Source organism: Suncus etruscus, chromosome 14 (assembly GCF_024139225.1).
Source record: "Suncus etruscus isolate mSunEtr1 chromosome 14, mSunEtr1.pri.cur, whole genome shotgun sequence".
NCBI lineage: Eukaryota > Metazoa > Chordata > Mammalia > Eulipotyphla > Soricidae > Suncus > Suncus etruscus.
In genome coordinates this window covers 95,346,370-95,407,317 of record NC_064861.1, presented here as the reverse complement: position 1 = coordinate 95,407,317, position 60,948 = coordinate 95,346,370, and the positions used below count along the sequence as shown (strand labels likewise).

Genomic DNA, 60,948 nt, shown 5'->3' with positions numbered 1-60,948 from the left:
GAATTGGAGGCTCGGGGACCCCCTGCGACTTAAGGGACCCTCAGGGGATAGAAGGAGCATTGGAACTTGGGGTTCCAAACTCAGCAGCAAGCACCCCACGTCTGCAGAAGTGAGCTGGGCTGCCAAACTCACTTTAGGGGGTCCCCGGACTGGGACCAGACAAACGCCAAAGGCCAGAGGTCCCGGGTTCGGGCGAAGGCCCCGCCAATGGGTGCGCGAGGGGGATCGTCCCCACCCGCTCCCTCCCCGGGCGCCCCCCGCGCGCCCCCCAGCCGGGCACCGCCGCTCTCCTGCCTCCGCGCCGCCGTCACCGCCTCCTCCTCCGCGCAGGCCTCCGAGCCGCGCCGCGCCCCGGCAGCCGCCGCCGCCCTTCGCCCCGCGGCTATTTCGGGCGCCGTAAATAACCCGCACCTGTCGCCCGCGGCGTTGCCATAGGGACCCCGGGTATTTTAGGGGGCCGCCCGCCCGCCCCGGGGAGCGGGCGAGCTCGGCCCGAAGGACTTTTGCTTCCTTAACGGGCGCGGAGGCGGGCGCGGGGCGGAGACTGTGAGCCCGAGCCTGGGGAGGCCGGAATGGAAGCCTGGTCGGAGGGAGGAGGCTGGGGGGTCTGGAAGCCCGGGTCTGAGGGACGATGCTGGGGTCTGGGTTCCAGGTTCTGAAGGAGGAGGCTGGGGTCTGGAACCCGGGCCTGAGGGAGGAGGCCTGGAGGTCTGAAGCCCTGGGTCTGAGGGAGGATGCTGGGGTCTGGGCCCCAGGTTCTGAAGACAGATGCTGGGGTATGGGACCTGGGTCTGAGAGAGAAAGCTGGAATCTGGGGAACCCGGGTCTGAGGGAGGAGGCCTGGAGGTCTGAAGCCCTGGGTCTGAGGGAGGATGCTGGGGTCTGGGTCCCAGGTTCTGAAGACAGATACTGGGGTCTGGAACCTGGGTCTGAAGGAGGAGGCTGGGGCCTGTGGGCCCTGGGTCTGAGGGAGGATGCTGCAGTCTGGGTCCCAGGTTCTGAAGATAGATGCTGGGGTGAACCTGGGTCTGAAGGAGGAGGCTGGGGTCTGGAACCCTGGGTCTGAGGAAGAAGGCTGGAATCTGGGGGCCCCGGGTCTGAGGGAGGAGGCCTGGAGGTCTGAAGCCCTGGGTCTGAGGAGGATGTTGGGGTCTGGGTCCCAGGTCCTGAAGACAGATACTGGGGTCTGGAACCTAGGTCTGAAGGAGGAGGCTGGGGTGGGTCTGGAACCCTGGGTCTGAGGGAGAAGGCTGGAATATGGGGACCCTGGGTCTGAGGGAGGAGGAACTGGAACCCCAGATCTGAGGGAAGAGACTGGGGAGTCTGGAACCCTGGGTTGGGGAGAGAAGGCCTGGGGACTGGAACCCCGGGTCTGAAGGAGGAGGCTGGGGTCTGGCTGGACCCCTGGATCTGAAGGAGGAGACCTGGAGACTGGAACCCCAGTTCTGAGGGACGAGGCTGGGGTCTGTGCTCCTGGGTCTGAGGGAGGAGGCTGGGGTCTGGAACCCTGGGTCTGGAGAGCAGACTGGGGGTCTGGCCCCTGGGTCTGAGGGAAGATGCTGGGGTTTGGAGTTCTGAGTTTGAGAGAGGAGACTGCGGGGCTGCACTCCTGGGTCCCGAGGGAAGAGGGGTTGGGAGGGTTGACCCCCTAGTCTAAAGGAGGAGACTGGGGGGGGGCCTGAACCCCTGGGTCTAAGAAAGCAGATGCTGGGAGTTTGGGTCCAGGTCTGAAGGAGGAGGCTGGGGGTTTGGACCCCTGGCTGAGGGAGAAGAGGCCGCAGGTGTGGGCTCCTGGGATTTAGGGGGGTTCGAACCACTGGTCAGAGGGAGGAGGCTGCAGGCCTCCACTGTGGTGAGGAAGGAGGGGCCGGACCCAGAGCTGGTCTGGAGGGACGAGAACTCGGGGTCCAGGGCAGGGGTGCGAGAGGAAGCAAAGCAGCCACTTTCCTCTTCATCACTTTATTAGGGGCCCCCGGGACCTCCCGTGTACATCGACTCCCCAGGACGGGCCAGTGTGTGGGTGGCGGCAGGACCCTCTTCCACCCACCTCGTGGGACCCCTCTTCACCAGCCCACCCGGCCTGGGGTGCTTGGTGTCCTGAGCACTGCCCAGCCAGAAGGAAAGTGCTGCTATGAGTGAATGAATGGATGAATGGATGGATGGATGGATGGATGGATGGATGGATGGATGGATGGATGGATGCGCCCGTAGATAAGGTAAGTTGCAAACGAGGCAGGTGCATTTCCTCAGAGCCTGCTGTGGCCCCCCACAGCACCCCTCCTTCTGCTGGACTCCCAAGGTCGCTGAGTCGGCCGGTGACAGAATGCCGGGCGCTGTCCCACTGAGCTGGCCTCGCCTTCCCCTTTCTGGCCCGAGCCTCGGCCTGTCTGGCAGCTACATCTGACCACAAGCACTTCTGGCCGTGAGCCCCATCTCTTGCTGAGGCCAGACTGGGCTCTTGGCCTGCACCCCTGTGTGCAAATCTCCCTCTCTCTCTCCAGAAAGGGCATGGCCTCTGCAGTCACTTTACCACCAAGAGGTCAGTCCCGCCCTCCTCACCCTCCCTCTGCCCCTGACTGACCCAGAAGTCCTTCACTTCAGCAGAAACTCTTCCTACCCCCACCCCCCTTTTCTCCCCCTGATGTCTTATCACTTCTCTATGTGTACAGCCTCCTGGGTCACCCCATCCAGTTCCGAGAGTTCAAATGTCTCCCCTCTGCTGACATTTCCCAAATGTCTATTTCCAGCCAGGCCCTCTGCTGCACTCCAGGAGCCCGTGGGCCACCCGATACACCCAACTTGGGTTTCTTGGGCCCCTCTCCCCCTGACCTGTCCCAAGGAGGAAATGGAAGTCCCGACACCCAACCTTGCCTCTGACCCCCATGCTCTGACTACACTTGTGTCTCCCCCCAACCCTGTACTGTCCCCACTCCCTGACCATAAAATAGACACCCCTCTTTATACCTGAAAGCCCAGTTTTCAATGAAGTCCAGGCCACCCTAGCCCAGATGGACATGCCCCCTGACCTGCTTCCGTGGTTAAAAAAAGAACCTTCACACCTTTCCCACACCTGCCACCACTGCTCATGACACACCGCCTCTCTGGAGTGCAGACCTGACCCTGATTCTTGGTCCCAAGGCCAAAGATGGGGCTCACCCCTGCTCCCACAGGGTCACCCTGCAACCTGGAGTTTCCTCCAAGACTTCTCAGGTGCCACAGGGATCTTGCCGGCTGGGGTCTCCCCCATCCTGCTTTTCTAAGGCACTTCTAAACACCCTGAAATCGCTTCTTCGCTATCCCAGCCTTCCTGCGAGCTAGGAGCAAATCCCCTGCCAGTTTGGGCCCTGCCGTGTTGTCCCAAGGGCTCTGGGCTCAAGGACAGAGGGGGACAGATGGGGACCCGGGAGGCCTCAGAAGTGGCACCTTGGTTGCCTTGCACTAATCCCCGACCTGGTCTCGAACCTTGAAAACAAAGACTAGAAGTGGAGGGGCCAGAGGGATAGTACAGCCAGGAGGGCGTTTGCCTTGGATGTAGTCAACCCAGATTCGATCCCTAGCATCCCAATAGGGTCCCTGGAGCCTACTAGGAGTAATTCCTGTGCAAAGCCGGGAAGAACCCCTGAGCACCGCCAGGTATGGTCTAAAAAAAAACAAAAAACAAAAAAACAAAAAAAAACAAAAGCAAGTAAACTGTTGTATATTAAAAAATATTTTCATAAGATTATTCTTTGCCTATTGTCCCTCCTTGACCTTCCAGGTGGGGGCGCTATTGAGAGCCAAATAGTTTGGGAGAGAGGTTTTCGGGGTCTTTTGCCAGAGTTGGCTGGCTGGCTTGAGGTGTGTTTTGGAGCTGGCAGCAGGCTGACAAAGGACTCTCTTCGCCCAACCCTTTACCCCTTAACCCTCTTGTCTGTGTGGATTATTTGCTGCGGATAAATATTACCAAGATCTCCCCCCAAAAGGGGACAAGGGGATGGGAATCGATTTCTCATTCTGGGAAATCTTTGTGGATACTCAAACAATCAACAAAGGAGTAAACGGGACCCAACAAATGGGGCAACAGTAAACAAAACAAAGAAGTGGAACATTTGTTCGGCTACACTGGACAGGGTGCCCCTCTTTCCCCTTTCTAGTTCTTGCACTGGGGTGTTTTATTACTTGGCTGCTTCGAGGGGGTGTCTCTTCCCCCTCCCACTTCCTGATCCTTTCCTGGATTAGCTTCCCCGGTCTGTGTCTGCAAGCATGGCTCAGCTACGTCTGACCTCAAGCCCTGACCCTTCCTCTTCTTTGCACCCCACTCCCTACCCCCTCTCCCTTCCTTCCACCCATCGTCCCCCTCTTTTGCCTCCTCCCTTGGGCCTTTGGGTTAATTCCCCCAGCCCCCCAAGACCCCCCCAAGGTCTGCCCTGCACCCCCCTCATTTCTGGTTCACCCACATGGCCCCGAAAGGGACACTCACTGCCCACTCCCACCATTGTCCTTTTGGGGTTGTCCCTGCTCTCACAACAGGGCTGTGTGTGTGGAGCATCAGGTGCTAATTGTTGACTTGCATTCTGCTCCCAGTCTTCCCAAGCAGTTCAGGGGTCACCGCCCAGATGTGCCCAGAATGCATCACAATGAAGGAAGCGCAGCCGCTCCATGAGTCCCTGCCCAGCCGCCCCCAATAGAGCTTGTGCCCAGGCCAACCGCCACCCTCAGGCCTGCCTCTCACCCCCCTTTCTGTTCCCACAATCTATTTCCAAACCTCTGCTCTGTCCCACCCCAAACTTTCCTCTCCCCAGACCCCCTTTTATCCTAGCAACTCCCTCAGAAACCCACGCTGAATGCCCCCTCCTCCGGGAAGTCAACAGAATGGCCATTTAGGGTTTGTCATGGTCCTGTGACCTCTCCAGTCTCCTCCGCCTGCCTAGACCAGCTCTGATGACACGCAGGAGGACTGTCACTGTGTCACCTCTGAGGGTGATTAACCCTCTGCTGGGCGCATCCTTCAACGCAACCGAGTCCAGCATAGGTGCAGATCTGCTGGGCTTCTGGAATTCTGCCCACGTGAGGGCTCAGTGCCCCCAAACTTCCTGTGTCCAGAATCTCACCACACCCCTGCACCTCGCTAATCTGAACCAACCCCAGCTACCAGCTTCCCGGCCTCCACCAGCTCCTCTACCTGGCTCATGCAGACAGACCCCTCAGAGCATGTTCCCTGCTTGCCTGTCCCAGGACCTTTACACCTGCTCTTCCCGTCAGCTTGTTTCCTGCTCCCACTAAGTCCAGGGACGAAGCTCGCACCGCCTTGCAGGACTGAGGTCCTGGGTGGGCTCCCCAGCGTTGCACACGATAAGAATTCGTAAAAAAGTAAACTAGAAAAGGAAAAAATCAACTAGAAGACAAATAGCCCTTCCTTTCACACTGGGTCCCGCCAACCCCACGAAGCCTTTCCTGCACTGCTGTGCTCCCCTCCCTTCGGGCGCATGATTCTTTGGTTTATGTGTGTAAACTCTGCAGAGCAGCGTTGGGGGGTGAGGGGTTGGTTTCCTGGGTGGGGAGTGGGATGTGGGGGGGAGACGCGGTCCGCAGATGGAATGACAGATGCAAAATGTGATGCTCATGGGTGCTTGAGCTCCTCTGCTCTGCCACTACCTGCCGGCGCATGGGGTTCCCGCAGAGGCAGCAGCACACCCTGATCCTACAGGTGATGGGAGGTGATGGATGATGAGCGGTTGAAGGGGCAGCAGCAGCACCCCACCCCTTGATGCCCGGAGTGGGGTCACTCTCGTGGCCTGTCTCTTTCTCTCCTAGAGCTGGGCTGGGCTGAGTCCCATCCCCTCCCGCCCCTTCCCCACATGCACACACAGCCAGAAGGAAAACAGGTACAAATAAAACATTTCCAAACTGCAAAAAAGAGACGCCATCACCCTCCTCCCTGTCCCCACCCTACCCCTTGAGCTCCCCATAAAAGAAAACACTTGTAGGCGAGGGGCAGGGGTCCCTGCTTGGCCATGGGAGGGGGAAAAAAAGAGGTCCCTGCTTGGCCATGGGGGGACAAAAAGAGGGTCATCCTCCTTGCCCCCCCAAACCCTCCAGCCCTTCCCTGTCCCCCTGTCCCAGGGTCCCCCCCAAGCAGCCTCCTTGCACGCGCGCCCGCGCACGCGCTGGTCCCCCAAATTCCCATCCCCACCCCGCTTCCCCACCCACCCGCCACCCTCTCCACCCGTGTCCCCGACACCCACCCGGACCCCACCCGACCCGACCCGACCCCACCCGACCCGACCCGGCCAGGCCCGTCTACACCGGCGTGGTCTTCCTGTTGAGCGTGTTGGTGTTGGATGCGGCGGCCGCGTCCTTGGAGAGGGTCCCGGGCGCGGGTGCCACGGGGGGCGCGGGTGCCACGGCCGGGGGCGCGGCAGGGGGCGCCGAGGGGGGCCCCGTGACGGTCACCGTGACACCCCCCGGGGTGGCCTCCTTGGGGAAGGCGTTGTGCAGCGTGAGGAAGCCCCCCGAGCCCCCCGGGGTGCCGGCCACCGCCGCCACGCTGCCCTTGGACGCGTCGCGGCTCAGCGTGTACATGGAGATGTCCGTGGACGCGAAGCCCCCCGCGCCCCCCGTGCCCGGCGGGGACGCGTCCCGGGAGGCCGGGGGCTCGCTGGAGCGGGAGCTGGACCGGGAGCGACGGCGGTAGCGGAGACGGTAGCTGGGCAGCCGGAGGATGGCCGAGGGGCCGCTGCCCCCCGCGCCCCCGCCGCCGGCCTTGAGGGGGTCCCCGCGCGAAGCCCCGCCGTGCGCCTCGCGGCTCCGCTCGATATAGATGTTGACGGCCAGCACGCCGATGACCTCGGCCAGGATGAAGGACAGCCCCCCGAAGTAGAAGGACCAGCCGTAGGAGTAGTGGCCCTTCTTCTCGTCGTCGCGCTTCGGGCCCGGCTCGCCCGCGTTGGCCGAGATGTACACGATCACCCCGATGATGTTGCTCAGACCTGCAGGGCGCACAAGGGACGGAGCGAGGGGGAGCCGGGATGATGGGGGGCTAGGGGGATGGGGCGGCCCAGGATGCAGATGAGGGGGCCAGGAACTAGCACTATCAGCGCACCAACCCACCTCTGGACCCTGAGCCGCATCCCCAGCGGGGGACCACCTCTCCAGACCCCGCTAAGCTCCATCCAGGGATGATGGGGCGGGGTCTGGACCCTAAGGCTCGCCCCGTTAAACCCTACTCTGGGTCTGGACAAGGTCTCTAGACCCCGCTCCAGACCCTAAACCTCGTCCCCCAGGGCAGGACCACCTCTCCAGACCCTGGCCTAAGACCACCCTTAAGCCCGCCCTGGGGGGGGGGGACCAGGTCTCCAAACCCTGCTAAGCCCTATCCAGCGATGGGTCCAGGCCTCCAGACCCCACCTCGAATCCGAAGCCTCACCCCCTGGGTGGGACCACCTCTCCAGACTCTAGCCTAAGCCCACCCTAAAGCCCGTCCTGGGGAGGCACCGGGTCTTCAAACCCCGCTAAACCCTATCCAGAGATGGGTCCAGGTCTCCAGACTCTGTCTCCAGACAGTGCAGGTCCAGCTTTCCAGACCCCGTCCTAGGCCCTAGACAACCCCCCTCCCCCAAACCAGCTCTCCAGACTCCATCCAAAACCACAAACACCACCCTAGGGGTGGACTTAAGTCATTAGGCACCGCCCATCCTTAAGCCACACCCTCACTCTAGGGTGGGTTCAGGCCTCCAAACCCTTCTCCCCGCAAAGCCCCACATCACTAGGGGTGTGTGTCTAGATCTCAGATCCCGCCCCGTCTAAGACCCACCCTAACAGCAGCCCAGACTCCCAGATCACTCTAAACCTGCGATCATATCAGGTGAACAAACACTCCTCAGCATTTCCTGGCTCTGCCTCCTGGTTAGTACTGACCACCAGGGCCATGGTGGTCCCAGCTCCCAGCTGGTTCCATCTAGGCCCCACCCCACCCTAGAGCTGGTCTAGGGCTCACCCCCCACCCCTACAGATCCTGTCCTGCATGATTCAAGTTCTATCCCAGGTCTCAGCATCCCAGCCCGCAAAGAATCGGATGGTCTCTCCTGGCTGATTAGGCACTGGCTGACCCAAGAGTGTCCCAGAAGGCCTAAACTCCTCCAGGTCACCCCGGCTCTGCTCACTGTTGGTCTAAGCCTTGCCCCAGGCCCCAGCTAGTCCAAACCCATCACCCAGATGGGCACACGCCCCTTACACTAACTCCTGTAGAGGTATGATACCTATACCTCACGCTAAGTAGTCCTGGCCTCAACAGTACCAGTCTTGTCTATACCCCACCTCGGTGCATGGTGGGTCTTGTCCTCGCTGACCTAAACTTCGTCCCAATGAATGGACCCTGGGTTTCCGGGTCCTACCTTAATATTGCAAACCTGCTTTTCCCTCGGCCCTGCCTCTGCTCTGGACCCCAGACTTCTTTTTGTGTTCGTGTGGGGGCCACACCTGGCTATGCTCAGACTCTGAGCTCAGGGGACATTTCTGGCAGGCTCTGGGAAACGATGTGGGGTGCTGGGGATCAAATCTGGGCCATCTCGTGCTTCATCCCTTGGGCTTTTTGGTATCACTAAGCCTGTTGTTGGCCTTCTGAGTGCTTGGTCTGAAAGTCATCCCTTGAGCCTGTCCCCTTTTTAATCTAAGCCAGGTCCTCCAAGCTCCGCTCCTCTGGTCTAAGGCACGCCCCTCCCCTGAGCCAGGTATAGATAGCTCCGCCCATGGATCTAGGACACGCCCCTCCTTGGGCCCAGGTCTAGATGGCTCCATCCACGGGCCTAGGTCACGCCCACCTGCTGGACCAAGCCTTGATGGCCATGTCCCTCAGGTATAGAACACGCCCACCCCTGGGCCAGGCCGAGATGGCTCCGCCCCTTTATCTAGAACACGCCCCTCCCTGGGCCCTGGTCTACATAGCCTCGCCCCTTAAGTCTAGGACACGCCCACCCCTGGATCAAGTCTTGATAGCTCCGCCCATGGTTCTAGGACACGCCCTTCCTTGGGCCCAGGTCTAGATGGCTCCGCCCACTGATCTTGGACACGCCCCCTGGCCCAGACCTAGATGGCTCCACCCCTGGACCAAGTCTTGATAGCCCCGCCCCTCTGGTCTAGGACACGCCCCTTCCCTGGACCAAGTCTTGATAGCTCCGCCCACTGATCTTGGTTCAGACCTAGATGGCTCCACCCCCGGACCAAGTCTTGATAGGCCCGCCCCTCTGGTCTAGGACACGCCCCTCCCTGGACCAGTCCCGGCCCTCTTGGGGGGCTCCTCCGCAACCGCCTCCGGAATCTCGGGCCGCCTCGCGGGGCTCCCGGGCCTGCGTGGGAGAGCCCGGCCTCCTTCCTCCCTCCGCGCCGCGGCTACACCCGCATCGCCCGCCGGGTGGCGGTGCAGCTTGGGGAGAGCCAGGGATGGCTCTGGGGATGGGGTAGGGGGTCCAGGGCAAGGGGCGCTGCAGACAGGCGTGCGCGCACACACACACACACACACACACACACACAGACACACACACAGACACACACACACAGACACACACACAGACACACACACACACACACAGACACACACACACAGACACACACACACAGACACACACACACACAGACACACACACAGACACACACACACACACAGACACACACACAGACACACACACACAGACACACACACACAGACACACACACACACACACAGACACACGGGCACACACACGCACCAGTGGCTGCCTGCCCCTGCCCTGCCTCTCACCTGCCGCCACGAACAGGATCCCGGCGCCCAGGATGATGTTCCTCTTGGCCTTGTAGACCCGCGAGGCGGCCACGCACACCCCGCCCAGCAGCAGCAGGATGGCGCTGAGGATGGGGAAGATGCTGGAGGCCCGGACGACGCCTGCGGGACCGAGGAAGGGGCTTGGGAGCAGGGGCGAGCGAGGGGTGGCTGCCGGGGTGCTCAGGCCCCAGGGGCCTCCCGCCACCCCAAGGCCTCAGCCACCCCGGCCTGCCTACCTGCCTGATTCCGGCCCATTTATCGCCTCCATTCTCTCTAAAATTTCTCATTTTCTCACCCCGAATTGCTCATCCTCCTTTTCTTTGTCCCTCTCTTGCCTGCCCGGGCCTTTTTCTATTTCTATTTTGTGATTTTTGTCTCTTTCCTGTCATAAGTATTTCCCCGTTGCAACGGTCAGACCCCTCTTTTTCCCTTTTTCCCTCTGAACTTCTCTATTTCTTTACCATCCCTCCCCATCTTTTCCCCAGGTTCTTATCTTTCTCCAGATCCCTTGTTCCCACAATATCTAAGCCTCCAGCCCCACTTTCTGCCTGTTTCCATGGCTCTCTGGGTTTCTTCTGTCTGTCTATCTGTTTTTCTCTCTTTATTCCCCTAGCCCTCTCCTCCAACCCCCTTTGCTGCCTGGTTTCATCTTTGGCTCTGAAAATCTTTCCCCCTCTCTCCTTTGCCACTCTCACTTCTCTTGTCTCTGTCTGTCTGTCTGTCTGTCTGTCGTCTGTCTGTCCCCCCATTCTCCTGGCCTCTATTCCAATCCCCTTTGCTGCCTGGTTTCATCTTTGGCTCTGAAAATCTTCTTTCCCCCTCTCTCCTTTGCCACGCTCACTTTTCTTGTCTGTCTGTCTGTCCCCCCATTCCCCTGCCCTCTCCTCCAACCCCCTTTACTGCCTGGTTTCATCTTTGGCTTTGGAAATCTTTCCCCCTTCTCTCCTTTGCCACTCTCACTTCTCTTGTCTGTCTGTCTGTGTCTGTCTGTCTGTCTGTCTACCCCCCCCCATTCCCCTGCCCTCTCCTCCAACCCCCTTTGCTGCTTGGTTTCATATTTGGCTCTGAAAATCTTCTTTCCCCCTCTCTCCTTTGCCACTCTCACTTCTCTTGTCTGCCTGCCTGCCTGCCTGCCTGCCTGCCTGCCTGCCTGCCTGCCTGCCTGCCTGTCTGTCTGTCTGTCTGTCTGTCTGTCTGTCTGTCTGTCTAATCCTAGTCTCTGGCCCCATCCCTCTCCCAGGTCTCCCCTCTCTGCAACCCTTCCCAGCCACTCTCCTATCCTTATCCTAACCCAGGCAACCCAGACTTTGTGATTTCTGATCCCCGGCTTGAGCCGAGCAGCCAATCACAACGCCGGCAGTCTTCTCCCAAGACTGGCCAATCGCCTGGCAGCGCCGGAGCACCAGAGCCAATCAGGGCCCCGAACTCGACAACCAATCGTGGCGCGGAGAGAGCGCCAATCGACCAATCAACGCTGGGATCGCCCCTAAAGCCCGCCCCCAAGGTGGGAGGAGAGTAAAGGGCGCTCAGCCAATCATACCTCAGGGGCCTCTCAGGTCTGCACTCTGATAAGCTAGAACTTCTCCTTCGTTCCGCCCTCGCCCCGCCCCGCCCCGGAAGTGCCCCCTAGTGGATCCCGGGCGCCACGTACGGAGCAGGTACTCGGCGCTGTCGTGGTCGTAGTCGGTGTCCTCCGGGAAGTGGTTGATCTTCACGCAGACGCCTCGTTTCAGCCCTGGGGGTTCGGAGCAGGGGGGACACTTAAGAGTGGGGACCCCCAGGGGGCCGGAGAGATAGCATGGAGGTGGGGCGATTGCCTTGCATGCAGAAGGACGGGGGTTCGAATCCCATAGGGCATCCCATAGGGTCCCCCCATTGAGCCTGCTAGGAGCACAGAGCCAGGAGTAACCCCTGAGCGCTGCCGGGTGTGACCCCAAAACAAAAACACATACAAAAAAGAGTGGGGACCCCTTGAGAAAAGTCCCAACCTCCCCCTGAGTCCCTTTCTCCCCCCAACCCTGGAAGGAAATAGGGATAGAGGGCTTGGGGGCAACCTTGTGCTTGGGGGCACAGAAATCTCACTCTGGCCCCTAACCCCAAAACCAACAAAAATAAGAGTGGGGACCCCGGGATTGAAATCCCAGCCTCCTCCTGAGTCCCTCTCCCCCCCCCCCCCAACCCTGGAAGGGAATAGGATAGAGGACTTGGGGGCACTCTTGGCTTGGGGGCACAGAAATCCCACCCTGGCCCCTAACCCCAAAACCAACAAAAATAAGAGTGGGGACCCCGGGATTGAAATCCCAGCTTCCCCCTGAGTCCCTCTCTCCCCCCCACCCTAGAAGGGAATACGGATAGAGGACTTGGGGGCACCCTTGGCTTGGGGGGACAGAAATCCCACCCTGGCCCCTAACCCCAAAACCAACAAAAATAAGAGTGGGGACCCCGGGATTGAAATCCCAGCCTCCTCCTGAGTCCCTCTCCCCCCCCCAACCCTGGAAGGGAATAGGATAGAGGACTTGGGGGCACTCTTGGCTTGGGGGCACAGAAATCCCACCCTGGCCCCTAACCCCAAAACCAACAAAAATAAGAGTGGGGACCCCGGGATTGAAATCCCAGCTTCCCCCTGAGTCCCTCTCTCCCCCCCACCCTAGAAGGGAATACGGATAGAGGACTTGGGGGCACCCTTGGCTTGGGGGGACAGAAATCCCACCCTGGCCCCTAACCCCAAAACCAACAAAAATAAGAGTGGGGACCCCGGGATTGAAATCCCAGCTTCCCCCTGAGTCCCTCTCTCCCCCCCACCCTAGAAGGGAATACGGATAGAGGACTTGGGGGCAACCTTGTGCTTGGGGGCACAGAAATCTCACTCTGGCCCCTAACCCCAAAACCAACAAAAATAAGAGTGGGGACCCCGGGATTGAAATCCCAGCCTCCTCCTGAGTCCCTCTCCCCCCCCCAACCCTGGAAGGGAATAGGATAGAGGACTTGGGGGCACTCTTGGCTTGGGGGCACAGAAATCCCACCCTGGCCCCTAACCCCAAAACCAACAAAAATAAGAGTGGGGACCCCGGGATTGAAATCCCAGCTTCCCCCTGAGTCCCTCTCTCCCCCCCACCCTAGAAGGGAATACGGATAGAGGACTTGGGGGCACCCTTGGCTTGGGGGGACAGAAATCCCACCCTGGCCCTAATTGATTATTTCTCTTTCAGACCGGAGGTCCTGGTCTGGCCAACTTGCCAACTCTCTGGCCTCAGTTTCTCACCAGATCCAGTGACATGGGGGTCTGAGGGTGGAGAAAGTCGCACCCAGCGCCCCCTAAGAAGGCCACCAGGGTGAATTGTGACTTACTGGAAGAAACCATGAAACAAAGATTAAACCACGAAGAGCAAAAATAAAATGTAATATAAAATGAAAGAAATGAAATAAAATGCAATAAAAAGGTCACCAGGACCTCTTGGCTCTCTTTGGGGGGTGGAGCACTCTCGACCTCCCCCAGAAAGGAGGCGACTAGCGCGACAATGTCACGGCGCCCTCCCCGCTGCAGACTGGCGGCCGGGCCGGGTCTGGGGAAGATGCATGGGAAAACAAAAGCCAGGGAGTTTCCCACAAGGCCTTGGGAGTGGGCGGCCCCGGGGGATCATGGGAGTTGTAGTTTCTCCCGCCCTGCTTCTAGGAAAAGGGATGCTGAGCGGACTGGCCTTTGGAACCTCTGGGAAAGGGATGGAGCCACCAGGAAAGGCCTGGAAGGAAGCATTGTTTCGTCTGTCTCTACGGAATTTACCAGCCCCATATCCTGTCCTCGGAATCTCATACCTTCTATAAACCCCAGTTCACATCTTTGTGAATGGTTGGAGACGTATATCTTAGTATATCTATGGGTAGTTTGTTCCTTTTGTTTGCTTGTTTTCTAGTTTAGTTTTGGTGTTTTTATTTATGGTTTTTGGGTCACACCCGGTGGCGCTCAGGGGTTCCTTTTAGCTCTATGCTCAGAAATCACACTTGATAGGCTTGGGGTACCATATGGGATGCCGGTATTCAAACCACCATCCTTCTGCATGCAAAGTAAATGCCCTACCTCCATGCTGTCTTTCCGGCCCCTGTGTTTTAGTTTTTGAGGCACATCCAGCAGTCCTCTCAGAAATAACTCTTGGCAGGCTCAAGAGACCCTATGGGATGCTGGAGATTAAACCCAGGTCAGCATCCAGCAAGGCAAATGCCCTCCCTGCTGTGCTATGACTCCTGCTGGAGTAGTACATTTTGTATCTCGAATTCTCCAAGCTCCTTTCAACCTCCAAGTCTTTCCTTGGTCATGCTGTGCATCGATCTGCTCCTGTTCGTCGTGAGGGAAAAACATTCCTGGATCTAGACAACTCACAGGATCTTCCAGGTTGTGGATAACACACACACACACACACACACACACACACACACACACACACACACACATTTTCTCTCTCTCTCTCTCTCTCTCTCTCTCTCTCTCTCTCTCTCTCTCTCTCTCTCTCTCTCTCTCTCTCTCTCTCCCCCTCATACAATGGGTCTGATCTCCCGCTGTCTTTGGCTTAATTTATGATCTTCCTACTGGAAGATGCAGAAGCCAGGCTGCATGGGGACAGATGTGGGGTTCTGATTCCTGTGTTCTATGCATTGCATGGATCAAGGGCAACCTCCAAAGATGAGTGAGTGGAATGGATGAATGAAATTATGAATGAAATGAGCATTGCAGATGGCTGAGCTTGAGTGTCAGGGAAAGGAACAGGGAGCAAGGATTGGGACATAAAGTATCACAGGGAAAAATCAGCTTAACTAATGTGCATCCAGAGGTCCCCAAACTTATGTGTCCTTCCACTCTTTTTTTTTTTTTTTGATTTTTGGGTAACACCCAGCAGTGCTCAGGGGCTACTCCTGGCTCTATGCTCAAAAATCGCTCCTGGCAGGTACGGGGGACCATATGGGACGCCGGGATTTGAACCACGGACCTTCTGCATGAAAGGCAAACGCCTTACCTCCATGCTATCTCTCCGGCCCCAGTCCTTCCACTCTTTTCAGAAAAAGAAAAAAATTGCTCAGCTCTACTCCCACCCCACTTCAAGGAATCAACTTTTTTTTTTCTTCTTTTGAGCTGGGTTGTCCCTTGAGCACCTCTCACCTGCTTCTTAGTTCCACTCTGGAGAAACACATGCTCTCTCTGGAAAATATTCTTCCCTCTTCCCTTCTCCTCACATCTTCCTAAATAAGTTTCACTAAAACTATCTTGGGTTTCTTTGTATTTGTACTGTTTTGTGGACACACCCAGTGGTGCTCCAGGCTTACTCCTGGCTCTGCACTCAGAAATCACTCCTGGTGGGTTAAAGGCACCATATGGGATGCTGGGAATCAAACCCGAGTCAACCACATACAAGACAAATGCCTTCCGTGCTATTCTATTGCTCTGGCAAGACCAACCAACCTTCTTTCCTTCCTTCCTTCCTTCCTTCCTTCCTTCCTTCCTTCCTTCCTTCCTTCCTTCCTTCCTTCCTTCCTTCCTTCCTTCCTTCCTCTTTCCCTCCCTCACCTCTCCTTCCTTCCTTTCTTCCTTCCTTCTTTCCTCCCTCTTTCCTTTCCTTTATTTCTGGCAAAAACCTACCTACCTTCCTTCCTTTCCTTTCTTTTCCTTTCTTTCTGAAAAAAACCTTCCTTCCTTCCTTCTTCCTTCCTTCTTTCCTCCCTCTTTCCTTTCCTTTATTTCTGGCAAAAACCTACCTACCTTCCTTCCTTTCCTTTCCTTTCTTTTTTTTTTTTTAATTGGGCCACACCCTGTGACGCTCAGGGGTTACTCCTGACTATGCGCTCAGAAGTTGCTCCTGGCTTCTTGGGGGACCATATGGGATGCCGGGGAATCGAACCTCGGTCCGTCCTAGGCTAGCGCAGGCAAGGCAGGCACCTTACCTCCAGCACCACCGCCCGGCCCCCTCCTTTCCTTTCTTTCTGAAAAAAAAACCTTCCTTCATTCCTTCTTTCTTCCTTCCTCTGTCTTTTCTCCCTCCCTCCCTCCCTCCCTCCCTCCCTTCCTCCCTTCCTCCCTTCCTCCCTTCCTCCCTTCCTCCCTTCCTCCCTTCCTCCCTTCCTCCCTTCCTTCCTTCCTTCCTTCCTTCCTTCCTTCCTTCCTTCCTTCCTTCCTTCCTTCCTTCCTTCCTTCCTTCCTTCCTTCCTTCCTTCCTTCCTTCCTTCCGTGCCACATCAGGTGGTGCTCAGGGATTACTCCTGGCTCTGTTCTCAGAAATCACTCCTGGCAGGCTGGGGGCCATATAGAATTCCAAGGACTGAAGCCGGGTCCGTCCTGGGTCATCTGCATGCAAGGCAAATGCCCTATTGCTGTGCTATCTCTTGGGTCTCTCTCTCTCTCTCTCTCTCTCTCTCTCTCTCTCTCTCTCTCTTTGGTTTTAAGGCCACTCCTGGCAGCACTCAGGAATCACTTGGTGGGTCCAGAGTGATCATATGGGGTGCCAGAGGATTGAACCAGGAGGCCACATGCAAGGAAAACACCCTCCCTGGTGTGCTATCATTCCAGTCCCCAAAATAAATCTTTTTGTTTGTTTGTGTTTTTTTTTTGTTTTTTTTTGTTTGTTTGTTTTTGGGCCAAACCCGGCGGTGCTCAGGGGTTACTCCTGGCTTTCTGCTCAGAAATAGCTCCTGGCAGGCATGGGGGACCATATGGGACCTTTGGTCCTGGATCGGCTGCTTGCAAGGCAAACACCGCTGTGCTATCTCTCCGGGCCCCAAAATAAATCTTTTTTAAAGAAAACTTTCCTATGACAACCGCACTGAAGTCAACCCCTGTGTATTATTTCAACCCCCCCTTGGGGGGAAAACAAATAACACCCAATCTGGGATTTTCAGGGTTAAAGATTCTTAGGTACTTGAGCTCATCAGAGCTTCTCTGAGTTCTTCTCAGAGCTTCTCACTACGTAGGTGACATTATTGGTGGGGACATGGGGAGTCATGACCCTTGATAATGAAGCGGGACCCAGCATGTCCTGTTTCCATGACCCCATTGACAATACTTGAGCCACTGTGCTCAGCTCCTTTCCTATGAAAAGAGGAAATAATAGGGGCCGGAGCAACGATAGCACATTGGGGAGGCTGTTTGTCTTGCATCTGGCCAACCTAGGTTCGATCCCGGGGATCCCACATGGTTCCTGAGCACTGCCTGGAGTGACCCCTGAGCACAGAGCCAGGGACAAGCCCTGAGCCCTGCCTACTGTGGGCCAAATTTTTTTTTTCCAGCTTTTGGGTCACACCCAGCAGTGCTCACGGGTTACTCCTGGCTCTATGCTCAGAAATTGCCCCTGGCAGGCACAGGGGACCATATGGGATGCCAGGATTCGAACCAATGACCTTCTGCATGAAAGGCAAATGCCTTACCTCCATGCTATCTCTCTGGCCCTGGGTTTTTTTTTTTTGGGGGGGGGGGGAGCTATACCTGGTGGCACTCAGGGATTACTCCTGGCTCTGGGGTTATTCAGGTCGGCGGCAAGGAAGGCAACTGCCCTCCCCTGCTGTGCTGCCACTTCAGCTCCTGGGCTGAAACATTTTTAAAGAAGCAAAATAAAAAGGAGAAGGGGAAGGAGAGACAGCACAGCGGTAGGATGTTTGCCTTGCTTGCAGCTGATTCAGGACGGATGGCAGTTCAAATCCTGGCATCCCATATGGTCCCCCATGCCAGCCAGAAGCGACTGCTGAGCACAGAGCCAGGAATAACCCCTGAGTGCCTCCGGGTGTGACCTAAAAAAACAAACAAACAATAAATAAACAAACAGGAGAAAACCTACCTGGCCAGATTTCTCTGAGCACCAAACCTAGGAGATTTAGCACTTGGCCTGGAGCACAAGTCGGTACTCGTTTGATGCCAGTCCACAAACGTATTGTCCATATGAGATAGAGGCTCAAAGTGTTCAGGGTGGGTTGAAGGTGGAAAGAGAATTCAAACATCCCACAGAGGCCACCTAGGGACCGTGCTGAGTTCCCAGCACCCGGGCACTCCCAGCACAGAGCACCAGAAATGCCATCAGCTAAGAACCATTTCATCCAGCAACAGCAGAGCAAAGGTGTTCATGTAGTAACCATGAAGGCTCGTCCAGAAAATGGTAGCAGGGTCAGAGCGATAGCACAGCAGGGATGGCATTTGCCTTGCATGCAGCTGACCTCGGTTCGATCCCCGGCATCCCATAGAGTTCCCAGAGCCTGCAAGGAGTGATTTCTGAGCGCAGAGCCAGGAGTAACCCTTGAGCATCTCTGGATATGGCACAAAAACTCTCAAAAACAAAACCCAACAACAACAACAACAAAACAGGCCTGAGAGATAGTACAGGAGTCAAGGCACTTGCCTTGCACTCCGCTGACCCAAGTTTAGTCTTCTGCAACTGCATATAGTCCCCAGAACACCACCAGAAGAGGCCGCTGAGAACAGAGCCTAAAGTGAGCTCTGGACACAGTCGGTGTGGCCCAACTTCCCTCACACCCTTTCCAACAAAAAAACTTAAAGCTACAGTGAGGGGTGGGAGGGAAATGGGGGGGGGGCACTGGTGGTGAGAAAGGTTTAGTTGTGAAAGGAGTGTACATTCTTTTTTTTTTTTTTTTTTAATTTTTTTTTAAAGGAGTGTACATTCTATAACTGAAACCCAACTATGCACAATTCTGTAACAACAATTCAAATAATAAGGCAATTATATAAAATAAATAAAGCTACTGTGAGATCTCACCTCCTGTGTGTTCAGTCCAATGCTATTTGGGCATGGGACTTTGGGGATCAACGAGAGTCGGTCACACACAAGACAAGTGCCTCAATCCCCACAAGATCTCTCCAGCCCAGGTCAGCTACTATTAAAATAAAAATAGGTAACAAGCTATCAAGGGTGTGAAAATTTGGTGGGAAAGTAGAAGGGTGTGAGAGCTTTGCAAAACAGTAAGACAATTTGTCAAAAAATTAAAAACGAGCCGGAGTGATAGCACAGTGGGGAGGGTGTTTGCCTTCATACATTTGGCAGACTGGGGTTCTATCCCCAGCATCCCACAGGGTCTCTTGAGCTCACCAGGAGTGACTTCTGAGCTCAGATCCAGGTGGAACCCCTGAACACTGGCAGATGTGACCCCAAAACAAAATAAAAAATTAATAACAGAGGGGCCAAAGTGATCATACAGCAGGAAGCATATTTACCTGGAAACCCAGGTGGTATCCCAAGCACTGCCAGGAGTGATCCCTGAGCATAGAGCTAGAAGCCTTGAGGACTGCAGATTGTAGACCCAAAAGCAAACAAAAAAATAAATAAATAAAAAAGATAACGAGGGACCGGAGACATAACACAACGATAGGGCATTTGCCTTGCACATAGCCAATCCAGGACGGACAGTGGTTTGAATCGTGTCATCCCATAGGGTCCCCTGTGCCTGCCAGGAGCGATTTCTAGATTTCTGACCACAGAGTCAGGAGTAACCCCTGAGCGCTGCTGGGTGTGACCCAAAAAACAAAAACCAAAAAAAAAAAAAAAAAAGAGAGAGAGAGAGAATCTTTACATTCTAGCAAGCCCACTGCTGGGTCTTCACATAGAAGGATTGGGCTTAGTACTTGGCTCAGGAACTGAAACACATGCCTGACATTCAGAGGCCCCTGTAGGCTTGGTTCTAGGCACCACTTGGTCCCCCGAGTGCTCCATAGGAGCATCATCCATACCCCAAAAATAAGTGAAAGCAGGATCTCCAAAAAGTATTTGCTGGAGGACTGGAACAGCAACACAGCAGGGAGTGTGCTTGCCTGGCATGCAGAGGGCCTGGGTTCCACTCCTGGTACCTCATATGGTCCTCTGACCTGTCAGGAGTGATCCCTGAGCACAAAGCCAGGAGTAAGTCCTGAGCACTGCCAGATGTGACCCCTAAACAAAAAACAAAAAAATAAAATAAAATAAAGGATTTTTTTTGTTGGTTTGGTTTTTGGACCACACTTGGTGATTCTCAGAGGTCACCCCAGCTCTGTGCTCAGAAATCACGCCTGGAAGGCTGGTGTGGGGAGACCATATGGAATGCCAGGGGATCAAACAGCGGTCAGCCTCTTGCAAGACAAATGACCTCCCTGCTGTGCTATTGTTTGGTGCCATAAAGAATTAATTTATCCCTGTTCATTACAAGATGAGTCAGAAAGACCCAAAGGGAGGAAACATCCATCAGTGGAGGATCCGGTCAGCACTAGGTGGTGAATACCTTAAAGAGGGTTATTCCAGGGGCCGGAGAGATAGCACAGCGGCGCTTGCCTTACAAGAAGCTGATGCAGGACCTAAGGTGATTGGTTGGAATCCCGGCATCCCATATGGTCCCCAGTGCCTGCCAGGAACTATTTCTGAGCAGATAGCCAGGAGTAACCCCTGAGCACCGCCGGGTGTGGCCCCCCAAAAAACAAACAAACAAAAAAAAAGGGGGGGGTCATTCCAGCACCTTCCCATCAAGACCAACATATAGGAGTGAAGAAACCAGTCACAGATACGAACTGTCTATCTCTTGTCTATCCACATGTGGGGCGTTTGGTAGACCAAGGTTAGGTTTCTTCCACACTAAAGCAGTCAGACCTCTACCCTGAACAGGCTACATGCTTGGTGGCACATTTGGGGGCCCTGAGATGGGAACGGGTCCTTCTTTTGAGCAAGTCAGCAGGACTTTGAAGACAGGGTCCCTGGGAGTTGAACTTGGGGCAAAACCAACCCTTGATCACTTAAATATATGGTTGAGCGCCTGCAGTAAAATGTCCTTGGCATGATGCTGGTCTTTCCCTCCACTGTTGTTTGTTTTTGGATTTTGCACCACAATAGTGGCGTTTAGGGGTTACTCCTGGCTCTGCACTCAGAAATCGCTCCTGGCAGGCTTAGGGACCATTTGGGATGGACTCAGGTCCATCCCAGGTTGGCCACTTGCAAGGCAAACACTCTGCCACTGTACTATAGCTCAGGTCCTTCTCTCCACTTTTGTATGGTTGTGGGAGATGAGAACAGAAGGGAGGAGTGTAAAAGAGGCAGGGTGCAGTTAGAAGGGGCGCAGCTCTGCGGCCACTGCCCCTGACCATACAGACAAGCCTAGAGGGCGAGGAAGGGGTTACAGCTCTCTGCACCCCTGTAGAGGTGGTTGCCTTGAAAGCCAGAGAACACACCCAGAGAACTCTAAGAACCCAACGTGCAAAGCTGGAACCCTGGGGCATGTAGATTCCTCACCCCAAGGCTGCTTTCACTCCTGGGACACCCCACAAATAGTCAGGAGAGAGACAGACCCAAGAAAGTGTACCATGACTCCACAGAGGTCCGGAACAGCCATGTGTCCTTCAATGAGGCCCCGCAGAGGGCGAATTTCCTGAGACAGGAAGGAGTAAAACAGTAGATGCTCTTAGGAATACACGGGACTTGTGTGTGTGATGGAGAATTTTCCTCCACTCACAGGATGAAGAGTTCTGGGGGCCAGAGAAGTAGGATGGGGGTGTCTATCACTTTGCATGCACACAATCTGTTCCCGGCATTGGCATATGGTTCCCCGAGCACCACCAGGACCCTGAGCACAGAGCCAGAAAGAGCAAAGCCCTGATGACCATCCAATATGGCCCCAAACCAAGGAGAGGTAAAAAGTTGATGAGTTCTGGAAGCTGACTAGGGCTAGGTGAAAGTTCTTTTGTTTTTTGGGGGGCAGAGGCATACCCAGTGGTACTCAGGGGTTACTTCTGGCTCTGCACTCAGGAATCCCTCCTGGCAGTGCTCGGGGGACCCTGTGGGATGTCAGGGATTGAACCCAGGCCACGTGCAAAGGAAACACCCTCCCCACTGTGCTTTCACTCTAGCTCCAGGACTAGATGAAAGGGTGTTTTTTGTTGTTTTGTTTTTTTTGGGGGGTTCACACTTGTCGACCCTCTGGTGTTACTCCTGGCTCTGTGCTCAGGAATCACTCCTGTGGAGGGTGGTTCGAATCCCAGCATCACATATGATCCCCCGTGCCTGCCAGAAGCGATTTCTGAACATAGAGCCAAGAGTAATGCCTGAGGGCCACCAGGTGTGACCCAAAAAACAAACAAACAAAAAAAGAAATTACTCCTGGCAGGCACAGGGGACCATATGGGATGCCAGGATTCTAACCACCATCCATCCTGAACCAGCTGTGTGCAAGGCAAATGCCTAACCGCTGTGCTATCTCTCCAGCCCAGCTAAAAGGTTCTTAATACCATTGAACTGTGTGCTTAAAAGGGATAAAAAGAGGGGGCCGGGCGGTGGCGCTAAAGGTAAGGTGCCTGCCTTGACTGCGCTAGCCTCGGACGGACCCCGGTTCGATCCCCCGGCGTCCCATATGGTCCCCCAAGCCAGGAGCGACTTCTGAGCGCATAGCCAGGAGTAACCCCTGAGCGTCACCGGGTGTGGCCCAAAAACCAAAAAAAAAAAAAAAAAAGGGATAAAAAGAGTAAAATTTGTAGAGTAGGTACATTTTGCTGCTAGCTGAGAAATCCAATGAATAGATGAATAAGTGAACAAGTGAGAGCAAGAGAGAAAGCGAGTGAATAGAGGTCTCTTAGAGCAAACTCATGCACACCCTAGAGCAGAGAGGTGGGTGAGATTATGGGGTCAAGTTCTCTTTTTTTTGGGGGGGGGAAGGCTTACACTTGGTGATGCACTCAGAATTCACTCCTGGCAAGCTCGGGGACCCTCTGGGATGCCAGAGATCAAAACCCGGGGGCCTCATGCAAAGCAAGCGCCCTGCCTTCCCCACTGTGCTCTCGCTCTGGCCCTATGGGGTTTTCTTTTCAGTGAATCTGGATAAAAAAAAAAGTCAAATGCAGCACGGATGGGGAAACAGGGAGTGCCTCTGAATTACCCAGTTGGAGTAAGAGCCTTCACACAAGGAGGTGATGGAAGGGGGGGCATGTTCCCGAGTGTCCCGCAGAACTGGCTGCTGCGCACAGAGCTGAGAGCAAAAAGGTTTCTGCCTTTCCAGGCAGGGTAGAGGGACTGACTCACACCCCATCAGCCCCCTGCTCTGACAAACTCCCTGATAATGATACTTTCCCCAGGCACTCCTGGGAGGGCTGGGTTGGGGTTGAGGGGGGCTGGATCCACGAGTTCCCAAAGCCTGTAACTGCATCTCCTGCAGAGGCCGGTCCCCCCCAAAAAAGCATGTCACAGTTTTTGTGTCTCTTTGGGCTCCTGAGTCCTTGAGTGGACTTGATTGGCTCAGATAAGTGGGGTGGGAAGGAGAAGTGGGATTCTGGCAGGCTGAAGAGAAACCTGAGGTTCCCCTAACACCTTCTAGAAGGCCGACATCTGCAAATAAGAGGACTTTGGCTCTGCCTGGCCAAACAAAATTGGTCCTTAACCTTTATATTGATTATACTGCATGAATCACATAGGACCACGTTGCTATTCTTTGGCTGGTTGCCATGGTTCCCATTTTAACGGTTCCTGATTGATGAAGCCCAAGTCAGGTACCTGCTGCTTCTACTGGAAGGTGGCACTGATCTGGGAGTTTCTCATCTTTTCAAGGAAACAGGGTGGGAGGGAGGGAAGTTGGGGTCCCAGGTCTGGCCACCTAAAATTCTTTACAGGTTTGCTTTTTTTTTTTTTTGTGGTTTTTTGGATCACACCCGGCAGTGCTCAGGGGTTATTCCTGGCTCCAGGCTCAGAAATTGCTCCTGGCAGGCACGAGGGACCATATGGGGCGCCAGGATTCGAACCGATGACCTCCTGCATGAAAGGCAAATGCCTTACCTCCATGCTATCTCTCCAGCCCCTCAGGTTTGCTTTTTTAAAATTTGTTTTGGGAACACCCCTGGCAATGGTTGGGGCTTACTCGAATTCTACACTCAGGAATCCCTCTTGGTGGTGCTCAGGGGACCCTATGGAATACCGGGGATTGAACCCAGGTTAGCCGCGTGCAAGCAAGCACCGTCCCTGCTGTGGTATGGCTCCAGTCCCTTCTCAGGTGGGGTAGAGGGACTGATTCCCTGGCCCACTCTAACAAATTCTCATGATAAAAAAAACCCTGAGGGGCCGGAGTGGTGGCGTGGAGCAGTAAGGCATCTGTCTGCCTTATGGGTACTAGCCTAGGACGGACCATGGTTCGATCCCCCAGTGTCCCATGTGATCTCCCAAGCCAGCAGCGATTTCTGAGCATGTGGCCAGGACTTACCCCTGAGCATCACCAGGTATGCCCCCCCCCCAAAAATAAACAAAACAAAAAAGAAAAAGAAAATCCCTGAAATGTTCATAATAAGAAGAATAGCAGGGCCAGAGTGTGATAGCACAGTGGTAGGGCATTTGCCTTGCATGCAGCCAACCCAGGACAGAAGGTGGTTTAATTCCCAGCATTCTGTATACTCTCCTGACCTTGCCAGGGACAATTTCTGAGCGCAAAGCCAGGAGGAACCCCTGAATGCCAGTGGGTGTGACCCAAAAACAAAACAAATTAAAAAAAATAGGGACCGGAGAGATAGCATGGAGGTAGAGCATTTGCCTTTCATGCAGAAGGATGGTGGTTCGAATTCCGGCATTCCATATGGTCCCCAAGCATGCCAGGGGCGATTTCTGAGAGCCAGAAGTAGCTCCTGAGCGCTGCCGGGTATGACCCAAAGACCAAATAAATAAATAGCAATCAAACACTAGCTACATAGATGCCTTCTCTTGTGTCTGCTGGTCTTTAGCTCATTCTGAGAGGCATTTACTGTCCCCATTGCCCTAAGAAAGGGGAAGTGAACCACAGGGGCTAGAGGGACAGTTCAGTGGGAATGATGCTTGCCCTGCATGTGGCTGACCTGGACTGATCCCCAGCACTACATGTGGTCCCCCCAAGAACAATCAGGAATGATAGAATGACAGAGAGAAAGAAATGAGAGAAGGAATGAGAAAGAGAGAAAGGAAGGAAACAAGGAAGAGAGAAACATAGCAAGGAAGGAAAGAAGGAAGAAGGAAGGAAGAAAAAGGAAGAAAGGAAGGAAGGGGGTTGGAATGATAGCACTGTGGTAGGGCTTTTGCCTGGCACACAGCCAACTCAGGACAGACCCCAATCCAATTCCTGGCATCTTGTATGGTCCCCCGAGCCTGCCAGGAGCAACTTCTGAGTGCAGAGCCATGAGTAACCCCTAGTGTTGCCAGATGTGACCCAAAACACAAAAACAAGGAAGGAAGGAAGGAAGGAAGGAAGGAAGGAAGGAAGGAAGGAAGGAAGGAAGGAAGGAGAGAGAGAGAGAGAGAGAGAGAGAGAGAGAGAGAGAGAGAGAGAGAGAGAGAGAGAGAGAGAACAGGGCCTACATACACAGCATGTCCCCAGCTGAGCTCTTGGGAGTCATCCATGAAATAAATTAAAGAGGGAATCAAGGTTGCAGAAATAAGACAGCAGGGACAGGCACTGCTTGCAAGTGGCCAGCCCAGGTTCGATCCTCAGCACCCCGTTGGGTTCTCTGAGGCCCATCAGGAATGATTCCTGAGCGCAGAGCTAGGAGAAAGCCCTGAGCATTGCCCACTGCAGGCCCCCAAACAAAACAGATGAGAAAGAGAATCAAGAAAATGAAAGCACTGGCTCAGGGAGAGGCCAGAGGATTTGAAGTGGGGGTTTGATCCCTGCACTGCAGGGTTTCCAGAGCAGGGCCATGAGCAGAAAGGACCCCCCATTTCCCAAATCCTTGCAGTTCCATCTATTGTCACCCACCTCCCATCTATTTCCTCCAGCACTTGGGCCATAGCCGGAGACCAGCTGTATCATTCAAATACAATCATTTTATCCCGAGTCGAGGGAGACAAACACACTCGGATGGTCACAGGTGGGCAGGGACTGGGTGCCATTTGGAAGCAGTGAGGGGGAGAAGGATGCTGCCAAGTGTGCAGCCCCTCCACCTCATGCAGAACCAAACCTCCCAGAATGTCAGACTTGAACACAAAAGCAACGTGGAGTCACCCCAAACTCTCACTCCTCTCTTTCCCCCACAACACTAGCTATTCTTGCCTGCTGTGTCCAAAGACCCCATTCTGGGGCTGCAGATGGGACCTGGGTGAAGGCACTTGGCCTTTCACGCAGCCGACCCGAGTTCAATCCCTGGAACCCTATATGGTTCCCATGACCACCAGTTTGATCCCCATCATCCTGTGTGGTTCCCACGACCATCTCCAGGAGTGATCCCTGAGCACAGATCCAGGAGTAACCTCCTGGCCATCACCAGCTAGGACGTAAAATTTCAGAGTTCAGACTAAACAAAATAATTGGCTCTGAATTCAAACCACTCCCCACCCCCTTATAAAGGCCCCCTCTTCCCTCTTTGGTACCTCAGTTTATCCCCCTGCAGCATGGGGCATGGTTGAGAAGTGAGTCAGCACATGCCCCGCTTGAGCTTAGAAACTTCAATCTTGGGCCGGGCGGTGGCGCTGGAGGTAAGGTGCCTGCCTTGCCTGCGCTAGCCTAGGACGGACCGCGGTTCGATCCCCCGGCGTCCCATATGGTCCCCCAAGAAGCCAGGAGCAACTTCTGAGCACATAGCCAGGAGTAACCCCTGAGCGTCACAGGGTGTGGCCCAAAAACCAAAAAAAAAAAAAAAAAAGAAACTTCAATCTCAAATCCAAGGGTTGACGTTCTTCCTCGGCTATAAGCTCACCCGGTTAGGGTTCCCTTTCATCCCCTCAAACCCACTCACATGCCACTTCTGGCACTTGGTTGCCCCTTAGCACTGAGCCCAACTGAGACCTGGAAGGCTTTGGTTAAGAAATATCTGGCCATTGTCTTTCCCTCTGGGATGAAGAGCAGATAATCAGACCTCGAGGCTACAGATGGTTCTGCACATGAAGCAAACATGTTGCATACGCCAAGCCCAAGCTTGTTCCCAGATCACCAGAAGCAAAATCACAAAAAACTTCAAACAGTGCTGGGGGACTCCTCCCCCAAAACAAAACACAATGGGATCTTTTGGTTCCCACCCCAACCTCTACCTTGAACATTACTTTAGCCCCAAAGTCAAGAACAGTGTCTGGAACATAGAATAAACTCAATTAATATTGGATGTTGAATAAAAGGATGGGTGGTGGGCCAGAGGATAGCACAGCGGTAGGGCATTTATCTTGCATGCGGCTAATCCCAGAAAGACTCTGGTTCGATTTACAGTATTCCATATGGTCCCCCAAGCCTGTCATAAGTGACTTCTGAGTGCATAGCCATGAGTAACCTCTGAGCACAGCCAGGTGTGACCCTCCCTCACCCCCCAAAAAAAGATGGATGGAAGGTGATAGGGATGGATGTATGGGTGGACGGGTGAATGGATGGATTGGGAGATGGATGGATGTGTGAATGGATGGACAAATGAATAGATGAATGGGTTGAGGGATGGATGGGTGGATGGATGAACGAATGGATGGATAAATGGAGGATGGTGGGAATGGATGGATAGATGGGTTGGTAGATGGGTAGATGAATGGATGAATGGGTGATGGGTGCAAGGATAGATGGATGTATGAATGGATGGAAGTTGGTAGGGATGGGTGGTGGACAGATGAATGAATGGGTGAATGGATAAATACATGGTTGGGTATATAGATAATGGACTGATGGGTGGATAGATGGATCAGTGGATGGGTGGTGGGTGAATGGGTAGATGGGTGGATGGATGAGTGGATGAATGGGTGGGCAGATGGATGAATGGATGAGTGGATAGTTGGAGGCAGAGATGATGATCAGATGGCATTCTGACCATGTGTCAGTACCATTTCAATGGACATCTGACGATTTCAATGCATGTATGATACCATGCGCCGCTGAGGCTATGGGCGGCCCAACCACCTAGACTCACGGTGTCAGAGAATGCCACTCTCTAGCACTGAGCCGCACCCTCACACTGAGGCTTCTCTCAAGAGTGTCCGTGTCACTCAGGGCTCCAGGGCTGAGAGCCAAACCAACTGGCTGTCCTGGGCAGGAGCTGGCTCAGTCAGGGACCAGGCAGTGGGGTGTAAGGCGACCAGGAGCAGAGCAAGAGCCCATGACATCAGACTGTCTTGGCCAGAAGAGGTCATTTCAAAGAAGCAGACACTGGAGCACTGAGGAGACTGAATGCACCCCCATTCGTCAGCCTGGTTCCAACTCTCCCCAGGCACAGTAACCCCAAACCGAGAGTGATTTGAGCCCTGAGCAATGACCTTGAGTTCTCAGGATTCAGCCAGTGTCACCGCTGGGCCTCTTTGGGTAGGTGTCCTGCCTCTCTGCACCCCTATTTCCCCCTCTCTGACAGGAGCACACACACACACCGTCTAGGAATGAGCATGTGACAAGTGTCCTTAGTCTTCTAGGGTGACCGGGAGAAAGGAGAGAGAAGCCAGGGGAAGCAGAGGGTTTGGTGTTTTGCTGTTTTTTTGAACTGGGCTCAGGGAGGGACAGACAGGGACCCACGGGCAGGTTGAATGCTGAGTGCAGGGACAGTCATGGCCGGGTTGCCAGAGGGACAGAGGGCGGCGGAGGGACGGGGATCCAGAAGGCGCGGAGGAAGCAGCAAACCCCAGGAACCAGGAACACAGCAGGGCCAGGTTTGAGCAGAGAAGGGTGGGCGGAAAAAAAGCCGGGGGGCAGGGAGCGGGCACGGGGTGAAGGGACAGACCAAAAGGGAGCTCTCCAGTTCTTTGGGGGTGTGGGGGAGATGCAGGGGTAGGTTCTGAGAGGTTATGGATGGAGAAAACCTTCACAGGGACCCCAATAGCAAAACTGGAACTCAGAAAAGATGAAAGATAAAGTGAGGAGGCAAGGGCTGGAGCGATAGGACAGTGGGGAGTGCAGTTGCCTTGCACACAGCCAACTCAGGTTCGATCCCTGGCACCCCATAAGGTCCAGAAGCCCCACTAAGAGTTATCCCTGAGCACCGATCCCACAGTCAGCCCCGGAGCAACAGCCAGGTGTCACCCTAAAAAAACCAAGGGCCTGAGCAATGGCATAACAGGAAGGTCATTTGCCTTGCACGCAACCAACCACGGTTCGACCCCCCGCATCCCATAGGATCTTCTGAACCTGAGCGCAGAGCCAGGAGGCACCTCTGAGCACCCCAAGCGGTGACCCCCAAACCCAACCAAAGAACCATGAGAAGAAAGACAAGGTGGCCTCAGTGGGTATGCAGGGAAGGGGTGAGCGCCCTCAGGGCAGGACGCAGGGTGGGATGGGCATGCGTGTCCAAAGGGGATTCTGTAGGGGCACCCACCTTCCAGGCAGCAGATTCTCCAGAGGCCCGAGTGCGTGAGGCCGCCGGGGTCCTTCTTGTCGCTGGCCCCAGGTCCCCTCGAGGGCTCATCGGCTGTGAGGTTGGTGGTGTTGCAGATGAAGGCCCGCGTGTAGAGCCAGTAGTCGGTGCTGATGGCAATGGTCATGAGGCCGAAGGCGGCGAAGGCGCCCACCGTGGTCAGCAGCCCCTGCACCCCCTTTTCACACCACACACCACGCTGTTCCTCGTTCCAGCGCTTCAGCGACTCCAGCTTGAAGTCCGGCAGCCGGGGGGCCGTGGGCCACCACCGGGGGAGCGGCGGCGGGGCCGTGCCGGCGGCTGGGGGACACACAGCGCAGGAAGAACTGGGGGGCCCGGGTGGGCAGGGGCGAGGGGAGGCGGGTGATGGTGGTGGCGGCAGCGAGGGGCCGCAGAGGGTCAGAGCAGGGCCATGGTTGCAGGCTGCGAGAAAAAAAGTGGGGGGGCAGCAGGACACGGATTAGGGGACAGGGCACAGGGAGAGGAAACCCTCCCCCCAAAAGACCCACACTGACCGCTCTGCTTCCCAAGCAACACCCTCCAAGGCTTTTTCTTCCTTGGCTCCGGTTTAGGAACTCTGGACTCTGATCCTGCTCCCCAGGACCCAATAGTACCCAAGGCCTGAATGTTTGGTCCCACACCCTTTATACCCTACCAGTGCGCCCTCACCCCTGCACCTCTCACCCTCTCACCCCTGCACCCATCAACTCCTCATTCTTCTTTTTTTATTTTGGTTTTTGGGCCACACCCGATGGCTCTCAGGGGTTCCTCCTGGTTCTGCGTTCAGAAATTGCTCCTGGCAGGCTCGGGGTGGGGGGGACGGGACACTACTGGGATGCTGGGGATTGAACCCAAGTTCGTCCTGGGTTGGCCGCGTGCAAGGCAAACAAATGCTCTATCACTGTGCTATCTCTCAGGCCCCTCAACCCCTCATTTTTGAGCCCCTCACCTGGTGTCCCTCATCCCTAAGCCCCCTCACCCCTGAGTCCCTCTACTCCATTCCTCTCACCCCTGAGCCCTTACTCTTGCCCTCCTCACCCCTGCCCCTCTCAGTTCTGTGCAACTCATCCCTGCCTTCCTTGTCCCCATCCTCCCTACCCTTGTGTCCTCACCCTTCACCCCTGCACTCTTCTCCACTGACCATCCACAATGCCCTCAGCCCTCAGGGAACCCTGTCCTGCTCCCATCCTCCAGGACATTCACCATCACCTTCTGTCACAGGGGAACCCCACATCTTCCCTTACCCGCTCCCCTCAATTTTCCGCGCAATATCTCCAACTCAGAGCAGTATAGGAGACACATACACTGCCTCTCACGCACACATGCTTCCCTCCTGCCTGTTCCTCGGAGCCTCTTTCATGTCCTCCCTTTAGGCAGAAGAAACATCTCCCAACTCAAAAAAAAGTTCTGAAGCCATTTCCCAAGGAATTCCCAGTTTCCTGGGCCCAGAGTCTGCACCAGCTCTGTGGGGACCCCCTTTCCTCTGGGGGGGGGGCTGGAACCCTGAAGCCAATTTCTGTCCCTCAAACTTACCACAGGGCCTTCCAGCACCCTGAGTCTGTCCTGCATTGTGATGTGATGGGCTTCTGTGAGGGGGTTGGAGGCCATGGGAGGCCTGAGAACTGAAGCTGAGGGCCTGCTTCAAGGACTCCCCCATGCTGACAGCCTCTGACACCTAAAGCCCCTCATCTCTCCATTGTCCCCCCAGAACACCCCACCCCACCTCTGCTGAATTTCTGGGCCCCAGAAGCCCCTTGGTTCTTGACTTTAGAACACCCCCGCCCCCAGCCTGGTCCACAACTTTGACTCCCTGACCATCACTTCTCCAGAGAAAGAGAGTCTTGAGGCGAAAGCGACAGCACAGCGGCTGGCCCTGGGATCCGAGTTTGATCCCTAGCATCCCATAGGGTTCCTCCGAGCATCGCCAGGAGTGATCCCTGACAACAGCGGGATGTGGTCCCCCAAAGCCAAACAAAAGCAAACAAACAAACAAAGAAGCAAGTCCAGTTCTGAGGCTTTTTTTCTGTGCTTCTCCCCCCAACCTGACCCACTCTGCAGCCCCTGAACCCCACCTCCCATGGCCTCCAACCCCCTCACAGAAGCCCATCACATCACAATGCAGGATCCCCAACTCAGGGAACCCCATACTCTCTCTCTCCCCTTTGTGGGACACCCTGGCCCTGCAAACAGCTCTCAGGACCCCCTTTGCTCTGATCTCCCCTGAAACGCTCCCCAGAAAGCCCCACCTGCTTGTCTTCTGGGGGTACCCCAGAGATCTCCACTATTTCACCTGTGCTGGATAGAAGCCGCCCACGTTGCCTTGAGACCCTACTGCCAAGGCTCTCCCCAAACCCCAGTGTCCGTTCACCCCCTCTTCCAAGAGTCCCCAACACCACACCTCCACCCCTCCTCAACGTGGGTCCCTAGCAGTCCCACAACTCCTGCCCCAACTTAGCCCCCTGAGACCCTACAGTGAGATACCTGGGTGACCTTGGCCCTTCCCGTGTCCCCCATCGTGCTAGGTCAGCACCCCAGAAGGAGAAGAGCTTGTCTAAGGGGCCATCTCCATAGCAACGCGGCCTAGTGCCCCACACACGGGGTTCCCTCCCGCACCCCACTCTCTCGCCTGCCCACACACAGCCCGCCAGCCCCCCATTCATCAGCTGCGAACACACACGGACACCCCCACCCCCACCTGCCCTCCCCCCAGCACCCCTCACTGTCTCCCCAAGTCTCCCCAGGTCTAAGCCAGGGGCCCCCCACAGCCGGCTTTAGATCTTACCAGATTCCTGCCCCCCTCAGCCTGGGACCCCCGATAAATCCTCTTCCCTTGCTGGACCCTCCCCAGCCCTGACACCCCAAACAAGACAAGACGGAGAGAAGCAAGTCCAAACCAGGGGGGCTTCTCGATAGGCACAGTGGGGAGAGCTGCCTCCTGTAGGTTTGGGGGCAACCTGCTAGTCTTAGGGTCCCTTCCTCCACCTCCGGGTCCCTCTGTCGGGGGCGAGACAGAAGAGGGGGCCGGGGACCCCCACTTCCAAAGCTCCCATCCCTCTTCTCTGGAGGGGCTAGTTCGAAACCCCGAACTGCGCTGTCCACCCACCTCCCAGCCACTGGCCACCCCTCACCTGGGCTCGGGCAGGCAGGTCACGGCTTGGCTTGGCTCCGACGAGCAGGGGAGCCCCCACCAAAAGCCGGGGTGGTGGTGGTGGTGGCCGGGTGCCCGTGGGGGGGACCCAGGCGTCCGACCAGGCGGTGGAGAGGTGGCGAGGGGAAGGCGCAAAGGGGTCGGAGGGGTGCCAGCAAGGCAAGGCAGGCGCGGAGGCGGGCGGTGGGGGTCCCCGGGGAGCGAGGGGGTCCGAAAGAGGGGGAGAAGGTTTGGAGACAATTGGGTTTCTGGTGCCGCTGGGTAAAGTGCGGAGAGGGAGGCAGAGGGAGGCAGGGAGGGGGAGGGGAGCGCTGAGGATGGGGGGAGCTACAGAGGGAGATGGGGGGGCAGGGAAGAGGGGGCAGGGGCTGGGTGGCAGAAGGAAGCTGGGGGGGAGAGGAGAGAAGCCCAGGAGGGAGGGAGGGAGGGGAGGAGAGGGGGAGGGAGGCAAGAAGCAGGGAGACGCCGAGAGACGGGGAGCAGGGGTGGGGGAGGGAAAATGGGGGGGGCAGGTGGTGGCAGGCAGCCGGAGGAAGTTGGGGAGAGATGGAGAGAGAGACAGAGACAGAGATGGAGAGAGAGAGACAGAGACAGAGATGGAGAGAGAGAGAGAGAGACAGAGATGGGGACCCAGAGAGAGACCCAAAGCCTAGAGACTGAGAGAGACAGACAGACAGAGAGAAAGAGAGAGAAATTGGGGGCGGGGGTCAGGATCTGGGTGACAGAAGGAAAGCAGGGACAGGCGCTCAGAGAGGGGGAGAGAGACAGATGGGAGAGACAGACCGACCGAGGGGGAAGGGGGCCTGCAGGGACGGGGAGGAGGGAGGTCTGGGTGGGGGGAAGTGGGGTGCAGAGGAAGATGAGGGCTGGCGGGAGACAGGACAGGGGGGTTGGGGGCGCCAAGGCCGGGGCCGGAGGAGGGACCCCGGGTACCAGCCAGGGCGCACCGGGGATGGAGGAGGCGCAGAAGCCCCGAGGAGCACTGGGCCGGGGGTCCAGTCCAGTCTGAAGGTGGAGGCCCGCAGCGGGCGATCGGGGTCTCCAGGCCTGCCCCCCGCCCGTACCCCAACCCCGCACGGCCCCATCCCCATCCCCATCCCCTTCCCCGCCGCCCCCACCCCCTCCAGCCCCGTCGCTCCGGCAGCCGAGCGCCGCCGCCTCTTCCAGTCGTCATAGTAACCGCTCCAGGCGCCCAGCCAAGGCGGAGAGCTCCGGCCGGAAATGAGGGGAGGCCCCCCTCTGGACCCCCCAGCCCGGGATGGGGGCCCCCGCCTGGAAGGCCACCGCCCCGGTCCCCTGCACCCCTTCCCTGCCTTCCCAGGGCCAGCCCCAAGCCCAGAGATGCTCCCCGACCTTGCCACCCAGGAGGTCACTGTGCAGGGTCTGAGGTCCTGGGGGTCCTGACCCTCACCCCCAGTTCAGGCCTGGACCAGAGAAGGAGGGGGTGTCCCAGCCAGAGCTACAAGGACCAGACCCCGCACAGCCGGGAAGGCTTTGGCCTTGCACCTGGGTTCGATCCCCCAGCATCTGATAGTGTCCCCCCAATAACTGCCAGGTGTGATTTCTGAGCACAGAGACAGGAGGAACCCCTGAGCGTTGCTGAGTTGTGACATCCCCCCCAAAATAGAACAAACTTGGGGCCAAGGAGATAGGTGTTTTTGCCTCGCATGCAGTTGATCTGGGACCTACCTGGGATTCGATCCCCCTCATCCCATATGGTTCCCCCCCCACCCCCCCGCAGCCTGCCAGGGATGATTCGTGAGCACAGAACCAGGAGGAACCCCCGAGCACTTCTGAGTGTGGGCAAGAAAAAAAAATCCAGCCCCCCACAACTCCCCAGGATGAGGCTGGATGTGAGTTGGTCGCTGATGGGGGCTGCGCCTAGAGAGCCAGGACTGGACTGTTTGGGGTTCTGAGTTGATTTCATTTGTTGTTGTTGTTGTTGTTGTTTTGTTTTTGGGCCACACCTGGTAACGCTCAGGGGTTACTCCTGGCTATGCGCTCAGAAGTCGCTCCTGGCTTGGGGGACCATATGGGACGCCGTCCAAGGCTAGCGCTGGCAAGGCAGACACCTTACCTCTAGCACCACCATGCCGGCCCCTTCTGAGTTGTTCTGTGGGCAGCTTCAGGCCACTCGGAACTTGGTGACCCCACAGGCTCCTCTGTCCCTGGACTCTGGGTCTCTGTGGGCTGATGGGGCTCATCTGCAGGGAGGGGGCTTTGAGGTTATAGGGGAGCAGGGGGAGCATGAAGAGCAGAGGGCAGGGAGGACATAAGGCACAACACCCCCATTTTGAGTTCCTTCCTTCCTTTCTTCCTTCCTTCCTTCCTTCCTTCCTTCCTTCCTTCCTTCCTTCCTTCCTTCCTTCCTTCCTTCCTTCCTCCTTTCCTCCTTTCCTTCTTTCCTTTCTCTCTCTGTTCTACGGGAAAGGGGGTGGACCACACGATAAGCAGTGCCCAGACCTCACTCCCTGCTCTGTGCTCAGGAATCTCTCCTGGAGGGTGTCACTACTGAAAGCCTGGGGTCTAACCCGGGTCAACCACTTAGAAGGCCAAACTCCTCCCTATTATGCTCCTTTGGACCCCCAGACTTGTGCTCTCTAGATTTCTGGGCACGAATTTCCCTGCTTGGTTCTTGAGCTTGGCCTTTCTCCTCTGGAGATGCTCCTGAGCGCTCTCTCTCTCTCTCTCTCTCTCTCTCTCTCTCTCTCTCTCTCTCTCTTTCTCTCTCTCTCTCTCTCCCTCTTCCCCCTTTCTGTCTTATTCCCCTCATTTCCCAAATAAACTTATTTTAAAAGACAGGGGAGAGAGAGAGAGAAAGAGGAGAGAGAGTGAGTGAGTGAGTGAGAGAGAGAGAGAGAGAGAGAGAGAGAGAGAGAGAGAGAGAGAGAGAGAGAGAGAGAGAGAGAGAGAGAACATGTTCCATATTAATGGGCCATGCCCCTATGTCTGGGATCATCTGTCCCTCAGGTGAGCTCCTGCCCCTGCCATTGTGACCTGGCATTAAAGTTCCCTCAGCGTCTCTCCCAGAGCCAGGCAGACACCCCCACCATCCTCATCCATCCCTGACCCTGTCCTGGGGATCCTGCCCAGGTGACCCAGTGCCCTTGTCTCTGCTCTTGCTGATGCAGCCAGACTCGCCCTCCTTTCCTCTGGGGCCAGTTCCTCCTACCAGCCCCGAAAGCTTTTTCTGACACCAAATATTTGCCCCGTCATTCTCCTCCTCCTCCCCTTCTCAGCATAAAATCCTCCAGGAAGGGGCTGAGCTAGACACAGGACTGGACGAAGGGCCTCCTCTTGCACACAGACCCTGCTCAATTCCCAGCATCATTTAGTAGCCAGATCGCTTCCGGGGTGATCGAGGAGCACTGAGCCAGGAGCGTACCCTAAACACAGAGCCAAGAGTGAGCTCTGAGCATGGAGGCAGGAGTCAGTCTCTAGCTCAGAGCCAGGAGTCCCTAAGAACTGCCAAGTATGGATCCAATCCTCCATAAGTACGACTTTGTTTTGTTTCCTTTTGAGGACACATCCAGCTGCGCTCAGGGGTTCCTCCTGGCTCTGCGCTCAGAAATTGCTCCTGACAGGCTTGGGGAACCTTATAGGATGCCGGAGATCGAACTGGGGTCTGTTCTGGGTCTGCCACAAGCAAGGCAAACGCCCTACCGTTGTGCTATCTCTCTGGCCCCCATAATTAAGATTTTCCAGGACTTGAGCAACAGCACAGAGGGGAAGGCATTTGCCTTGGACTCGTTGATCTGGGTTTGATTTCCAGCTTCCATAGGATCCCCCAATCTCGAAGTAACCCCTGAGCACCACTGGGTGTGACCCAAAACCAAAAAAATTTTTTCCAGGGGTTGGGCCCACCAATAGAGGGTGCAGGAGGACGACACCTCAGCTTTCTGTAGTCACAACCCTGATGAGGTCCCCAGACCACCCATGGTAGATGGCCCCTGAACACTGCGAGGTGTGGCCCCAAGCCAAAGCAGCCAACAAAGAGAGAAAGAAAGCCAATAATATCAATAATATTCACAGTGGCTGGAGGCTGCCCCAAGGTCTGCTTGCCAGAACCCCAATCCTCAAACTGCTCTGGACTTCCACTCCCCTTCCTCCAGGAAGCCTTCCCACAGCTGGGTTTCCATGAGCAAAGCAGAGCCTGCCTGCATGTATGTTGGCATGTGTAATGGTGTGTCCACAGTCTCCCCCAGAAGGCTGACCTCAGTCCTGGGGTCCGGAAGTTCTCCGGTGTTCAAAGATTGGCTGCAGGACTGGGCCAAGGGCGAATGAATGCGGGTTTTGGGGGGGACAGGCCATACTTTCTGGGCTCTTCTCCCGCTCCAATCCACACACCCCCTCCTGTGTGCGAGTCCCCAGGTGCTCAAGTTTCTCATCAACAGCAGCTGGGGCCTTTGTGCTTTCTGGGGAGGACGGGAAGGGGGGGCCCGGCGTGTTCCCCGCGGCACCCGGAAGACAAGATCAGCATTTCTGAATCGTCCTCATTCAGGGTGAAGCCGAAATATTCCAGCACACAGTCAGGTGGCCCGAGTTCCCGCACCCACTTTTCTGGCCTCCTTCAGACATGCGGGTTCTCACTGTCCCTGAGTGGGCGGCTGGGGGAATGCGAAGTCCGGAGGGAGACACAGCCAGAGGACCCCTGTCACCTCCTGCCGTGTCAGGGGCCTCTGCCAGGCCTCATAGTGTTCCTGGTAGGAAGTGCTGTGGAAGTGGCTATTCTTGGATGCCTGAGAGATAGTGCAGGGGGTTAAGAGAAAAGGAAAGAAGGAAGGAAGGAAGGAAGGAAGGAAGGAAGGAAGGAAGGAAGGAAGGAAGGAAGGAAGGAAGGAAGGAAGGAAGGAGGGAGGGAGGGAGGGAGGGAGGGAGGGAGGGAGGGAGGGAGGGAGGGAGGAAGGAAGGAAGGAAGGAAGGAAGGAAGGAAGGAAGGAAGGAAGGAAGGAAGGAAGGAAGGAAGAAGGAAGGAGAAACCAAAAAGCAGTAAAGAGAGAGAAAGATGGAGAAAAGGTCGGGGAGCAAAATGACTTTGCCCTGGCTGACCTTGTGATCCCCCTAAGCAGGTCTCAGGAACTCCTTGGGGGTCTCTGAAGTTACCTGAGAGTGCTGCTGTGGCTCCGCTCTGTGAGCTCAACGAATGTGAGTGTGCGCTCTGGGTGACGGGGACTGGTTAAGGGGACCGTGACAGGTGTGGGTCGGTCTGAGGGTCATGCGTGGCCAGAGCCACATCTGGAAAAGCTTAGGATGCAGAACTTCACTTCCTTGCTGTGTGTGTGTGTGTGTGTGTGTGTGTGTGTGTGTGTGTGTGTGTGAGGGAGAGAGAGAGAGAGAGAGAGAGAGAGAGAGAGAGAGAGAGAGAGAGCGATTTCTAATGCAGACATGACAAAGCAGCAACTCCTCTGATGCCCGAATGCAAAGTAGATGACACAAAGGAAACACCCAATAAATTAATCAATTAATGTATGCAAAGCATTGTCATTAAGTCCTGGCAAACAACCTGAGCTTATATAAGGAGCACTAGACTAGGGGTGACCGGGATGGGGTGCTCTGGTGGCGACACATCGTTAGAAGGGCCATGGACAGGGTGACATAGAATGATGTGTAAGGAAGCATGAGCTGCTATGAATGTGTGTGTGTGCACGTGTGTGTGTGTGTGTGTGTGTGTGTGTGTGTGTGTGTGTGTGTGCGTTGGATTCAATCCTGCGTCAACTTGCTAATATACTGGTGTAAGTGTGTGTATGTGTGGGAGAGATGGAATACACTCACTAGTAAACCCAGTTCTAGACTCGGGGTTCCTCCAGGGGGCCATGCAATGTTGGGGATTCAACCAAGGTCAGCCACAAGCAAGGCCAGTGCCTTAACCCCTAAAACTATCTCTCAGGCCCAATGCATTTTATTTATTTATTTATTTTTGGTTTTGGGGTCATACCTGCAGAACTCAGGGGTTACTCCTGGCTCTGCACTCAGGAATCACTCCTGGCAGTGCTCAGGAGACCATGTGGGATGCCGGGGATTGATCCTAGGTCAGTTGTGTGCAAGGCAAACACCCTCCCCACTGTGACTCCACTCCTGCAAATGAATAGGGTTTTTTTGTTTTGTTTTGTTTTGTTTTGGGGTCACACCCAGCAGGTTAATCCGGGCTCTGTGCCCCAGAAATCGCTCCTGGCAGGCAAGGGGGATCTTATGGGATGCTGGGATTCAAACCACCATTGGTCCTGAATAGGCCACTTGAAAGGCAAATCCCTACCACTGTGCTAGCTCTCTGGCCCTGAATAGTTTTCTTGAACCCATACACTAAAAAAATTGGAGTAAGTTAGAAGGGATAGGAATTTCTGAGCTTTAGGAGATCAAAAGTAGCAAAGGCTTTCCACACATTTTTTTGTTGTTGTTGTTCTGTTATTAGTTTTTGGGTCACACCCAGCGATGCTCAGAAACAACTTTTGACTCTGCACTGAAGGATCACTCCTAGCTCTCTCTGCTCAGGGGGACCAGGTAATATGGCAAGCATCAAATCCAGGTTGAAAGCATGCCGGGCAGGGGGCAGGTAAGTGGACTATCTCCTTTGAAATGAAAAAGAAGAAAAGAGGGGCCAGAGTGATAGCACAGCAGGGAAGGGCACTGGCCTTGCACTGGAGGACCCAGGTTCATTCAATCCTTGGCACTTCATATGATCCCCTGAGCACTGCCAGGAGTGATTCCTGAGCACAGAGCCAGGAGTAATCCCTGAGTGCCTCTGGGTGTGGCAAGAAGGTGGTGGTAGTGGAGGAGGAAGAGGAAGAAGAGGAGGAGGAGAAGGAACCAGAGTGATAGATAGTTCTGGCGAGGGCACTTGCCTTGCCCATGGCCGGCCCTGGTTCGATCCCGGTATCCCATAGGGTCCTGAGTTCCACCAGGAGTGACCCCTGAGCTCAGAGCCACAGTAAGGCTTGAGCACTTGAGGGTGGCCCCCCAAAATCAAAGAAAAAGAAAAAGCAGCTAACCAAGCGCATATCACCAAGGGACCCTGCCAGCCGGCAAAACAGCACCAATAGATCAGTCAGACGCCAGGTTGCACTAGTCAATCTGGGTTCGCTTCGCTCTGAGCAGATGGATGGGCAAAGCCTTCTGGGTCTGTGGTCCAGCAGCATCTGGGGGTCCTTTAGTCTCGAAAATGAAGCTAAAATATATTTGCAGAGTACCCCTCCAAATCTCAAGCATGACCTCCAGAAATTCCCAAAATGAGGGGACAGGATGATTCAGAACATTTCCCTCAGGGAGTCTGAGTTTGCTGAATCCAAATTCTTGCCTCTAACCACCACACTCCTTGCCACAGCTTCGCTCCAGGCTCTGAGGGATTTGGAGTTTCTCTGTTTATTTGGAAGTTATTTATTTTATTTTTCGCTCCCCCACCCACCCATGGGAACCCAAGTCCCAGTGAGGAAAAAAAAATTCTGACTCAAGGTTACAGGATGAGTTTGCATCCAGTAGCTGGGAGGGACACGCAGCGAAAATCAGCATCACATTCTGTTTGGCATGTGGCCATCGGGGTGACCTTGTGGCTCAGAGCCTCAGTTTCTCCCGCTAGAAAATGGGGTTCAGGGGATGGAGCTATAGCCAGCACAGCAGGGAGGGCATTTGCACTGCATGCGGCTACTCCATATTCCATCCCCAGCATCCCATGTGATTCCTGGAGCACTGCCAGCAATGACCCCTTTGTGCAGAGCCAAGAGTGACCCCTGAGGGCCTGGAGAGATAGCACAATGGCGTTTGCCTTGCAAGCAGCCGACCCAGGACCAAAGGTGGTTGGTTCGAATCCCGGTGTCCCATAGGGTCCCCCGTGCCTGCCAGGAGCTATTTCTGAGCAGACAGCCAGGAGTGACCCCTGAGCACCGCCAGGTGGGCACAAAAACCAAAACCAAATGATGGGGTTCATTAAGAATGAGTTATATGGGCCCGGAGAGCTAGCACAGCGGCATTTGCCTTGCAAGCAGCTGATCCAGGACCAAAGGTGGTTGGTTTGAATCCCGGTGTCCCATATGGTCCCCCGTGCCTGCCAGGAGCTATTTCTGAGCAGACAGCCAGGAGTAACCCCTGAGCACTGCCGGGTGTGGCCCAAAAACCAAAAAAAACAAAAAAAAAAAAACAAACAAAAAAAAAAACAAAAAAAAAAGAATGAGTTATGGAGCTGGAGAGATAGCACAGCGGTAGGGCGTTTGCCTTGCACGTGGCCAACCCTGGAGGGACCCAGTTTGATCCCCAGTATCCCAGATGGTCTCCCGAGCCTGCCAGGAGCGATTTCTGAGCATGGAGACAGGAGTAACCCCTGTGTGCCACTGGGTGTGACCCCCCAAAAAAAGTTATGATGATCCTACGGGGGAAAAAAGCCTTCAGCTGAGTATCTGACATCTCATGCTAATTTGATCCAAAGTAGTCCTGGGACAGATTAATTGTGGGGGCCAGAGCCAGAGGGGGCATTTGCCTTGCATGCAGCTGACCCGTGTTCAATCCCTGCAGCCCATAAGGTCCCTCCCCTTAGCCTGCCAGGAGTGGGAGTAATTCAAGAGCACAGAGCCAGGAGTAACCTCTGAGCACTAGCAGGTGTGGCCTCTCCCACCAAAAAGCAAAAGCAAAAACAAAAACAACCCTGAGAACCTTAAACTCGGTCTCCAGGACTGAGAGAAAGTTGAAAGGAGGTGGTAAGGGGAGGAGAAAGCTCTCAAGGCTGCTGGTAAGGTCAGGAGAGTTGGGACATTGGTGATGGAAATGTTGCACTGGTGATGGGTGGTGTTCTTTACATGACTGAAACCCAAACATAATCATGTATGTAATAAAGTTGTTTAAATAAATAAATAAAAAAGGGCCCGGAGAGATAGCCTTGCAAGCAGCCGATCCAGGACCAAAGGTGGTTGGTTCGAGTCCCGGTGTCCCTTATGGTCCCCGGTGCCTGCCAGGAGCTGTTTCTGAGCAGACAGCCAGGAGTAACCCCTGAGCACCGCCAGGTGTGGCCCAAAAACCAAATAAATAAATAAATAAAAGAGTCGCTCTCTAAGGATCCTGCTGGGGACATTTGCCTCCGGCTGGCTGAACCCCGATGGTCTTGACTGGAGCCGAGTCCAGCGAGGAGGGGCTGGAGGTCAGGCCTGGCCTGGCCTACGCAGACTGGATCCCTGCTTTGGGTCCCAGGAGCTGGCCCAGGGTCCCTGAGTGCAGGGTACTGGCCCTGGGAACTTCTGGGTGTGACCCCAAACAGTGACACACAGAGACAGAGACACAGACACAGATACACATGAATACACAGAGACACACAGACACACACTCAGATACACAGAGACACGGAGATACGGATACACAGAAACACACAGAGACAGACACACGAGACACATACAGACACAGTCCTAGAGTGAAGCCAAGACCAGCCTAACCCTTTTGGGGTCCGGTCCCCGCCTGGGCCTTCCTTCCATTCATTCATTCATTCATTCCCATCCCGGGGGGGGGGTCGGGTTTTGGGGGGCCAGGCGGAGGCAGCCGTGTTTGAAATAAAGTTTATTGAAGTGTCTGTCGGTATTTACATATGATACACGGTAGATAACAGAGCCAGGCCCCCCCCGCACCCCCCCGCCCAGGCCCCCCAGCTTCGTTAAAAATCGCGGTGAAGACGTTAGCTGCGGCTCCCCACCCCCGCCCGCCCGATGCGCACAAAAAGCCCCCAGCCCGGCCCCCCGCCCGCCCCCCGCCCGGGCCCCTGGTTCCGTGTACTCTGTGCTGCGGTGCCCGCGCCCCCAACAAAGGGGGTGCAGGCGAGTTTTTGGGGGGACCCCCACTCCCACCTCCCCATCTGCCCAAGGGGGCGCCGACCCTCGGGGAGAGGCCTGAATGGGGGGTCTGGTGGGGAGGGGAGGGGGCTTTGATATGGGAGGGGGTACCCCAAAATGGAAGACTTGGAGTTGGGGGGTCGGTGATGCCCCAGGCCTCTCCTCCCCCTTGGGGCGCCCGGGGAGGGGCGGGCACGGCTGTGCCTGAGGCCGGGGGTGGGCGCGGGCTGGGGGTCCCCGAGTTGGGGGTCCCCGGGTGGGCGAGGAGGGAGGCAGAGCACAAGCCTAGATCGACGGCGCTTCCCGGCCGCCCTTCAGGATTGTGCCTGCTTGCACCCGAAGTTGGGGGGACCAAGGGCAGGGAGGGAGGAAGCCGGGGTGCGGCGGAGAGAGCACGGCCCGCATTCCCGTCGTCGGCTGCGGGGACCCGCCCTTCCCGCGGCCCGCACCCCAGCAGGAGGCGAGCGGGACTCCCGGGCGTGGGCGCGGGAAAGAGGCGCGCGGGGAGAGGCGGGGCTTACTGAGGTCAGAGGCCAATGAGGTGGCGGTGCGAGGGGGACTGGGCGGAGCCCTGAGGTTAGGAGCCAATGAGACGGCGATGCGGGGGAAAGGGGCGGAGCCGTCGAGGCCGGAAGCCAATGGAAGGGCGGTGCGGGAATGGGCGGGGCTTCCCGGCAGAGGAAGGAGTCGGCGGTGTCGGAGGCCAATGAGACGCCCCAACTGAGAGCGATGGGCGGGGTGATAGAAGCCGGAAGCTACTGAAATGGTGCTGCTGGGGGTAAAGAGCGGGGCCTCCGGATGGGGGCGGAGCCACTGAGATTAGAGGCCAATGAGATGGCGAAGCGGAGGTCGGGGGCGGAGCCGCTGAGGTCAGAGGCCAATGAGACGGGGACGCGGGGGAAAGGGCGTGGCCTCCGGGTGTGGGCGGAGCCACCGAGGTCAGAAGCCAATGAAATGGCGAAGCGGGGTCTGGGGGCGGAGCCGCTGAGGTCAGGGGCCAATGAGACGGCGGTGTGGAGGGCGAGAGGGAACTATATAGAGGTCAGAGGCCACTAGGACGGCGATAGGGGCGAAGGGGCGGGGCCTCCGGGTGTGGGCGGAGCCTGCCTCTGAGGTCAGAGGCCAATGAAATGGCGAGGCGGAGGGAATAGGCGGGGCCACAGAGGTCGGAGGCCAATGAGATGAGGGTGTGGAGGCCGGGGGCGGAGCCGCCGAGGTCAGAGGCTACTGAGAGGGGACGCGGGACAGGGCGGGGCTGCGGTGTGATGGGCGGAGCCTCCGCTACCCGCGGCCAATGAGACGTCAGGGCGGAAATTGGGGGCGGGGCCTCCGGGCCCTCGGCCAATGGGGCGCGGGGGCGTGGCCGGGCTCAGCAGGGCGAGGTGGAGATGTGCAGGTGCTCGGGGTACTTGATGGCGGGCGGGTAGTTCTGCGTCATCTGGATGGACACGTCGCTCGAGATGTCGGACGGGCTCCGGCCGCGCCGCCACGCCTCGGGCTGCAGGAACTGGCCCGAGTAGTCGGAGCAGTCGCTCAGGCGCGGCCGGTAGAAGGCGGGGTGCGGCCGGTACATCTCCTCCTCGGCGTAGCGCTTGGTGAACAGGTACACGGACATCACGCCGGCCCCCTGCGAGCGAGGCCCCGGCGCGGTCAGGCTCGAGATCGGGGCCCCTGGAACCCCGGGCTGCGGCCCCGGCCTCCCCCGTCGGACCCAGGACCCGGATCCCTGGCCTCCTCCCTCAGACCTAGCATCCAGGCCCCCAGTCTCCCTCCTCAGACTAGAATTCAGGCCCTCAGCCTCCTCCCTCTGACCCAGAGTCCAGGACCTCCAGCTCTCCCTCCTCCCTCAGACCCAGAATCTAGGCCCCAGCCTCCTCCCTCAGACCTAGCATCCTGGCCCCCCAACCTCCTTCTGACCCAGCATCCAGGCCCCCCCAGCTTCGCTCCTCAGACTAGAATTCAGAGCCCCAGCCTCTGCCCTCACACTAGCATCCAGGCCCCAGCTTCCCCCCACAGACCCAGAAACCAGTGTCCCCCAAGCCTCCACCTTCAGACCTAGCACCAAGGCCCCAGCCTCCCCTCTCAGACTAGAATCAGTCCCCCGGCCTCCCACCTCAGACTAGCATCCAGGCCCCCAGCCACTGCCCTCGGACTAGGATCTAGGTCCCAGCCTCCTCCCTCAAACCTAGCATCCAATTCCCCTGGCCTCCCTCCTCAGACTAGCACCAGGCCCCCAAGCCTCTGCTCTCACACTAGAATTCAGGTCCTATCCTCCCTCCTCAGACTAGCATGCAGGTCCCCGTCTCCCGTCAGATCCAGCATCCAGATCCCCGGCCTCCTCCCTCAGACCTAGCATCCTGGCCCCCAGTCTCCCTCCTCAGACTAGAATTCAGGCCCTCAGCCTCCTCCCTCTGACCCAGAGTCCAGGACCTCCAGCTCTCCCTCCTCCCTCAGACCCAGAATCTAGGCCCCAGCCTCCTCCCTCAGACCTAGCATCCTGGCCCCCCTGCCTCCCCCTTCTTCTGACCCAGCATCCAGGCCCCCAGCTTTATCCTCAGACTACAAATCAGATCCCCAGCCTCTGCCTTCACACTAGCATCCAGGCCCCAGCTCCCCACCTCAGACCCAGAAACCAGTGTCCCCCAAGCCTCCACCTTCAGACCTAGCACCAAGGCCCCAGCCTCCCCTCTCAGACTAGAATCAGTCCCCCAGCCTCCCTCCTCAGACTAGCGTGCAGGCCCCCCAAGCCTCCACCCTCAGGCCTAGATTCCAGGTCCCCAGCCCCCTCCCTCAGACTAGAATCCTGGCCCCAGCATCGTCCCTTAGTCCTAGCATCCAAGTCCCCAGCCCCCTCCCTCAGACTACAAGCCAGGTCCCCAGTCTCCCTCCTCAGACCCAAAATCCAGACCCCCCGCCTCCTCCCTAGAACCTAGCATCCAATTCCCTTTTCCAAGCGTCCACCCTCAGACCTAGCACCAAGGCCCCCTAGCCTTCTCCTCCTTCTGACCCAGAGTTCAGGACCTCCATCCAGCCCTTCTCCATCTGATCCAAGAATCCAGATCCCTCAGCCCCTCCTCACTCAGATTCAGAGTCCGGGACCCCCCAGGCCTCTTCCCTCTGACCCAAGGGAGCAGATCCCCCTCCAGACCCAGAGTCCAGGCCCTGAGCAGCTCCTTCCTCAGACCAGAAGAGTCCAGATTCCCAGCCTTCTCCCCTAGACCCGGAGTCCAGTTCCTGAGCACCTCCTCCCTCAGACCCTAATACTCGAGCCCACGCCCCCCTCCTCGCTCAGATCTGACCCCAGAGCCCCTCCTCCTCCAGACCCCAACGCTAGAGCACCCCTCCTCCCTCATACCTGATACCCCACTCAGCCCCCCAGCCCCAGGGCCACACATCACCTCTTTGAGCAGGAACGAGGAGGCAGCGAAGGCGAAGGACCAGCCGTAGCGGTAGTGGAAATACTGCTCGGAGCTGCTAGGCCTGTTCATCACCTCATCGTTGATGCTGGAGATGTAGAGGACCAGGCCCACCACCAGGGACAGGCCTGCCGGGGTGGGTCAGCACGGCCGGCCCGGGCCCGCTATCCCCCCCTCAGTCCAGACTCTGCCCAGGGTCTCCTCCACAGTCAGGGCTACAAGGGACCCAGGTGCAGGGGTCGGCCCTGTCCGGGTCCTCCACAGATCCCCTGGCACCCCACTGGGGCCAGGTGGGGGCACTGTGGCCACTCTCAGGGAGGAGGCGGCTGACACTGAGCTGACTCATCTGTAAAGCTAAAACCGGAAGCAGAACTGTTTAGGGGGGCCTTAGCTGCAGGGCTGGTTCTGCACCTGATACATCCCAGGATTATGCCCTGAGCACTGCTGGTTTGGTGCCCCCAAACCAAACCGGGCCACGGCAGGTGACAGGACAATGGCATGGGACACAATGTCAGTGCCACTGAGGGGCTGGATGTGCAGTTTGGGGACCCTGAGTTTTTGGCCATTCAGTGTGTCCTTGAACCCCACAGTGTCACCCCCTGACTCAGCCACAGCTTCCAGGAGCACATAGACTGGGAGTAGGGGGCACAGAACCATCACCAGAAACCAGAGGAGGCTCCCTGTCACCGGGCAACAATGTCATGTGATAGCACAGCAGGGAGAACATTTGCCTTGCACATGGCCAACTCGGGTTCGAGCCCCAGCATCCCATAGGGTCCTCTAAGTCTGCCAGGAGTGATTCCTGGACATCGAGCCAGGAGTAACCCCTAGGACTGCTGGTTGTGACCCCCCATAAAAAAGTCGTGGGACCGGGATGACAGGAGCAAGGGCGTTTGCCTTGAATGACACTGACCCAGGTTCAGTCCCCAGCATCCCAGAGGACCCCCCAGAACCCCACCAGGAGCGATCAAACTGCAGAGCCAGGAGTCATCCCTGAGCACCCTCGAGTGTGGCCCCAAAACAAACCCTCCAAAAGTCACAGATCTCATACAGGGGTTTCCACGTATGTAGAAGGCAGGGGTGGGGGGAGCTTGAGAAGTTTAAGAGCCAAAGCCACTTGCGTAAGGGACGCTCCTGAAAAAGCCCTTCTTTCTATTTTGGGGGGAGGTGGGAGAATATTTTGGGCCCTGACTCAGGGCTGACTCCTGACTCTGTGCTCAGGGATCACTTCTGGAGGGGCTTTGGGGAACAAGGGGTGCCAGGCAGCTTGCAAAATGAAAGCCTTCCTACTGTCCTTTCTCTTTCTCCAACTCACCAACTTAAGTGGAATCAGTGAGATGGTTTGGGGGTTCAGGCATTTGCTGCATGTCAGAGACCTGGAACAGCCATCCCCTGAGTGATGCTCCCAGAGCGAGGAGCCGCCCTCCACGCCCCCAGATACAGACCCTCCCCTCCAATCACTTAGCAACTAAGATGACAAGCAATGGGGGGGCCAAAGAGACAGCACAGTCGTAGGGCGTTTGCCTGGCACGAAGCCAACTCGGGTTTGATCCCCGGCATCCCATATGGTCCCCTGAGCCAAGAGCGATTTCTGAGCGCACAGCCAGGAGGAACCCCAGAGCACCACCAGGTGTAGACAGAAAACAACAACAACAACAACAACAACAACAACAACAAAAGAAGACAAGGGAACCCAAGGGAGGCTGCAGGCTGCTCTGCGTCCATGGGTGCCTGAGTTCCCACCATCGAGCATGTGCCCAGAGCACCCAGAAAAGAAATCTCGCCTTCCCCACTGCCCACGCCAGGGCCCAGCCCGTCGGCTCCAGCCAGCCCGCCTCCTCCCATGGGGCTGCCCAGGCGCTGAAACGGGCTCTGACATCACCCCAGAGCGAGCAAAATAGCAGAGGCACCCACAAATAGCCGGTGAGCTTCCCCACGCGGGTAAAGATAGAAGGACCACGTGACCCAGAGATTCACTCGGGGACCCACCGGGACACAGGAACATATGCTCACGCCCCAGCTCACGCACACATGTGGAGCCTGTGTAGAATCGTAACACGCCTGCTCTGTGATTACAGCCCAGCAGGAATTTCCCCTACACACGAAGAAGGGCCGGGCTGGGCGGGCACCGTGTGGTGTGGTGTGGCCAGAGGAAGGAATAGTATTCAGTCAACAAAAGGAGGAAGGTGGGGACCGAGTGATAGCACAGCAGGGAGGATAGGGTGTTTGCCCTGCACACAGCTGACCCTGCTTCAATCCTCGGCATTTCATAGGGTCCCCCTGAGCACCACCAGGAATGACCAGAGGCAGGAGTGACCCCTGTGTACCGCCAGGTGTGGCCCCCAAACCAAAAAATAAACTAAAATGATGGAGCAAGGCGGGGTGAGAGTGATGGCATAGAGAGGAGGGTGTTTGCTTTGCACACAGCTGACCCGGGTTTGATCCTCTGCATCATAGCCTCCGCTACCCCTGAGCACTGCCAGGAGAAATTTCAGAGTGTAGAGCCAGGAGTAAGCCCTGGGCATCGCTGGCCCCAAAAATAGGAACACGAGACTGCTGTGAGCTGCCATGGGAAGGAAGCGTCTACAATGGGTGGAAGACAGGCTGAGGGGATGGTGCTCGCTTTGCAAAAGGCTGAGTCCAGTTCAGTTCAGTTTCCATCCCTGGCACCATACAGGGTCCCCCGAGACCCCTCATGTGTAATCCCTGAGCACAGGGCCAGGAGTAAGCCCTGACCACTGCTAAGTGTGCCCCCCCCCAAAAAAAAAAACAATAAAAGAGAGTCAGAGGAAATTAGCCTGGTGTGGATTCAGCAGGACACAAAAATTTGACTATTCTTCACAGGCAAGAATGCAACACTGGACAAGCCAATCACTCCCCAGGGAACCATCAATTAATTTCTGAGTCGAGAAAGAACATTCTAGAGATCAGAAGGACCCTGACCTGGGCTTCTGCTCAAGTATGAGACTAAGGTGTCATCATGGGTGGGGCCAGGGGGGCAGCTTTTTGCCACCATCTCACTCATGACCCCCTCCTGGCTGAGGATGTGTGCCTTTGTAAGAACAGAGCAGAAGACCCTCGGGCCAGAGCCCCCCACTGTAAAATGTTACACTTTTTTTGGAGGGACGGGCACACCTGGCAGCACTCAGAGGTCCCTCCTGGCTCTACGCTCAGAAATCGCTCCTGGCAGGCTCAGGGGACCATATGGCATACCGGGGTTCAAACCACCGTCCTTCTGCATGCAAGGCAGACGCCTTATCTCCATGCTATCTCTCCGGCCCTATGTTGTTACACTTTCTACTTTATAACTTCCCCATAGGCGAGAGTGATAGCTCAAAGATAGAACCGCAAAATGCACCCACCCTGTAAAGGGCAGGACCCTCCCTCTTCAGCTGAAATAGAGGAACTAGGTGGGTCTGAATGTCCCACCAGGTAAGAACATGTTTCACCAGATAAAGACCTCCTGACACAAAGTTAAATCAGCAATAAGTTGGGACATCAACCCTAAGCATGTAGTGATTTCTGTTCAAGTGAAATTATTATTATTGTATTAACCGGTGAAATGCTTGAGTTGCTGAAACCTGTAAACTATAAACCGCTTGCAGGTTTAACTCTGGGTTCTAGTCACCTCCTCTGGTTTTATGCTACTGGAACCTCAGCTAGCCGAATAAACTCCCTTTTGCATCTTGCATTATTGGATATGGTCTCTGACTCTCAACATCAGTTCGGGTGGTCCGATTGGACCCTAACACCCTGAAGTCACGATGTAGAAGATTCTGGAAGCACTGACTCCACCCAGCTGCACCCAAAAGCGTGATGAAAGATGCTTGAAAACCAACACCATAAAATAAAGGGCAGAGAGCTGAAGACGAAAGGAGAGAGATGTGGCGAAGAAACTCAGAACCACGTGGGTAGAAAGAAGCTCGCCACAAAGAACTGGGAGCACAGGGAGGGCAGCGAAGGGAGCACAAGTTGGAAATGGTCACTCTGGACAAGAACTGGGTGCTGGAAGAAGGGAAAGTGATATGCACGCTTCTCCTTTAGTGATGATGTTGCAGACCACAGTGTCTAAAAGGGATAAAAGTGGGGAGACAGGGAGGGAAGGAGAGAGAGAGAGAGAGAGAGAGAGAGAGAGAGAGAGAGAGAGAGAGAGAGAGAGAGAGAGAGAGAGAGAGAGAGAGAGAGAAGAAAAATGTCTGCCCCAGAAACAAGGGTCATTGGTGATGGAAAATGTGCACTGATTTACTGAAACTCAATCCTAAATAACTTTGTATCTGTGAAAAAAAACAACCCCAGACCCTAACTGTATTATGAACAACCTTGCAACTATGGAGTTTAAATAAAATCATTAAAAAATTTTAAACTATATGAAATATTACTTTTTAAGTAAAGAAAAAAGCTCAGAACTATGGATCCCAAAACAAATGGGGCAGGGGTATATATTATAAAATATGGAGAAGAAGACAGAAGAGATACTACGAGGTTAAGACTTGCCTTGGGGCCTGAGCAGTAGCACAGCAGGGAGGACGTTCAATCCCTGGCATCCTATAGGGTTCCCCGAGCCTGCCAGGGGTGATTCCTGAGTGCAGAGCCAGGAGTAACCTCTGAGCACAAAACAAAAAAAAAGACTGTTGCCTGCATCCTGCTGACCCCAATGCGAATCTCGGGGACTACCGAGCACCACCAGGAGTCACTCCTGAGCATCGATCCAGAAACGGTTTTTGAGGACCACCTGGTGTGGTCACCAAACCAAAAAGGAACGAGATGGATTAGTTGTCCTTTGGGCATTATCAACACTATCCACGTTCAACTAACTGGATTTTTTTTCTCCTGTGCTTACAAAAGAGAAAGGAGGTTCCAGTGGAAGTATTGGGAGATAAACTCTGTTGCCTGTGAAAAAACACAGTTGCATTTGGAAATAAACTCCCTGTTACATGTGCAAAGAAGTCATTGCCTGGGGAAATAAACTCTATTGCAAGTGGTAACACACATAACACTGGATCTGTGTTGGTGAACACAGCGGGGTACAGGCTGCCCTCAAGGCCCACTCAAATGTCCTCTGCAAGGGACATTCCTACCTGCCTATGTGCTGCCCCACGGCCAGGCTGCACACAGATACACCGGGAGTGGGGCGTCTTTGGAAAGCCCCAGTGCATTGGCGTTGGGATCCACATTGGCCAAGCCATCATTCATGCCTGCACCAAACTGCAGAACTGAGTTTTTTGTTTTGTTTTAGTTTGGAGGCCATACACAGTGGTGCTCAGGGGTTACTCCTGGCTCTGCACTCAGAAATCGCTCCTGGTAGGATCAGGGGAACGTATTGGGGATCGAACTCAGGTTTGTCCCGGGTGGGCCACTTGCAAGGCGAACACCCTACCACTGTGCTATCTCTCCAGCCTCATAGAGTGGTGCATTTGCAGGTTTCCAGCTGGCTTCAGGGCTAAGTAATGTGCACTAAGGACATTCTTAGCCCGTATGTGTGGTCCCCTGACCAACAAATGGATGGATGGGCAGCAGTGCATTCCCAAGAGCATGGAGCTGTCCAGCATGCAGTTGCTCTCCTCTGCATCCCCAGCCATTCTGCTTTTGGTGGGCATCACAGCAGTGGTGCTCAGGGCTGACTCCTGACTCTGTGCTCATAGTGGATTCTGGGGTTGAATCTTGGCCTTGTTTGCAAGGCAATCACCTACCCACTTTACTATCTTGCCGCTCCTGGTCCTTTTCAGGAATGAAATAAGCACCTGCTTTGGTTGCAAAAAACCCATATGCAATCACCAGCACAACAGGATGCTGCCCCTCAAGTCCCACTGAGAGAGACGAGGGACTCGCTGGCACCGAGCTGGGAGGGTTCCCTAACACTCTCCGCTAAGACCTGCCCAACCCAAACAAAATAAAACGAACGGCAAAGGACTGAGAAGTAAGGACAGAAGGGAAGGCAGCTGCCTCGTGAGCTGTTGTGGCTGGAAGCATGGCTTAATTCCCAGCATCACAGATGGCCCGCTGAGCACTGCCAGGTGTGACCCTGAGCACAAACCCTTGAGCACTAACAGGTGTGTTCCCTCCAAAAAAAGGAGCCAGAGCAATAGCATAGGGGGCAGGGCGTTGCAAGTGGCTGACCTGGGTTAGATCCCCAGCATCCCATAGGGTCCCCCAAGCCAGCTAGGACTGATTCCTGAGCACAGAGCCAGGGGTAACCTTGAGCACCACTGGGTGGGTGTGACTCAAAAACCAAAATAATAATAAGGGCAACAAAACAAGACAACTTTCAAAACTGACACCAAGCCACTTTTCTTCTTTGTGTGTGCCTGGTTCTGGCACTGTGGCAGAATTATATCTTAGAAGTATGCTGAGGGCCGAAGTGACAGCACAGTGGTAGGGCATTTGCCTTGCACACTGCTGACCCGGGATGGACGTGGGTTCGATCCCCAGCATCCCATATGGTCCCTGAACCTGCCAGGAGCAATTTCTGAGTGTAGAGCCAGGAGTAACCCCTGAGCACTGTTGATTGTGACCCCCCACACACATAACAAAACAACAACAGTCTAAACTTAAATGGGTCTGTTATACTTGCAGGCCAGGGGACAAAGGGTGGTGGTATAGGATACACTCTGGGTTCATTGATGGAGAGAGGTCAACACCAGTGGTGAGAATGGCCCTGACTCACTGTAAATCTGAAATTCGACTATGAAGGACTTTTTAGATCACAATGGTTTAAAAAAAAATACATTTAAAAATAAAAAGAAGTACACTGAACTATTTGTGGCTAAAATGAGCTGACAGCCTGAGAGTAGCTTTAAAATAAGGTTGTGAAGTACAGAAGGGAAATATAGTGTGGTACAACTAAAGAAAGACTCGCCAGATGTTGATAAATGTTGTAGCAGAAAGCAAGAAGCACACGGTTCCATTATACCAATCTCTCTCTCTCTCTCTCTCTCTCTCTCTCTCTCTCTCTCTCTCTTGGTATTTTTATAATGAAATATATTTTTATAGTGTTGTAAAAAAACACTAATGGGGGGTACTAGTCTAGACTAAAAGAGATGTTAACTCGAGACTCGGAACAGACAGTCTGAGTCCTGGTTCGGGGAGGGGGGGGGGGAAGCTGTTAAAAAGCCTTCAGACAACAGGGGACAATTTGAACGTGGAATAAATTACATCAGGGAACGATTGCAAAATTTCGAGGTGAGATAATGGTGCTGCAGCTTCAGCAGCAAAATGTCCTCGCTCTTAAAAAATATGCATGCATAATCTAATATGATTAGAGGTGAGCAAGCATGAAGATGCGATTTGTTTTCAAAGGGCAAAACCAGAGAAAGAGAGAGAGAGAGCATGGAAAAATGTAAGCAATCTGCAGGCACTCTTTCGATGGGCATTCACTCTACCAATCTAGATGCCAAAGTTATCATAATATAGTTGACATATATATATATATAGTTGGGCCGAAACAATAGTACAGCAGGAGGGCGCTTGCCTTGCATGCAGCTGACCTGGGTTCAATCTCCAGCATCCCATACGATCCCCTGAGCCCACCAGGAGTGATCCCTGAGCTCAGGGCCAGGAGTAAGCCCCGAGCATCGCTGGGGGTGACCCCCCCCCCGAACAAAGAAAACTGAAAGGAGATAAAGCTATGATCCATCCCCTCCTACTCCTTCCCTTCAAACTCCTGTTCTTTGCTATCTAAGCCTTATTCGTGTCATTCTGTCCCATCTACCTGTCATTTCCCTTATGCTCCCGCTCCCCTCCGGAGAGAGTGTCTGGAGTCCCTCTATGTTCCCAGCACGTAGTTCCAGACCTGGCACAGAAATCAGTGTGAGAAGAATTATTATGAGGGGCCACATTCAGTGGCAGCACACAGGGCTGCCTCCTGCTTCTGAGAGCAGAGAATATACCTGCTGGAGCTCAGGAAATTCTCTGGGGGTGCTACGGATGGAACCTGCTACTTTCCCCATCTCTCTCTTTTGCTTTTGTGCTACACTCAGTGACACTCAGGCGTTACCCCTGGCTCTGCGCTCAGAAATCACTCCTGGCAGGCTCGGGGGACCCTATGGGATGACATGAACGGACCCGGGTCCCTCCCAGGTTGGTGTGTGCAAGGCAAATGCCCTGCCACTGTGTTATTACTCTAGCCCCTACTTTTCCCTACTCGGTCTGCTCTAACCTCCTCCTTTCTCCACCATCTCTAAGAATGAACTTTTTCTGTGAACTTTCAGAGCCCCCCCCCCCAGTTTCTAGTCTCCCAGAAATCTGAGTTTTAAGAAGAGCACTTTAAGAAGAGAGCTTTAAGGAAGAAACCACTAAACATGGCAAAGTGGATATAGATCCAGAATGACGAGCAATTTTGTACAAGAGAAGAGTCAAATGTTGCAGAGAAGAGAGGCTGGAGTGATTGCACAGCAAGGAGGGCATTTGCCTCGCATGCCGCCGACCTGGGTTCGATCCCCGGCATCCCATAGGGATCTCTGAATGTGCCAGGGGTGATTTCTGAGCGCAAAGCCAAGACTAATGCCTAAACACTGCCAGATGTATCCCCTAAATAAAACAAATTATTATGAGAAACCTTGGCTCTCACTCAGGCACCCTGTTAAACACAGGGTCATTGCCACCCACTTCTCGAACCCTTGCCCACCGATCAAATCTTATTGTTTTTACTCCCTGAGCCTCAGTAACCTACACTACAAGGGAACAGGGCAGCAGGGAGGGCACTTGCCTTGCACGCGGTTGATCCCTAGTACCACACAGAGTCCCCTGAGCATTTCCAGGAATGATCCCAGAGCACAGAACCAGGAGTGAGTTCTGAGCACTGCTGAGTGTCACCGCCAAACAAATCTCAACTCTACTTTGGCGTCTGCAATGCTCTGGCCCTGCTCACATCTTTTTCTTCTTGATGGTATCCACTTCAGTTGCTGGTTTCCCCCTAAAAATTCACAGTGGTAGGGGGATGGCCAAGAGTAATATCACAGCAATGAACATAGCGTTGGCCTTGTACATGGCTGATCGGTTTCGATCCAGGCATCCCATAGGGTACCCCTAAGCTCTGCCAGGCATGATTCTTGAATGTGGAGCCAGGATTAACCCCTGAGCACTGCCAGGGGTGGCCCAAAAAGCAAAAATAACAACAACAAAAAATGGAGCTGGAGAGATAGCACAGCAGTGGGTTGTTTGCCTTACATGCAGCAGACCCAGAAGGGGCCCGGCTTGATTCTCGGCATCCCATATGATCCCTCAGCCTGCCAGGGGCAATTTCTGAGTGCAGAGCCAGGAGTGGCCCCTGAGCATCACCAGGTGTGACCCAAAAACCAATCAGTCAATTAATTAAAACATAAATAAAATTTAAAATAGATTCACAGTGGACTTTGTCCCTCTTGGACAGGAGACTCCTACACACACACACACACACACACACACACACACACACACACACACACAACAAGGTCACTCTTGTTCAGGACATCTGAGGTCCTCAGCGCTCTGCTCCCTGCTCAGTGCTCCCGCCTCACCTGGCGTCCCAAACTGCCCGCTGTGGTTCGAAATAGCTCTCAGGCTCCAGAAGGAGAGATGCGAGTGGGGGTTGGTGAGAAAGATGAAAATATTTCCAAAGAGAAAAGGTGTTTGCGGCTGTTGTTTGCGCTTGTGTTTTCAGCAGCTTGGAATTCAACTAAACACCATCAAGAGAAGCGTCCCTCATTCTCCTCTTTCCTCTTTCTTGGCCACTTGGCGGCAGCTCTGGGGCTCCCAAAATAACCCAGGATCCTTCCTTATTTTCCTCCCTACCTTCCCCCTTTCTTTCTCTGTCGTCCAACTCCCCACCGCCACGCACCACTACAGCTGCTCCAGAATTCTTCGAGCACGGTAGGCCTCACCCGCCTACACTGGCAGCTGAAAGAAAAACCCAATGGGTCTTGGAACAAAAGGGTTTCAGGACCATGGAGAGCAGCGCACGCCGGGCCATTGTCCCCAATTTCTTGGGGGCAGAAAAGGTACTAAAAAGGGGCTGGAGAGATAGCATGGAGGTAGGGTGTTTGCCTTGCATGCAGAGTGATGACGGTTCGAATCTCGGCATCTCATTGGGCCCCCCGAGCCTGCCAGGAGCGATTTCTGAGCATAGAGCCAGGAGTAACTCCTGAGTGCTGCCGGGTGTGACCAAAAAAAAACAAAAACAAAAAACAACAACAACAAAAAACCAACAGCAACAACAACAACAAAAGAGCTAAAAAGGTTATTTGCATGTGTGGCACTTTCCTCTCCACTGCAGAAACCCCCCAGCCCTTCATCACCCCCCCCCCCCCATTGACTCAGTTGTGCCCTCAATTGGGAAGTTCTTGCTGGTCATGCCTACCTTCCAAAAACCCTGCTCCAGTTGAGTATCAGAGGCCAGACAGATAGCATAGGGATTACACCGCTGGCTTTGCTATATTGCTGACCCAGGTTCCACCCTCAGTACTGCATAGGGTCCCCCAAGTCCTGCCAGGAAACGAGTCCTGAGAGCAGAGCCAGGAAGTGAGCGCGGAAGCCAAAATCAGGAGTGAGCCCTGAGCTAGTTGTGACCCAAAAACCAAGAGGAAAATGTGGCTTTACCCTGTCTTCCAGGCCCCCAAGATCTTCTGAGCTGTCCATTCCCTCCCTGGCCCCTACAGATATTCCTACGCATGCCAAAAATTCATGGAGTCTCTGTAGACATTGAGGAGAGAATTCTTGCAAAGGTTTCTGTCTTTTGAAGTTTACAGTATGGTAGGAAACATATCAGGTGTCAAAACAATATGCATGGGGAGGGCAGAGACATAGTGCAGTGGTCAAGGCTCTCACCTTCCAGTGATGAACCCTAGTTTGATTCCTGGCACCCCATAGAGACCCTCAGCCACCACCAAGAGTTACTCTTAAGCACAGAGCCAGGAGTAAGCCCTGAGCACCGCTGTGTAAGACTCCAAAAGCAACCAAGCAAACAAAAAACAATATCAAAGTGGACTGGAGTGATAGCACAATGGTAGTGTTTGCCTTACACGCTGCCTACCTGGGACGGACCTGGGTTCGATCCCCAGCATTCCATATGGTCCCTGAGCCTGCCAGGTGCGATTTCTGAGCACAGAGCAGGAGTAACCCTGGAGCGCCACCAGGTGTGGCCCAAAAACCAAAAAAAAAAAAAAAAAATCAATGTGTTACAGAAGGAATGGAATGTATGGGACAGGGTGACAGGAGACACCAAAGTCAATGACAGACACTCACATGGGAACCCCAAACCCTTTGAGAGTCAGGAAGAAGAAAGAGGCTTTTGGGGTCACGCAGGGTCAGGTGTGGGCAGGCCTGGAGCTGAGCTGAGTGTTTGCCTTTCATGTGGGTGTCACTGGCGCTGGCGGCAGTGACCAGCATGTTACTGGGTTAGGAAATGAGGTCAGAGATCTGAGGCATGGCAGACGCTGTGGGAGATGCTGGAGGAGGAGGAACCTGGACGAAAGAGGAGCTCAGTGGGATTCCCTGGAAGCACTGACGGGGTTGGAGTAGGGAGAAGGTGCGTGGCAGGTGCTGACAAGTACGTTCCTTGGAGCCTTGACTTTGAGCCTTGCTCCCGTGAGGGGCGGCCACAAAGGCAGCGGCAGGCAGGAAGCCTGCGTGCATGTGGGGTGAGTGAGAAGATGTAGCAACCTGCCTGAGCATTGGGGGAGAGTGACTCTAGGCTATCTATGGGGAAACCTCCTTAGGACCCCCCAAAAAATAAGAAAATCAGGGGCCAGAGAGATAGTACAGATGGAGGTCGTTTGCCCTGCATGCATTCGACTCGGGTTCCATCTCCAGCATCCTGAATGGTCACCTGAGCCTGCCAGAAGTGATACCTGAGCACAGAGGCAGGAGGAACCCCTGAGAACTTGTGGGTGTGATCCCAAAACAACAAAAAAGAAAAAGAAGAAAATCAGTATCCCCTCCCACACTTGCCTCTGAGTCTGTCTCTAGTCACATGCAGCCATTTAATTGGTTTTATTGATCCCTCTGTTGATTGCTTTCTCTCTCTAATGTGTCCAACTCCCTTCCGCTCACTTCCCAAGGCCATGCACACACCACGTCTGCTCTTGATGGACTATGTGTTCTACACCTCCTCTTCCGATGGGCTCTTTTCCTCTCTTTTCCCATCTTCTCATCCCATCCTCCACGCAGGTTCCTGAGGGAGGACTAACATGCAGCAGTGTCCCTATCCCTCTCCTGCCCCAGCACCCCAGAAACCAATGCCAACTCAACCTTTGTTTGACTTCTGATCCAACCCCCTATGTTTCTAAATCTGGGTTTCCCAATTGGTGGAATTGACCAGACTATCTGAGTCCCAGATCAAAACCACGAGTGCTGGTCTCTCCTCTCCTTCATTCTCTTGCCTTTCATTAATTTCTCATTGTGTGTGTGTGTGTGTGTGTGTGTGTGTGTGTGTGGTGGGTGTAGGACCATGGCATGGTGGTACCCAGAGCTAAAAACACTGGTTTGCACTGGCTTGTGCCTGGAGCAATTTAATTTCTTGGTCCTTCTAGTCCTCCTCGAGAAAACAAACAATAATGTGGTGACAAAGACAGAAACAGAGAGACAGAGACAGAGGAGAAAGAGAGGGAGGGAGAGAGGGAAAGTACAGGAACTAAGGCAACTGACTGACTGCCTTGCATACAGCCAGCCCTGTGTCAATTCCAGGCTTAGCATATGGGTCCCTGAGCATCATCAGAAATGATCCATCAGCTCTGGCCCCCAAGGCAATGGATTTATAGGGGCCTGCGTGACAGCACAGAGATAAGGCTTTTGCCTTGCACGTTGCCAACCTGAGACAGACCCAGGTTTGATCCCGGCATCTCATAGGGTCCCAAGCCTGCCAGGAGCAATTTCTGAGCTGGAGCCAGGAGTAAACCCTGAGCGTCAACCAGGTGTGTTCCCCAAAAAAGCCATAAACAACAACTGGTGCTGACTGGAGACAACCAAAGTTGACTGGCAACAACCAGTGTTGACTGGTAATGTCTGTTTGCCTAGTACTATGCTGACTCGGCACAGGCCCGGGTGCGATCCCTGGCATCCCATGTGGTTTCCTGAGCCTGCTAGGAGTGATTTCTGAGCGCAGAGCCAGGAGGAACCCCTGAGCATTGCCAGGTGTGGCAAAAATAAAAATAAAAATAAAAATAAATGATACATGCACAAATTATGACTTGACAAAGCAAAGAAAAAGAAAAAAACCTTGTGCAAAGCCCTTGAGATTTCTCCAAGCCATGGATGAAAGTCCACAAAATGTCTCTGGCTATGGCAATGGTTATTCTGGATTTATCTATCTGAGCATTGGTTTGTGTTCAACTCCTGTTGATGTTTGTTTTCAACTCCCGTGATGGCTGGTGACTATGGCCGGGCACCAGGTGGACTCCAGCCCCTCTACCCACACCCAGCAAATACTTAGTACTACTTGCAAGCTTCAAGTGCTGTCTACTGCTTAATGGTGGGAAGGTCCCCCAGAGGAAAAAAAAATCAGCCTATCTCCTGGTGTGTCACTGAATTAACTGTAATTCAAGGTTCTAGTCCATGACTAAGATAAGGCAAAATGAGCCCAAGACACAGGACAGCAGGAAAGGCACTTATGCAAGATCACCCAGGTTCAATCCCCGAGCACTGAGCCAGGAGCAAACCCTGAGCACTGCACACGATGTAGCCCAAAGTCTTCCCCAGCCTCGAAACTAGATCAACCAAAGACCAAACAGAGCAAAGGGTGCACAGATGTGCTTGGAAGACAAGAAGATGTTTCTGATATTCGACCAACTTCTGCCCCAAGAGTGAGACCTTGGAGAAAGGAGGTGAATTCAAGCAGGAAGTAAATGGGTTTGAAGCCACCGGTGAGCCTGTAGGTCTCAGAAACTCAAAGAATGGCCCCTGCAGATTGGGGGTGCAGTGACCTGGTGGCAGCCTATGGAATAAAACTGGGGCTCCAAAGTCTAATGTGATGCCTGCTCCTCCCCACATTATTCCATGTTTTTCTCCTAGGTCTGACTTGGACCACATGGCGGTCCTCAAGGTTTTCCCTGAGGGGGGGGGGCTGTGACTTGAACCCCTGAATTCTAGGCAAATCTCTGGTCCCCAAGCACAGCGGTGTTCCCTCGTCTGTGGACTGATTAGAGCCAGCAACCACAGAACCACAGAGCTGTCCTTGCTCTGTTCTAGGAGGGTTAGATAAAGGTCTCTAAATGACCTAGCCTTGTCCCACTTTCTCTCTCTCTCTCTCTCTCTCTCTCTCTCTCTCTCTCTCTCTCTCTCTCTCTCTCGGCCACACTTTCCACCTGAATAAATGACGAGCCCTTTCGGCTGTGACACTCTGGGATCCTGCCATTCTATGCGTCTTATTTTAGCTCCTCGTCTGACTCCCAGGCCGTGATTCACGTTACTGGGAGCTTGCACCCTAATTTCCCTGGAAGAAAGGTTTTCTGGGGTTCACTGGAGGCATGGGGGAGGGTTAGCCTAGGGGAGGCTGGAGGAGGAGTAGCTAATGGCCTGGGGGAGGGGATCAACAGGGCTCTGCACACCCCCTTTCCCCAAGCATCCTCCAAGTGGAGACAGAATTTGGAAACGAGACTTATGGTGGGGACTGGCCATAAAATATCTACTGACGATCAGACCAGAATGACAGTGCGGGGTCTAAGGCGACTGTCTGGCCCACAGCCAGCCTGCTTCAGTCCTCAGCACTGCACAAGCCCCCCTGAACCCTGCCAGGAGTGATCCCTGAGCACAGAGCCAAGAGCTAGCAGATGTATCCCTGAGCACCACCAGGTGCAAAATATAACCTGACTTCAAAGGACCTGAATTGGGGCTGGAGAGATAGATAGCACAGTGATAGGGCATTTGCCTCGAGTGTGGCCAACCTGGAGGGACCCGGTTTGAATCCCGACATCCCATATGGTCCCCCAGCCTTCCAGGGGTGATTTCTAAGTGCAGAGCCAGGAGTCACCCCTGAGCACCGCTGGGTGTGGTCCAGAAACCAATCACTCAATGAATGAATAAATAAAGTTATTTTTTAAAAGGACCTGAATTAAGTCTGACTTGATAATACTGAATCTTTCCAAGGTGAATTGCTGAAATGAGTGGGAATGAACGGAGCTGAAGAGGAAAGAGAGGGTCGGAACGATAGGACAGTGAGGACAGTGTTTGTCTGGCGCGTGACTCGCTCAGATTCAATTCCTGGCATCCCATAAGTTTCTCCCAAACCCACCACAAGTGATTTCTGAGTACAGAACCAGGAATAATCCCTAAGTGTTACTGGGTGTGGCCCCCAAACCAAAAACCAAACAATCGAAAGAGTTAATTAAGTATGGAGTCAGAATTATAGCACAGTGGGAAGGGCATTTGCCTTGCACACGGCAGACCAGAGTTCGATCCCCGGCATCCTATAAGGTCCCCCAAGCCCACAGGAGTAATTTCTGAGTGCAGAGCCAGGAGCAATATCTGAGTGCCCCTGGATATAGCCCCAAAACAAAAGGGGGGCCAGAGTGATAGCACAGTGGTAGGGTGTTTGCCTTGCATGTGGATGACTCGAAGTGGGTTCTATCCCTGGTATCCCATATGATCTCCTGAGCCTGCCA

At 54.9% G+C, this 60,948-nt stretch overlaps 2 protein-coding genes across 3 annotated transcripts in view; both read right to left on the bottom strand.

Annotated features, from left to right (window-relative positions):
• Positions 1 to 6,279: 6,279 nt before the first annotated feature.
• Positions 6,280 to 29,354, bottom strand: CACNG8 (calcium voltage-gated channel auxiliary subunit gamma 8). Its single transcript, XM_049787078.1, has 4 exons — positions 28,980 to 29,354; positions 11,427 to 11,510; positions 9,755 to 9,895; positions 6,280 to 6,968 (listed from the first exon to the last, which is right to left on the bottom strand). Exons 1-4 carry the CDS (start codon positions 29,143 to 29,145, stop codon positions 6,280 to 6,282), a joined length of 1,080 nt encoding a protein of 359 aa, XP_049643035.1. The 5' UTR covers positions 29,146 to 29,354.
• Positions 29,355 to 43,284: 13,930 nt separating this feature from the next.
• The window catches only part of CACNG7 (calcium voltage-gated channel auxiliary subunit gamma 7), a 24,136-nt gene continuing 6,472 nt past the window's right edge, over positions 43,285 to 60,948 (bottom strand). For both annotated transcript variants that reach the window (XM_049787069.1, XM_049787070.1), the window contains 2 exons: positions 45,362 to 45,507; positions 43,285 to 43,590 (listed from right to left, as the gene is read on the bottom strand). In XM_049787069.1, the coding sequence (XP_049643026.1) occupies positions 43,333 to 43,590; positions 45,362 to 45,507 (404 nt within the window). In that variant the 3' untranslated portion in view covers positions 43,285 to 43,332. The remainder of the gene's footprint in view (positions 43,591 to 45,361; positions 45,508 to 60,948) is intronic.

Bases quoted from the DNA above. Each gene is read 5' to 3' on its own strand.
- CACNG8 (XM_049787078.1), bottom strand. From the start codon at position 29,145: ATGACCATTGCCATCAGCACCGACTACTGGCTCTACACGCGGGCCTTC. The intron at 11,511-28,979 runs GTGGGTGCCCCT...CCGAACCCCCAG, and splicing joins GAGAATCTGCTGCCTGGAAG to GGCTGAAACGAGGCGTCTGC. The intron at 6,969-9,754 runs GTGAGAGGCAGG...TGCGCCCTGCAG, and splicing joins GATCCTGTTCGTGGCGGCAG to GTCTGAGCAACATCATCGGG.